This window comes from Stegostoma tigrinum, chromosome 12 (assembly GCF_030684315.1).
Source record: "Stegostoma tigrinum isolate sSteTig4 chromosome 12, sSteTig4.hap1, whole genome shotgun sequence".
Taxonomy (NCBI): Eukaryota; Metazoa; Chordata; class Chondrichthyes; order Orectolobiformes; family Stegostomatidae; genus Stegostoma; species Stegostoma tigrinum.
Window position 1 is genome coordinate 51,414,334 of NC_081365.1, and position 72,089 is coordinate 51,486,422.

A 72,089-nucleotide genomic window follows, 5' to 3' on the forward strand; every position below is an offset into this window, starting at 1 on the left:
GAATAGAGGCCACATGGGAATAAAAGGATTCAGTCGTGGCATGCAAATTTAATGGGATAGCATAGAAGGATGAATACAGGTGTGAAGGAAGAGAAGGGTATGGTTTACAGTACCTTTAAACAACTTTGGCAGCATTGTCACTGCGCTGATGCTTGAAACTAGCCTATTTGACACCTACACTCCTTATGCAGTTGTATTGTGGCTCATAAAATGCACTGTGAACCAACTCACGTTAAAAAAAAAACACAAAAATGGCACCTAAAGTCACAAACGGATTGTGTTTAGAGTTTGGAAAAATGCATAGGTGTGCAGATCAGGTATTTCCAGTCACAGATGAAGAGTTGCCCATAATTTACCCACCAATGTTGATAACAACCCCTATAATTATGTCCTGAATTGAAATTTAGCACTGTCTGAATGGCTGTTTTGTAACCGTTTGTTGCCATACATTACGGAAAAGCATATGCTCTCTGCTAACATATACAATACCTCAGTTTTCTTGGCAGATAAATGGCTCAGCAACATATTTCATTTCTCTATGTTTTTCTAGATCATATTTTCCCAAACCAATAATGTCAAGCACCACAAAAAAAAAGCCATGACTTTGAAATTTCATCCCAACTCACGAATGTTGTTCAAAGGTAAAAAGGAAGACAAATGACCCAGGCAGGCAATCTCCCTTACATGAAATAACTAAATCACCATTCAGTCTCACTGAGAGTGCTTTTAGATTACAGCCATGGTCTCTGACCCAGAGGTTGTGATCAGCTGGTGCATTACAGAGTCTCTGAAAGTCAATCTCAGTCACAGACCCGCAAACATCATGCATGCTCCCTCTAAACAGTCTATATATGTTGATTGTCATGCCACTGCATGACTTCCACTTCCGGATGCCACTGTTGTGTGTGGAACTTGGTGATCCATGCAGGGTGAAGAAAAATGATGGGGAATGTTGCTATACCCCTGCATCCAATATCCATGCGATAGAAGCTAACCTGGGCCTCCAGAAACAAATTGTGACCAAATTTGTGACCTCTGTTGCTTCCACAAATTAAAAGCAGCCAGCAATATTCCGGATGTCCCATGGATGCAGATCCCGAGGTCTACCCGCAGTCTGTGGCCGAGTGACAAACAGTTTTAAAACGTGGTTTTAAAAAATGCCTTTACTCTTGGTTATCATGTGCGGTGCATATCTCCAACCCAAGGTGTGCTCTCCACTGTAACCTAGTACCTTGTGCTATCTTAGTTTAGTGTTGCCTAAAATGACACATCCTTGGCCAAGAATAACAGAGTGATGAAACTGGACCATTTGAAAAGACATTGGAAATGTACAATTTACACGTGGAATGAGAAAATTAATTTTTGTTCACGACTTAAGAAAACAGCAATAGCCATGTATGTCACAAGAGTATATCAGGGTTACAGGGATAGGGTAGGTCTAGATGGGATCCTCTTTGGACGGTTGGCATGGACTCAATGGGCTGAATGGCCTGTCTCCACACTGTAGGAATTCTATGAAAAAATCAATGTTTAGAAATGGCATTTCAAATGATACTACATAACAATGCGTAACAAATTCAAGGGTAGTTTTCCCTTGAGAATCATGTATCAGACTAAGAACGTTACAACAGAAAATTACATTGAGCTGAAAGTCTGTTCACGAAATAATGATTTTTGAGGATCCAAGCAGGCAAAAATAGCCACTTTTGTCATCCTGTGCTTTTGAAGTGAAGGCTTACTTGGGCTCCACATACTACCGTGATACAACAGTCTCCCAAACAAAGATAATCAAGTCCATGTATCACATGCACTTCACAGATATCTATTGAATGGACTGCACATGACTAACAGTCTCCAACTTCAACCCAGACTTCAAAGGTATGGATGGATGAAGTGCAGTCATAAGTGTCATACAGAAATGTTGAGTATAGGATAAAATGAATAACCATATATACTTGGTTTTAGGTTTATAGAGCACTAAAGTAAGCTGTTTATTCTACATTTTCTTTGTGGAGTCTGCACTGCCCTTAAAAAGTGATACTGTGCATAAAAAGGTTAGAGATCACTGCATTAGAAAACAACCCAATGTACATTCAGACAGTGTAAATCCAGAGAAATTGCACCTCTCCATCAAATCTCCAAATTCTACTTAATGGTTTTCCCTCATTTTTTCTTCTGAACTGTGAAGACTTTGTATGTGAATACACTCATAAATGAAAGGTTGCTCCTCTCAGCTATTAATAACCTGCAGATATCTAGTGAAACACACCTGATTTGGAACTTGCACAAACTGGCATTTTCTACTTAAGTAACTGCTTTTCCTGAACTGTGCCATGTTGTTTTCTAGGAGAAATATTATTTTTTATTCTAACTCGAGTCATCTCTCCTCCAAACTCGCTGATGGCCTTCAACCTCTGGCTTTTCTAAGCTAAAATCACTGCTTCATTATCTTAAACAAAAAACAAGCATGTGCCTTCAATGTTACCTCATCTCTCACAACCAACCACAGTAAACATACTTTTCCATGACATTCCAGGGAGTCCATGCACTCTGACACAAACTGGATTAGGTCACTCTTTTGGAAGAATAGTCTGACCTAGTTATTTTACCAAAAAAAGTCTTTTAACTACCCATACCACTATCTTAAAACTTAATTTCTAAAATATTAGAAAATCACATACTTCTCATCATAGTGTTACATATAGCAGTTGCTTTCAAACTGAAAGCAATGCGATGATCTTACCAAAGAGTAAAGAGCAAAATTCAAAGCAACTTTTTTTTTTGAAAATAGCAAATTGAAAGTATTGAGGCTAAGTCCTCCACATTGAAAGCACAAGTATTGCATTAAATCCATAATCCTAAAATCCATTTCATCATGTTTGGATTTATTAATATAATTATGGTGAGACAATAGAACAAGTAGCAATGTCAAGGACTAGTAATTGAGAGAGCTGATGCTGTAGGGCATATGTTCAAATCTGACCACGATGGCAGGTGGAATTAAAATTAAAACTGTAAATCTGAAGTTTAAAAAGTTACATTCACAGTAATAATGAACATGAATCTACCATCAATTACTGTAAAAATCTATCTGGTTCACTAGTGTATTGTGGTGTGGAGGGGCTAAATCTGGTGTCCTTACCTTGTCAAGCCTACATGAGAAACTGTACCCAAAGCAATATGCTTGACTCTTAACTGCCCTTAAAATACAAACTACTCAAGTTAGGAATAGACAACAAACTGCTGACCTTGCTGTGATTCATGCATCCCATGAAAGAATTTAAAACAGGGGATGCTGAACATGTTTATGAGAAAATGCATTATTATATTTGTGAGAGGCTATGTTTATTATATATGGATTTGTGACATATTCAATGATAGAGAACCCATTTGCTATAGTCTGGTGTTTAACAAATACGCATAAGGAGTTATTTCAAGTAGTCAAAGAATTTCTCAGCGTTCGTGACTTTGAAGGATTTCATGATGATATGAAAAGAGAATGCTTTGTCTGCAGTCTGAAGGAATTACCAACAGAATCTGTTGGTAACACTAGAGCTATGGAGAAGGCACTTGCAGTGGAGATTGCTGCTAAGCAAGTCTGAGTAGCTACTTGATTGAATTCTTACCTTAGTGAAATTGCTATTTATGTGGAATGAGTCGCATTATATCAGTCACAGTAATATTAAGGAATGATAACTCAATGACATTTTCTCGACTCATTGCAACTTTCAAAAGGAATCATTTTGGAGAATTTTTATAAAATTTTCAGAAGCAATACGCATACTTTGAATTTACACAGTCTCTGCTAACATCAAAGGTGCAGTGGATGCATTCATTTCACATGCAGTTGCATTACTTAGGGCACCACTAGTGATGTTGCAGAGAGTTGCCAAAGCAAAGAACATTGTTTTGGCTGCCTCCCACTCACTGCCCCAATCCCTGTTAGCACGTTTGTCACTTTGCTTGCTTGTTTTTATCCTTCTCATTGCCTCATGTGCTACCTCATTTTCTGCATGGTTTGCTTCCCAGCTCCCGATTCCCTTCACCATCAGCTGTGTCCATCCTCTCACTGTCTGGCATGTCACCTTGCTCCTAACTCTTGGCTGTTTCACTTGCTGCTTCTCTGCTGGGACCTTGCCACCTTTCCTGCACACACAAGGTGGTGTGAAGTATCAGTGTAAGACAGTACAAGTTTTGGGGTGGGGTGCTAAATGGTAGGCACTGAATGGTCGAGAGCAGAACAACCAGTGAGGCAATGAATAGTGCTGCAAAGAGTAGATAATAAAGGATCACCACTGTAAGCAATAAGCATTAAAAGGATAGCATTATGGCAGTCAGTTCGGAGCGCAACAGGAGATTGAGAGCAAGCAGCAAGCAGACTGCATGTGCCAGCATACAGAGTGGGTGTTGACACGCTGTTCCAGTTTAATGTCAGGAGATACAGCATTAAAGATTTTCCCCATATAATTTCTTTAAAAAATACACAGCAGAGTATTAAATTAACTGGAATATAGCAGCATATCAGAACCAACTTAGGCATTTGATTGGGTTAGAGGTGTCATATAAAGGCTGATTTTCTTCTATATGCTAAATATACATTTGTCTAATTTCTAAACCACAGACTATTGACTCAACAGATAACTGGTCCAGGCTGACCTTTCTGCCAGGCCTCCTAACAGTGTCCAATGACTTGTTTAGGTAAATGCATGTGTGGACATTGGGTGATGATTGGGTTACACTTAGCTGTCAAGTTCCCAGGAACAGTTTTCTAACATTGACTGTCAAATCTCATTCTTGAAGAGCAGCAATTTGGATCAGAATACTGGAGGATTGAATGCATCCCTTGAACCATACCAACCAGGAGTTTATCTGGGGAGAAAATGAAAGAGCTGAAACTGGAACTTTAGTTCAGCTAGTGAGATAATTTTACATCATCTTATCTTCAGGTCAGAAGGATTACTTTACCAGACTGAAATGCACAAGAAAACAATTCATTTTGGAGCTGGGAAATTGATTAACTTCACGTACGCTGGTTAGAAATTAAACTTCAAAATTTGCATGATTGAATTATTGGCACATTGCATGAGCTATGACTCAAATCATATTTTACAATATGTGTTTTCAAGTGCACAAGGAGTAAGTTAAATGCGTGATATGAAACTGAATCAAAAGGATGTCTAAATTAACTAAAGAAGGTAATGTTCAAATAAACACAATGGTACACAGAGATTCAGGACAAAAACAAACAGCCATTCTGTCTACCAGTATTTCTGTTACACAAACCAACATCCATTCTGCAGTGTCAAAATATGCTCTCATCCATCAAGAAACCAAAACATTGAGATACTGAAACCGACGATAGATATCTGTCTACAGGGCCTTCACATCTAAACAAAGACCATCAAATTTTACAATTGATCACAATATGCACTCATAAACATACTTAACCTGATTCATCATCCAGCTCTTCCTCACCATTAGCTTTGAACTGCTTGAGTACCATTGATTTTTTTAACATCTTCCCGAAATCCAATAATAGCTGAACAGTAATTTCCTCAAGTGAACAATGGGAAGTACGAAACTTGACTTTGTTTCCAGCTATAAACTCCATCCCTTAGCCACTGATTCCAATCCTTTTTACCATCCACTGTCAAGGGCTAAACCAGACCTTAAACAATGTTCACATCCTATCCGATTCTGCATTGTGGTCTGCACCAATTCTTTTGAGTTCTACCTCTGATCCGTGCATTTCTGAACTTTGGAATTGACTATTCAAATGGTCTCTCGGCTGGAATTCTTCTTTTTACCTTCTTTAAACTACAGCCTTTATCCTAACTAATATTAACTCTTATTCACCCAGAAGTCTACTGCTCAGTGACTTCAGTGGTTCCTGGTTAAGCTGTACCTCAATTTCAATGTTTCAATCCATTACATTGTTGTCTTGTTCCAAAGGCTTGGAGAATTGTGGACTGAATTTTCACTCATGAAGCAGGGAGCTTGAGTCTGGAAACTTCTGAGTTTACTGCATCCAACTTGGCAAAATGAGCCAGTACACCCCCATTAACAATTTTCACTCCACAGAATGTTTGTTGGATGGAGATAATGGGAACTGCAGACGCTGGAGAATCCGAGATAACGAAGTATGGGACTGGATGAACACAGCAGGCCAAGCAGCATCTCAGGAGCACAAAAGCTGAAGTTTCGGGCCTAGACCCTTCAAAAGGGGGATGAGGAGAGGATTCTGAAATAAATAGGGAGAGACGGGGAGGCGGACCGAAGATGGATAGAGGAGAAGATAGCTGGAGAGGAGATTATGGGTGGGGAGGTAGGGAGGGGATAGGTCAGTCGGGGAAGACGGACAGGTCAAGAGGGCGGGATGCAGTTATTAGGTAGGAAATGGAGGTGCGGCTTGAGGTGGGAGGAGGGGATAGGTGAGAGGAAGAATAAGTTAGGGAGGCAGGGATGAGCTGGGCTAGTTTTGGGATGCAGTTGGGGGAGGGGAGAATTTGAAGCTTGTGAAATCAACATTGATACCATGGAGCTGCAAGGTTCCCAAGCGGAATATGCATTACTGTTCCTGTAACCTTCAGGTGGCATCATTGTGGCACTGCAGGAGGCCCAGGATGGACATGTCATCTAAGGAATGGGAGGGGGAGTTAAAATGGTTCGTAAATAATACCAATGATCATAAACAAGTTACCTTATATTCTTTGGATACTTAAGAAATTAAGTACAACATGTTTCTAGGACAATAGCAGGTTGCCCTTCTAAACTATAGATGTTTAGTTGTACATATGTAGTTAACTGAACATGTCAGCTCGCAAATGTATTCAAACATACAGTTCTTATTAAGTTCAACTTCTTGTTTATTTCTTTAAAAGTAATTACAGATCTGGAATTGCACATGGTGTAATTAAAACAGACACAGTTGCTTAAAACCAGACTGTTCAACATCTTTAATAACCATTGGGGCAACAAAACTAGTCTCTTGAAGCAACTGCCTTAAGCATTCGTTGCCTCACCTGCAGAAATTCAAACTAAACTGTTTGAAAAATATAGTTGAGACAAAATCATGACATCTTAACAATCAGCAGAAGGATGAGGTCACAGTTGTGGTTCAGTATTAAATATTGTCTAATAATCCTCCAACCAAGTGCCTTGAGATGTTTTACTAACCTGAGGGTGACAGAACTTCATAAAAACAAATGCAATGAAAATTTCTGTGAACAAAAAGCACAGTCAAAGAATACAAACAATCCAAAGCCTAAAAGGTTAACTGAGCTTTATTAGATGCTGTCAAAAATGCTAGACATTTCAAATTTTCCTGCCGCTGTTTTCAGAGTTTTGTGTCTGAAATGTTAAACTTTTTAAAAAAAATAAGCTTTTGTGTTGGTGACACAGCCACACAAACACTTGATTTTACTTAAGCTTCTATAGGTAGTATTGTGCAACAGGCAGTCAGCTCTTCATTGAGATACCAGAAAAGCTAAAGAACAATAAGTCACCTCTGAATACAGTGTCACTTGTTTCATAGCCAAATCACAGTTGGAATTGTGTAGAATATGTTGAAATGCAGTGGTGGTTAGTGGCGTTGGTGAAACCTCTAGAAATTCAAAGGAAAAAGGACTGTCATGATTCAAGATCCAGAAATCAATGATTTGCTGATAACTTGATCCTGTTTTAACTCCTTCATTTCTAATAACATCCCCAATTATCAGTCCGCTTACTGTTATCTCAATCCAAGGAAGATGGCAGCTTGGACTTTGTTTTCTTGCAGCTGTGCAAAGCTGATACGGCTTATGGCAAACAACATCACAATTGCAACTCAGTTCTTTGCTAAGAGTGGCTAATCTTCGGTGATTCCTTTAATGCAGTTCTACTCAACTTGATCTCTGAGAAATCTTTAAGCTGTCTGCCAACAGTATTGACTCTTTAAATCCTGTTACGATTTCAGGAGCTCCGCTAAATTTTGTACTTTGTTGCTTTTTAACACATAAAATTGAGGTACCACAAATCCTTTCTCAGATCAACGTTTTTTTTGAAAAATTGGAGGTAAATAACTCACTGTTCTGAATGATATTAAAAAAGTTAGTTGGACCAATATCCTTGAAGGGCACTGAAGCAGGATTCTTGGCCATGCACACCAACCCCAATCCCAATTGCTCCCAACAGCAATGTCACAACTATAAAATCTAATTCGCTCAAGAAAGCTGTTTGACTCTCATTACTCAACAAAGGGCCTCAAAATTCCTTCATTATGTCGAGAACGGTAACTTTCATCCTGTTACAATAAGTGGATCAATAAGGTAATAAGTCACCTTTACACAAATTCTAGAGTTTTAATGAAGCTCTTGTCAGCTGTTGGGTTGTATTTTCTCAGAGGCTTTTGATGGTATGCTGGGTAGAATTATAGTGATAGCCAAGGAAGTCCCTTCAATGCTGAGCGTGCAGGCTGAAAGTCAGGTGTGCCTTTGTCAACAATAAAAGTTTTGAATTGGCATAATCTAAGTGTGAAATAATTTTGTTTTTTTCCATTTCCTTGCTTAGAGGTTATACTTTGGCTCAGATCATCAAATGGTTTTAAAAAATGTCTATCTGGAAGTCTCAGCAAATTCTTCCCTCAATAAGTTATGCAGTGCCAGATAGAGTTTGAAATTTGTAAAAACTATGTTCATAGCCAAATCAGCACATTGAATATTTGCTTAACAATCGAATGGCACGATCACACAGATTTTGCAATACTGGAGCAAAAGCCATTTGTTCCCTTATGTCAGCTGTAGCATTCCATAAAATCATTATGATCTGATTATGGCTGCATTCCACTTTCCTGCACAATCTCGAATAACTCTTGATTATAAAATAACCTGTCTACGTCAGACTTCAATACATTCAAAAACCTAGCCTCTACTGCAGAAAAGAATTTCAAAGTTTAATGACTTTCTGAGGAAAACAAAAGTCCTTATCTTTTCTTAATTTGGAATCTCATTTTTAAACTGTCCATTAGCTTGGGGCCTGCTCTTCCCTTTAAAAGTGAAAATTTTAACATCCTCCCAGCATCCACATTATGTAGTTCCCTTAGAATCTTGTATGTTTAATAAGATCACCCCTTATTCTTCTGTACTCCAATAAACAAAGGCCCAAACAGCTCAATCTTTCATTCCAAGTATCAACTAGTTGAGCCTTCTCCAAATTGCTTTCTGTTATGATGTGTCAAAGCCTCAAAGTTCTGTAGACATTTTTAATTTGAAATTGTAAAATTAGTTTTATTAAAAGAGAGCTGATATAGCCAAACACGTCTATGTTTCTAAATTAAGTGACAGTCGAGAAAGAGAGAGAGAGAGACCAACGGATCACCAAAAATGATCAAAGAAACTTCAAACATGTTGGACTGTGACCTCTTGTGACTACAAAGATAACAATGGGCTGATGAGCCCCTGTTCAACAGCAAGCTATCCCCTTCCAAGTTATCTTCCAAACTGCTGGCACATTTTATGCTTTCTCTTCAGAAGAAAACTCAAGGAGTGAGGCTCCAAATAAAAAAAACAGTTTCAGGTTTACTGGAGAAGACTCATGGGATATGAGTTTTGGATTTGAGCATGAGTGTGTTTTGAAGATTACTGAGCAAGAAAAGTTATCTCCCAGTTACCCTTTCGTTGCAGGCAAATGAAGACTCTTTCTCATTCCAAATGCTGCAAGCCATTGCTTAAGAAAAAACAAGCATGACAAAGGAATCTCAATCAAACAACAAAACAAAGAATTATAAACTGATGGTTCAGCTACCGAGGTCAATGTGACCATCATCTCCAATGAATGGCTGCAGATGGTATCCCATCTGGAACTGTAATGAATTCGGAAGTGTCTCCCAAGTCTGCTTGTAATATTCTGATGCAAGCATATTTCTTTATAAATAAGTGGACCAATATTGTATGCAGAACACCAAGCACAAACTCACTAATGATCTATACAGCTGCAGGAACATATCTCGACTTTTATATTTCCTCTCTGCCTGCAATAAAGACAAACATTCCAGTTGCCTTTGAAGTCATTACCTGTATTTTTGTGATTCATGTTCGGGGATACCCAATTCCTCTGACTTCTGCACTATTTCTCTATTTCAACAAGACTCAGCTTTCCCATTTGACCTGCCAAAGTGGACAACCTTGCATTTCCCCATGTTATACTTCAGATGCCATTTTTCTTTTCCTTATTCAACTGACCTATATTTCTTTGCAAAATTTTGGGGACTGATTTTTAATGTCGTCAGTTTAAAATTGGGAACCCTTCAATAATGTTGGACAGGAACTGGTTCTGTGAATCCCCAGTTGATCCTATGGCTTGCCAATTATGTTAAGGCTTTTACAGGTCAAGCTGTTCAAATTGTAATCTCCTGACACACCCAAACAAGCTAGCTCCATTGTGGAGATTGGATCGGCCTACAATTTTCATGGAGTTAAAACAGGCTTTTTCAAGGTTTGTAGTTTGCAATATATCAGAGTGATTATGGACCATAGCCTACATGGGGGAACATTTGGAATAATCAATACCTTCGGAAAATCAGTAATTTTTTTTCATAGGACACTGTTTATGACTTACTAATATAATTTGAATTTTTAAAGTTTCATTTGTAACTCTGTTTGTAACCTGAGCATGGGAAATGTTGTCCGATACAAGCTAAATAATAGTGGTTCCTAAGAAATATTCCCTTCAAAATATGCATTTCCACTTTGCATCCTCATATAATTATGTCTTTTATTCAATTTAACTTTAATTTGATGTCCAACTTCATCTTTCAATCACCAAGGAGTGGTGATAGATCTCAAAATATCTGTTAATTGGTTAGTAATTGGCATCACCTACTAGTAATAAACATGTATTAACATTATTTTCTTTAAAAATTGAACTTCTGAGTTATTATAGTCTTATTAGTTCTTATTAGTGATTAATTTTATAGAGCAAACTATTTTGAGCTAATGGAGCAGAAAAATCTAAGGAATCTTGCTCATTATCATAATCAGCGGATATTGGCTGCAAGTTAAATAATATGACGACAGCTGTTATACTTAACAAATGAAAGACAGATATTTAAAAAGTGTCATTCGAGGATACCTGTTTCTATGGAACTGATCAAAAGGTAGGGAGACAGAAGAAGTAGGAGAAAGAAATTAAGAAGAAGAAGAGATAGTTTATATTATCAGTTCTTAGTGAGTTGTAATTTCAGTGATTTGATTTGCTACAACCAATCCCCGGTGAGTTGCCCCAATTCCAGAAGTGATACTCCAATTATTTTTATGCACGAGAGATAAACTGGCTTCTCCCTCTTTGTTCTGTCATCCCTAAACTGGTTGCACCAAGGTCTATTTTCTAAAAGGAGCCATATGTAGTCAAAGTAAGGGTAAGTTTCTTAGTCATTGAATATTACATGTAATAATGAGTCATAGATACACATGGGTCAGAAATATGAACGAAGTTCAAAAGAACGGTAAACGAGTTAAAGTTCTAAATTGGAGGAAAGCCAATTTTGACAGTATTAGGCAAGAACTTTCAAAAGTTGATTTGGGACAGATGGTCACAGGTAAAAGGATGGCTGCAAAATAGGAAGCCTTTGAAAATGAGATAATGAGAAGCCAGGGACAGTATGTTTCTGTTGAGGTGAAGGACAAGGCAGGTAGATGTAGGGAATGCAGGGTAATTAGAGAAATTGAGGTTTTGTGCAATAATAAGAAGGAAGCATACATCAGGGTAGATAGCAGGGATCGAGTGAAACCCAACAGGATTATAAAGGTATAAAGTATAAATGCTCAAGAGGGAAATCAGGAGGCCAAAAAGGGGGCATGAGATATCTTTGGCAAATAGAGTTCAGGAGAATCCAAAGGGACTCTAGAAATACATTAAGGGCAAAAGAGTAACTAGGGTGAGAACAGGGCCACTTAGGGATCAGCAAGGCCACGTATGTGTGGAAGCACAGGAGATAGGGAAGACACTAAGCAAGTATTTTGCATTAGTGTTTACTGTGGAGAAGGATATGGAGGATAGGCAGCATGGGGCAATAAGTGACAGCATCTTGAAAAATGTTCATATCACAGATGAGGTGGTGCTGGATACCTTAAAATGCACAAAGGTTGATAAATCACTGGGACCTGATCAGGTGTATGCTAGAATGCTGTGGGAAGCTAAGGATAGAAATGTTGAGTCCCTTGCTGAGATATTTGTATCATCAATAGCCACAGGCCAGAAGTGCCAGAAGACTGGAGCTGGCTAAGTCAGGGAACTACAGACCAGTGAGCCCAACATCGGTGATGGGAAAATTGTTGGAGGGATTCCTGAGGGACGGGATTTACAAGTATTTGGAAAGGAAAGCACTGATCAGGCATCGTCAACTTGGCTTTGTGCTTGGGAAATCATGTCTTACTAACTTGAGTCTTTTGAAGAAGTAACAAAGAGGATTGATGAGGGCAGAGTGGTGGACATGATCTACATGAATTTCAGTAAGGCATTCAGAAAATTTCCTCACGGTAGACTGTTTAGTAAGGTTAGATCACATGGAACAGAGGGAGAACTAGCCATATGCAAACAGAACTGGCTCAAAGGTTAGAGACAGAAGTTGGTGGTGGAAGGTTGCTTTTCATCATTTATATAAATGATTTGGATGTGAACATAGGAAGTATGGTTAGGAAGTTTGTAGACGAAACCAAAATTGGTAGTGTCATGGGAGGCAAAAAAGGTTACCTCAAAGTTCAACAGGACCTTGATCAGATGAGCCATTGGGCCGAGGATTGGCAGATGGAGTTTAATTTTGATAAATGTGAGGCGCTGCATTTTGGAGAAGTGAATCAGGGTAGGACTTGTATACTTAATGGGAAGGACCTGAGGAGTGTTAATGAACAAACAGACATTGGAGAGCAGGTTCACAGTTTCTTGAAAGTGGATTCACAGGTAGACGGGATGGTGAAGAAGGCATTTGGCATGCTTGCCTTTATTGGTCAGTGCATTCAGCATATGAGTTAGGAGGTCATGTTGTGGCTGTACAAGCCATTTATTGGGAGGAATGCCTTTTGTAATACAGATTTCAATTCTGGATATCTTTTGGGATACTGATTTCAATTCTGGTCTCCCTGCTCTGGGAAGGATGTTGCAAAATGTGAAAGGGTTCAGAAAAGATTGAAAAGTTTGTTGCCAGGGTTCGAGTGTTTGGGTGATAGGGAGACAGTGAAAAAGCTGAGGGGTGACCTTGTAGACATTTATAAAATCATGAGGGCCATGGATAGGGTGAACTAACAAAGACTTTTCCCTGGGATATGGGAATCCAAAGCTAGAGGGCACAGGTTTAAGGTGAGAGGGGAAAGATCTAAAAAGGACCTAAGAGGAGACCTTTTCACACAGAAGGTGATGCATGTGTGGAATGAACTGCCAGAGGACATGTTGGAGGCTGGTAAAATTACAACATTTGAAAGGTATCTAGATGGATAAATGAATTCGAAGGGTTTAGAGTGATGTGGGTCAAATGCTGACAAATGGGACAAGATGTATCTGGTCAGCATGGATGAGTTGGACCGAAGGGTCCGTTTCCATGCTGTTCAGGTCTGTGACTCTATCATACACCAGTCGGGCTCTGGGTTGTTCGTGAAGAGTAAAGGATGCAATGTTGTGGCTGTTACGTTGTGTGATACCTGGGGTGCTGATGTCGGTAATTCAGCAGTCAATTTTGAGATGTTTGGCTTTGCAGATTAGCTGAAATTCTTTTGTCCATTTCCTTTCAACAGTGACTGGCTTGCCTGGCTTCCAGCACTAAGAACAGTAAAGTTTATTTCTTATCTGCTGTGTAGGGGTGTCTAGTGACTGACCTTAAGCTGTGACCTTCACAGTCTGCGCTACATTAGTCCACATGAGCGTACCAAACACTAACACGAACAAATCAGAGGCCGCAGTTGGTGTTAACTCTTTTTCTCCCCCCACAGTATATTCCTAGATGAGTGTTTTTGAACTCCTGTTCAGTCTGAATATTTTCCGACCATGAGGAAGTAACTAGAATTCCTCATAGCTCTGCCTTTTGAGTCTCTTTTGTTGAAGCTTCCTTAGCACCCTACTTTGACATTCTTGACATTCACACAGGGACTCCTTCAGCAGTAACTGAATTCCATTTTTTTGAAGTTACATTACCAGCCAGGTTTGGCTTGCAATCCTATTTAAATAAACAAATTTTTTCCAAAAGTTCAATATATACAGAAGTAACTCAGGGTTCTGATCCATCACTATCACAGATTCATAAGGTTAAAAATGAACAAAGCAGCCACGTGCAGTATATTCACACAGAGCAGTTTTAGTAGCTCGGAAAATAAATGGCAGCAGAACAATTGCAAAATATTGTTGCTGTCTGTGGGGTTTACAGTGACCATGATTTCAGAAATAATCTTTTTAGTCTTCCCAAAATAGCACCATGACAGTACTCGTAAATTGACCATTTAAAAAAAATGCAGTTCCATCCTGGTCCAAAAAGAACTGACAGCACCTTCAGAATGATGCTTTGAAAGATGATGAAAGCTAAAACCTTTAAAAGTGATGACAAAAAAAGCAGGGTGTTACAGGCAGAAGAAAACATGAGGGCGGCAGTTCAATGGTCCCTGTCCACAGTGTTTACTTAGGTGATCCTTTTGGCAAGTCAGGATTGGCTTGCCTTCGATCTTCCTTTTCTGGGTACTTTCACTTGTTTACGAGGAGCACAGGGCAGCCTGTTCAGATTTATACAGTCATGGAATTACTGGTTTAAAAAATAAGCTTACAGCAACTGCTGAGAAGAAATATAATGGTTTTCTTCAGGCTTGAGGGTATTTTTTCAACTGCAGAGAAAAGGGGCAGCTCCACCTTCCTCAGAGATTCAACGGCTCTCCATCAAAGATTCATGCTCATAAACTGCTAAGCTATCTGACAGCTAATCACTTAGTTGTTGGCAAGCAGAAAGCTTTTGTCATTGATAACTGCTAACTGGGGATCAATCAGCTGCTTCTTGCTGGCTGAAACACCTTTGGTACATACCTCATGGCTGCAGCTCATCTGTAACTAGGTTATCCTCACTGCTTGAGCAAATAGCTATGTAAACATCTCTTCCAGTGAATGTCAGGTCACTTGCTTTTAAAAAGTGCAGCAATTTTTCAATCATCCCTTGCTTTAAAACAGTCCTTTTCCCATTTCAGTCCACAATTAAAATGAAAAGGATGCAGTCTTTACAAGACATGCATCCATTTGGAAAATAAAATACGTCAGGAAGCTTTACAGTTGAATTACATATTATTATACGCGATGGTGGTGGAGTTGCCTCTAAGCTTCCTTTACAGCATGCTAACACAACATTCATTATCCAACGTCACTTAGAAGCTGTTATGGTTTTGGCTGTTATGATTCAAAATACCATATTAAATATAACGATGTTTGAAAATAATTGTCTAAACTAGAGTTAGAGCTGAAAAAGTTTAAAGCTATTAATTTTTCTCTGCCTGCCTTTTCCTCTGCTTGAAGCATGTGTGCTTTTGTTTGCCGTTCTTTATCAATACATCTGTGTGTAAGGGGAGCTAAAGAAGGTGAGAATTTAACTAGTAAAGTTCTTTGTGGTAGATGATTAGTGTAATGGCTGTATCATTTTGCTTTTCTGTAGTTTTGCAGAGTGAAAGAAGAACTGTTGGATGGGAAAAGACAGGCTGGAGTCAAGAGTTGTATACAATGGAGATTCAGATCGCATTAAAATGTTCTTGGCCTTGGACAAACAACTAGTTATTGACAACAAAGGGCTTCTACCTGCCAACAACTATGTGATCAGTTCTGAGGTGACCAAACAGCTTGGGGCTGTAAACATCATAGCGAGAAGCTAAATGTTCTTTACCAGTTTAAGAGTTCCTTCTGTTCGCTGCAGTATGAGTCACTTTAAAGTGAAGAAAGCCAGTTTATTTGCTGCAAGCTATGAATTTAAATAAAGTCAGAGACCTTTTATAACTGTGAAGGATCCATCCTGTGTATTTGAAAATCAGTGAAAGCATGTGGAGAAGGACAATTGAGAAGCAAGATTCTGATCAGCACAGGAACCATCTCAGGAAGCCGTGAGACAACTGAACTCCTTTCCGAGATTTTCCCTCCCAATACAACACCTTTTTCCTTCCCCTTTCTGTGCATGTGTAAGGGAGAGTGTATAAGGGAAATTGGAATGTTAACTAATAGTTATATGCTAATTGTTCATAATTATTCAGATGTACCAAGATTCAACTTGCTTGTAATAAATATTAATTATTGTTAAGTAAAGAAACTTGGCCCACTCATTCTGCCAACCTGGATCTCAAAGATAGGTAAATTGTGGAATTCTGTGTACTTTAAAAAATTTTCTAAGATTGTGATGAGTCCAGGAATGGTGCTAAGAAAAAGAAATGGTTTGACAGAACATTACTTTAATTCCTTCGTTATTACCGATGTCAATGTGGTCTGCAATCAAGTATATTTCAAGAACTTTATATGTTTGTTCAGGTTTTGTTTCTGAGAGCTATATATTCCTGTTATTGGCATCAGCTATCAACACACACAAATTACAATGGATGAAAAATTACAAAGGTGAAACCTGGGTTCAAATGGAAAACTGTTCCAATGTTCTTTGGAGATACATCACTGAAAATTGCACTGTCAATTAAAACTATCTTACAACATCATTCAATCAGAAATGAAACGTAGATGATATCAATTGCATTATATTGATTAATTCTATGTTTTAAGACATGAAATAGTGCTATAATACATGCTGATTTGAATAGGAGGATATGGCCTGTCGAATAGCATAAATACATTAATTAAAAATCCAAAGGGGCTCATTCACTTGATGCTGTAGGTTAAATTTATATGATATTCAAACATTTCAATAATGTATTTGTTCAAAGGGGTGTCTTTGATTTGTGAGAATGGGATGACTCAAGGATATTAAATTAGAAAACTCAGAGAAGGAATGAGTCATTCATTCTCAGCCAGTTCCACCATTTACTTAGAACATGCTGATCCATGCACACAGAGGCAAATACCTTTGCTCACTCAAGACAGTGGCATAATCATAATCTCACCAGTCAAGTAGTCTTGAGGCTCATGTTAATGTTTTGGGGACAAGTGTTTAAATCCCAATATGACAGGGTTTCCATTCATAAAAATCTGAATACGAAGCTACTTTTAGTAATGATGCGATGAAACTGATTTTTGTAAAATTCCATGTGTTTCACTATTGCCCTTTGGGATAGGAAACCTTTCATTTAATGCTGTCATATCAGGCTGATCTATATAGGAATCCAGACCCAGCGCAAACCCATTGACTTGTGATGGTCTTCTGAAATGGCTGTGTGAGTTTTTTAGTTCAGGGCATTTAAGGAGGGAGAAGACTCTTCTTGTCAATGACACCCACATCCCATCAAAGAATAGAGAAAAATAATGCCCTTTGGTAAAGGATACAATATATCGGTTTTTCAGATATGCTTTGTGTCTAACCATCTATTATTCTCCTACCTCCATCCATCTTTCATAAGTGCACATTCCTTCTACCGCTCTTTCTTTTTATACAATTCAAACAATAAAACAGCTGTGGTATGCTCTTAATGTTAATGTCCCTCAATTATTTCTTAAATTTTCCTTTACATATTTCACTACTTTCTTCTCATTATTTTGCTTTTACACAGCTTTTCCAGTCTTCTAGATTTCTTCTGTTTCTTGAATTTGTGCAAGCTATTTATTACTGTTTGATATTATGTCTTGCTGCATTTGTTGGCTTCTTTTCTAACTATACATAAGATGTGCGCCAAGTCATACTGGTCCAGTATAATTGCAGCATTGCATCCTACCCAACCCTGGAAAAGATTTGATAATGGGGAGCCTATAGATGTGGTTTATTCGCAATTTCAGAAGACTTTTGCATCCCGTGTGAGAGATTAGCATGTGAAGTTAAAACGTATGGGATTGGGGGTAGTATACTGACATGGATAGAAAGTTCATTAGCAGACTAGAAACAAGGAGTGGGAATAAATAGGTTTTTATCCAAGTGGCAGGCAGTAACTTGTCGGTTATCACAAAGATTAAACCTTCGACCACAGTTATTCACAAAATTTATTAACATTTTCGATAAATGTAATGTCTCCAAGTCTGCAGACTCCACAAAGCTAGGTGGGAGGGTCAACTCGTGAGATTAAATCACTTCAGTGTGATGTAGACAAGTTCAGTTCTGGATGTGAGTTTGCCCGCTGAGCTGGAAGGTTAGTTTTCAGAAGTTTCGTCACCATTCTAGGTAACATCATCAGTGAGCCTCCGACGAAGCGCTGGTGTTATGTCCCGCTTTCTAACCTAAGGAAACCTAACCAGATAAATAGAAAGCGGGACATAACACCAGAACTTCGTCGGAGGCTCACTGATGATGTTACCTAGAACGGTGACGAAACGTCTGAAAACTAACCTTCCAGCTCAGTGAGCAGACTCACATCCAGAAGGCATTTTAGTATCTGAATGGTGATAGATTAGAAAAGGGGGAGGTGCAACAAGAACTGTGTGTCCTTGTACACTATTCACTGAGAAGAGGCATGCAGGTGCAGCATATGGTGAAGAAGACAAATGGTATGTCGACCTCCATAGCAATAGGATTCAAGCAGGCAGTTTTGGACTCCTTACCTGAGAAAGAATGTTCTGACTGTGGAGGGAGGGCACTGAGGTTTTACCAGACTGATTCCTAGGATGGCAAAACTGACGTATGAAGGGATTGGATTGTTTAAGACTAAATTCACAAGAGTTTAGAAGAGTGAGGGGAGAATAGGTCGAGACCTAAAAAATTCTAACAGGAATAGACAGGGTAAACACAAAGAGAATGTTCCTGATGATCGGCAAATTTAGAATTAGGAGTCACAGTCTATGGAGATGGGCTAGACCATTTAGGGCTAAGATGAAAATGTTCTTCATCCAGAGATTGGTGAGCCTGTGGAATTCTCTGCCACTGAAAGCAGTTGAGGTCAAAACACTGAATGTTTTCAAAAAGGAATTAGGTATCGTTTTTAGAGTTAAAGGGATCAAAGGGTAAGAGGAGAAAGTGGGAACAAGGTACTGAGGTGGATTGTCAGCCATGATCGTATTGGATGGTGAAACTGGCCTAAAGAATCAAATGACCTACTTCTGCTCCTACTTTCTATGTTTCTAAGTAAAATTAAACACAAGCATATCTAGTTCACAAAACGCAAGCACAATGTTCTGAAGAAGGGTCACTGGACCCAAAACATTAATTCTGATTTCACTCCACAGATGTTGCCAGGCCTATTGTATAACATGAACTTAAAGTGTAAATCTAGTGTTGTGTGTGTGCATTATGTGCATCTACGTTTTGATTTTTCCCAAACCTGCTTTTTGCTTTCCTTTCAGGGTACAATGCACCGTCTCTCAAGGGAGGTAATGTGTGCACTGGGGTTAGGTAACTTGGGGGTTCACATTTGAGTCTCAGCAATTTTGCTTGACCAGAGAGTGATACTCTAAGACACACAGTAACAAAGGAGGGATATGCAGGATCAAGAGGAAAAAAAACCCTGTCATCTTAAATTGTGAACAAAACCCTGGATTGTTCCAAATTCCAAAATACTGGGAAAAACTGTTGACTGAGTCTGCAGTAAACAAACAACAGAGCCAGCAGAATGGGGATTTCCACCTGGGATTATTGTTCAGGCTGGAATTCCAATTTACACCTACTCTCTAAAAGAACAATCAACCGAATCTAACAGACTTTAGCCCAAGATAGCTTTCACACCTTGGGTTATCCAATTGACCTGACTGACGCCACCAGGCCTCAGACACTTTCTCCGGTGAAAACGGGGCTCGCAAAACAGCAGAAAGCTAAGAAAACTTGACAGATCCACATCTGCAGACTCACCCAAACTGGCAAACCTACACAGCCCCAAGTCTTCATCCAGGAGACAGCAAGAATCAGAGTCAATACAGTGTGGAGCTGGAGGAACACAGCAGGTCAGGGGAGCAGGGAAGTTGACGTTTTGAGTTTACACCCTTCATCAGGACTGGGAAGGGGGAAGGGAGCTCGGAAATGAATGGGGGGTTGGGGCTGGGGAAAAGTAGGTGGGATGGTGATAGGTGGATGCAGATAGGCAGTGGTGGAGATTGGTCAGTGGGAATGAAGATGGCTCTTCATCCAGGTTCTGTGTACAGCAGGTGGGAACATCCAGGCATATTGCAGAACTGTGTTTTCTCAGTGGTAAGCTAAAACTCTCGAGCTCCCAAAGTTTCGACCTAGCCAGCAGGGAGGGGACGTGGGGTGATGGGGGCGGTGGTTTGATGGTGACAATACATGGTGATCCCAAGGGTACGAAACCTGATTAAAGGCTCACCTGGCTGAGCTTTTCCAGCGACTTCTGTTTTTGAATCCTTAAACTATTCTTTTTAGGTTCCAGCAGTGTCTAATCTAGCTAATAGTGTATTTAATAGTATTACTGTCCTCTGTATAATTGATTGTGGCAATTTCCATTTATTCCCTTCAAGCCTGTGACATGTCCTGCCTGGAACAACAAAGGAAGCAGGCACAAAGGCACACCACAACTCATGAAGTTCCCATCCTAGTCATTGATTTGAAGCGGCCGCTGGTCAAAATTCTGGAATTCTCTAGCTGACAGTATGACAGGTTTCCTTACACCAAATGAACTGCAGTGGGTTTTTTTTCAGCAACTTTGTTTTTGTTGCAGTGCTTTGAAAGCCACCTCACCACTACTTTTTCAAAGGAAATTAAATATTAGGCTTAATTTATGGGTTTTCCAGCAACACAAATCCAAAATTACAAGAACTTCTGTAAAAAAAAGTAAAATCAGGTGAATAATTCTTTTTTTTTACAAGAATCAGCATTAAATTTACACCTTATACAATGTTAAAAGTGCAATATGACTGTAAAGCCCAAGTATTGTATTTTTCCTGATGTACAGCAATTCAGAACATTGATGGTACCTGCGATGTGGATGAAGTCTGGCACAAAATTGCAGGGCACAGTGCCAACTAACAAGTCCAAAAGTTAATCTGTCCCAGAGGCATTTCTTTGCAAGACCGGCTTCTTCTTGCAGAGAACAATTACTTTCCAATTGTGTTCTGCAAGAAGCTTCCCAAAATCGATGAACTGAAATCTGAGGATCCATCGAACAGGAAAACCACTCACCCTTTAATAGCTGTCATCAAAAACACAAATCATGTTCATAATATTTGACAAGAGAAAGAAAAGCAAAGCACCTGCATAGATTCTGTCATTTCCGTTATGAATTTGGAGCAAGATAAATTCAGTGAAATTTGGATCATTTAAATTCATTCAAAATGGCTCAGTTTTAACTGCAAGGTCTGCATTCTGCTAACATCTAAAATTAAATCATTATTTAAAATGTTGACTAGTTTAAACGCAGTCTACACAAATAAGTAACTACTGACTGGCAAATGAGACACCTCATTAAGTGTGCAAAGTATCTGTGCTTGTTAAGCACTAAGGATTCAATCACTAACTTAACTATCAAGCCAAAATTCTTCAATAAGGAACATCAAGCTATCAGGGCTGAACCCATCCTATACACTCCAATTTATTTGTCATTGCCTCACCATGATCTAGGGCTTTTTTAATGCATGCAATAACTATAAATTGTTTGAAAATAATACCTGGCTGCAAGATTAGGAAACCAACAGTTAAAAAATATTTAATAACAGATTTGGAATAGTCAACAGTAGAATTATTAGACTAATTATCAGTGATCAAGGAAAGGATCAATGACCCCTTGGTAAGTTTGGCTGAAGTTCTCAAGTAATGATCCGCAATTATAACTCTATTTTTGTTCCACATCCAGGTTTCAGACATTGCTCCTTTAGATTCTAATTTCTAGTTAAACTCAAAATCAACTTGAGAGCTAACAGCGGGCAACAGGTTTGCACAAAAGTTTATTCCTTCACAAGTGAAGTAATCAGTTAAGGGGATATATAAGCAATCTTGTTGGTTACAGTGACAAACTGTCATCAAAACCCTGTATGTACGGAATTACAGATAATGCATTGTGGAAGCCAGTAACATTTTTTCATCAAATAGGGATACTGCATCAAAACAAAAACCTTTCTCTGGTCTTATTGTATAACACATAGTTTTCTGTACAACATTTTCTGTCACATACAGCCAAAATAATGATAGTTTGTCGACCTTTCACAGTTGGAATCTTCAGTCTATTGTATCATTCAGGCTGTTTTGCTTAAAAAAACCCAAAACATTAACTTTGGTTATCCAAGGTTAGAGACTCAAAAATTAGAGAGCTTGACATCGTATTTAATCTGTGTACCCTTAAAAATGGAACAGCTGGATTATGTCACTCATGGAATAAACTCATATTCCACCACATTGAAGCATAATCACGTTGTATTTATAATGTATTGGAGCTGGTAATTACCGCATTAGTGGTAAGCGCGACAAAGTGAAATGAAACATTCCTACAAAACATAATTTTATGAGAAGCGTAAATGTCAAAGGAATTTCTTGAACACGAGAGCCAGAGAAGGTATATAACAGATTTAACTTGATGTTGAGGCAACCTTGAGTAAAATTCAAGTTACACATCATTTGTGCAGCAAATCTAATTGTTGGGCACTGAAATGAAGTCAGAAGTTAGAAACTTATACTTCGGTATCATTCTGAATGTGTTTAGCTGCCTTTCTTTAAAAAAAAGCTGTAACACAATCTCAAGATCATTGCAAGATATACAACATTCATGTTTTAGCGCCTTTATTAAAACAAAATACTGATATGTAATCAGACAAAAATTGACATCAAGCCAAAGGCAATAGCATCAGCACAACTGACAATCTCCTGGTCAAAGTGGTAGATTTTAAGCAGCATCTTCAAGGTGTACAGCATAGAAAGCAATACAGAACCAAATACAATCTGCAGATGTAACGACTGAATACTGAAACTGAGTTAAATGTTTGGATCTTGATATATTAAAATTCAAGTTTGGCTTTATAAATTGCAAAATCATGTGGTGCATTAGTACTTACTGAATCATGGAAGTGTTCCAGAAAATTTTGAAGTGGTGTAATAATCAGTTTGTTTCCAGAATTTGGTGACTAAACAAACTACTTTCAAAGCACCGGTTATCCCAAAGTGTGAACATGAATTGAAGTGGTATGATGAAGGCAAACATTATGGCATTAATAGAAACAATTAACATGAGTATGTGTTTATCTGTGACACTGCTTGTGTCATTTTTTATAGCTCTTTGTTCAAAGGCTTATAAATGATTGCACAGGAGATGTGGGATGATTATATCAACACACACCCAATCACATTTCATAATTATTTGCATACTTCAGATCAGCTACCCTGAAATAACAGCATTTTAACCCAGGCCTCTTATGGTTTTGATTTAAATGGTTATGATTTAAATTATGACTCCTAATGTCATTCAATAGCTACAGCCTAATACTTTTACCATTCCCTCACAGTAATCTCTACATTTACAAATTTGTTTTTTTTCAAATAAATTCTTGTGATTTCAAAAGTAGTGAAAGTTCATCATTCAATTTCCTTTCCCATGTATTGACAAATTGTTGCAAATTGCAACATTATAGCCAGATGAAAAGTGATACAAATGCTTCAGAATAGTTCAGTTTTTTTCTGAATGATCTCCTCCTTTAGACTCACATCATGATATTATTTTGTAAATGAATGCTCCAGTGCTGTGTCAACATTTCCAATGTGTAAATTTTTTATTGAAGAGTGTTGTCAGACTACTTAATCACAACATGGAAAGAGAAAGAAAGCACACTGGTTATTGTAAAGACCAAATCTTTCTCTTTTTCTGTACTACTGTTGATTGAAATGAGAAAAGTATTCCTTTAAAATAAAGGACTCAGGAAGACACAGTGGTACTTTTAAGAAAACAAGTGACAGGAATGCATGAGGAGTTATATTTACATTGTTTTGAAGGCGATGGGGGAAGGGAAATATGACCGCACAACACTGGTGTCTTTGTGATGAATGAGATTCATCCAGCAACAGATTGCTGATTAGTTTGTGTAATTCTGACTAGTTGTGGATGCTGGTGGTCATCAGCTTGACAACAATTCTCGGCTTAGTTTCCAGACAGCTGAGTAGCTGGCACGGGTATGAATGATACAGAGGTAGAAGGTCTCCAGGCTGGAAGAAGCAGTGTTTATGTCCAACTCTTTACAGCAAAATAATTCAATTATTCTTTCCCACCAATTGGTAGAAGCTCTTTCTCAAAACAGTAATTGTAAAACTGAACAACTGACATTCAAATCCCCTGTGTCTTCATCAAGGAACTAAAAGAAACTGAAAGGAAGGAAGGAGATCAGAGACCAGAAGGTCTTGGTTAGAAAAACAAACTCATAGTTTACAAACTGTTACTATGAAATGTGTTTTCTTTCCCTTTATGCATTGCACCTTTTTTTTGTTTGTTTTGTGTCCCTATGTGGGTTGAGGATTTAAAGAAGGGTTTCAGTTTCAACTTTTGGTATAATACCTTGATAATTTATAGTTTTGTTTATTTAACTAGTATTCATTTCTTTGTAATAAACTATAATTTTGTTAAGCACAGGAACCTGCTCAGTGATTTTTATTAATCTGGTTCCATCAGACAGGAAAATTGCGGACTTTAATTAAATGAATAACTTATGTGTTGCCCCCAGGAGCTGTGTGCTTAATAGTCAGCACATTTTTCGATGTGGGTCATGGAAATAATACTGTTTAAAGTCCTTGAGAGCACAGTTCAGACAACCAATTAAGTACCTCAGAAGTTTGAACACTGTTGTAATGAAGGGCATGCAGCATCATATAATGAGCATCCACAAGCAACTGTGAAATAAATCATCAAATATTATGCTTGTGATATTGGATGAGGGATAAGTCATGTCCAGGGTGCACAATTAAAATACTCTTCAACTGAGAGAAATTTTCCATTTATTCCAGTCAGTGGTACTGTGACTGTGAAAGGTATTCATAGATCAGAGATATAACTGAATGCATTTTGGTACAAAATGTGCCTCTTTCATTTATTCAAATCAATTGAGTTGCAAACTCATAGTTGAAATCTGATGGTATAACTTGAAGTAAAGAAGTGAAACCAAAGAGCAATTTAATGTTCTTGCGACGTCAGGAATTTTGATAGGACCTCTATTTGGACAAGTATTCAAAATTGCAGATTGTACGCACTGGAGAACTAGCAACAGATTAAAGCAATACTACAGAAATCAGATACAAGTTGACCTGAAGTTATAATTTCTGTCTCCAAAGAAAAACTGAACACTACTTTGATTTTAAGTGAACTTGAAGTCAAAATTAAGAACAAAATTAAGTGAGTACACAAGCCTTAATTTGAATGTTTGACTGAAGTAGGCATACTCTTAAATAATATAAATGTGAATGAACAAAATAAGTTAAGTTGACTATTCAGCCCCTTGAGCCTAATATGTCATTCAATAAAATCATAACTGAATTCCACATTCTCATCTATCCCCACCATCTTTGATTCTTTCCTCTAACAAGAATCTATCTAGTGTTGCCTGAAAAGTATTTTCTGTGTGAGTGTGTTCCAAAGTTGTACAATCCTCTGGTAGAAAATGTTCCCAACATCTTTGTCATTAAAGCATGATCCCTAATTTTAAAACAGTGCTCCTGAGTTCTGGACGCATCCTGAAAAGAAAATACTTTTTCCACTTCCACCTCATCAAGATGGATTGGGATCTTATACATTTAATTTAGGGTAATTACCTAAACCCCAGTGGGAAAATGTCCAGTTTCTCCAACTTGACCACTTAAGACAACTCTGTTATTCTATGTATCAATCTAATAAACATCCTCTGAACTGTCACTAATTCATTTACTGCATTGCTTAAAATAAGGGAACTAAAGCTGTACAGTAATTAATACATGGTCTCAACAATTCCATGGATAACCGAATCATAACATCCTCCATTTTACACTTAATTCCATTCATAACAAAGATTAGCCTTCTTGTACTCGCATACTAACTTTCTGAGATGCATCAAGGGGAATAACTAAATCCATCTGCATTTCAGAATTCCAAAGGAATTCTCCATCAACTTAATAACCTGTTTTCTTCATTTTTCCCACCAAAGTGACCAATTTCACATTTTCCTATTTAATACTCCAAGTGCAAGAATTTTAATCACTCACAACTTATCTACATTTGTCTGCAACCTTATATCGAAATCAAAACTACCAGGTAAGATCAGATTTCATCTACCTGCAAGTTTAATGGCATTTCTACATATTATATGTATCAATTGATCCATCAACTGTGACCATGACTGGAAGGAATCAGTAGTGTAATTGCTCTGCAAAAGCAGGCACTTAGAGAATGAATGACTGTTGGGTGGAGCATCCCCACTAAAGAATAATGCAATTAAACATTTAACTGCCAATCCTGGGCACAACTACAAATAGTGCCTTCTGAAATACTTCATCTGCATTGCACTAATCTATCTACATATGCTCATCAGATGCAATTGCTGCTTGGAATTATATTGTTAATGGGCTTTGAAAATAAATGACGTAAGCATTTAGGAAAATTCTCATCACTTTTTTCTGCTTGATTTATTTTTCATTACATTCTCAACAGAATTCCACCATTTAAATTTGAATACCATTAAAGGACTGCAAGATTCTACACTCAATTGATGTTGTATTTATAATAAGTTTTTTTTATTGTGTGTTCTCTTTGTAAGTGCCAACTGACCTAACTCTAATGCAATATTAATTAGTTAGTTCTAAGGACATAACTTTTTTAAAAATTAGAACCATATTAGCACATCCGAATATTGTTTGATTACAGTCCATCAATCTATAAAGTGTATGTGTTGCAAACACCCCAGTTGTGACTAGATGACTATTTACCTTTCTAATTATAAATCTGACATCAATTTTGTTGCTGAAATTTTCAAACATTTCTGACATGATTTTCGAATATTTGCATTTACTTATAATTAGTCACTCGCTCAACAGAAGGAATATCTTCAGTGAAGCATAATAAAGAAAGCAAGAAGAGCTTTGTCAGTAGGTTACGTTGTCTTATTATGCCAATGTGAATGGACTTTAGAAAAGAAACAAGATTTCTAAATTAGTTCATAAAATTCAAAGGAGGAAATAAAAGGAAGAAGCACAGAAGCAGTACAAAATGATTAGCCTTTGAGATGGCTTGTTAATTAAAGGTTTTATATGCAATCTTAACTGTTAAGAAAAGATCTTATGGGGCTGAATGTTCCACTATGCCACCAGAAATAGTGTGAAATGCACAGCCACACTTAGTAGCTGCCTCACAGCTATATTATCATTTGTGGAGCTTTAATTTGCTTTAAATAGAGCTTTTACCTCTGTATCCGAATTAAATCATGATGTTGATAGCTGCCAATCAATCTGACTTCATTCTTGACTTGTGATTTGTGATAGGTGGAGCATGTTGGGAGATGTCAGGATGACAGTACATAGATCTTGTGCAATCCAAACAGGGAAGAGAATCAGTGAGGGAGGTAACCCCACAATCTTCCCACTTTAGGCCCCAGCAATGTAACCTGCCAGGCCTCTCCTACACTCTCCACACATCCCCATCTCCAGCCTTCTCCAATGGCCTGAAAATTATCACTGGGTAGGAGAGTAGGAAGTTTACCCGAGGACTCAGCCATCCCCTGGGCATTCACAGCCAGGTCAGGGCTGTCAGGACACCCTTGGAATTTTGTGTAGCCCTCATAACCCAACGAATAAGCATGTAAAAAAAAATCTTCCCATGGTATTCAGGGAGGTCGTCCCAGTGCAACAGCTATTGATCATCTCTCTATTATAAGAATTTTTTCAGACCACATTGCTGTTTGTGAAATTTTACCATGTGTGAATTTGTTGTGTGTTTCCTATGTTGCAGCAATGATTATACTCTGATTTGACACTAGAAAGTGTTCTGAGGTAGATTGATGATGCCAGAAGACCAATGGAGGTGCGGGTGTGAGATATCAGGGGACTCAAATCTTTTATGTATGCAGAAGGAAAGAAGCCATTTGGAGCTGAAGAATAGAATGATGTAAAGTCAGATTTTGCTATAACAGGGCAGCTAACAGTGACTGCTATTATGTTAGATTTGACTGTATACCATTCAGATGAAAACTTTGTTTTCTTTCACTTATTCACAGAAGTGGATAGCACTGCCAAAACCAACATTAATTGGCCATTGATACCTGGCCTTGTGAACAAGACCATGAACCACCTGTTCAAACCACTGCAGTAGTCCTAGGGGCAATGAATGAGGATAGTACGTGTTTACGTAAGGATGGTATGTGTCTTTAGGACAAGCTTGATAGAGGCAGACTTCCTAACTGCCTGCTGCCCATGTCTTTCTCGGTGGTATTTGTCACCTGGCAAGCTATTTAACTGCATCTTTTAGAGGATACAGATGGCTGTACCAATGTATCAGTCATGGAGGGGTTGAATGCTAAAGTTGGTAATGATCAAGCCAACAGTTTTATTTGTCATGATGCCAAGTTACTTGCATATTGTTGGAACTGCAAAAGCGTGGAGTATTCCAACACACTGTCAACTTGTACTTTCTAGGAGCTGGAAAGGCTTAAAATCAGGAGGTGAGAATCTGAGTGGTAAATCCCAAAACTTCTCATTCTCTTTCTTCAGATGATAGTAATAAACATCAATATTTAAATCAGATACTCAAGCCATCATTTGCAGTGTATCAGTTGCAGTGTATCTTGCAAGATGCTTGTGAATGTTAAATGAGGACAACGTTGGATGATACAATCTAAAATCTAAATAGGAATTCCGCAACCACATGAAAGGAATGTTTTTATGGAGGTAGCAAGAACTGCAGATACTGGAAGTCAGAGTTGATACAGTGTGGAACTGGAGGAACACAGCAGGTCAGGCGGCATGAAGGAAGCAGGAAAATTGATGTTTCAGGTCAGGATGCTTCATCAGCCCTAATGTATCACACTGTATCCACTTGGAACGTTTTTATCACCCATTTATGAAGAAGACAGCAGCAGCAGCTACTGTGACTGACTGGTTCTCAGATGATTAATGATTATCCGTTGTTTGTAACGAGAATTGGTTTGTTCCCTCAAATACTGGAGTGCTCTAGCATGACAAGCTGGGTAGAGTACTCAAGAATTGGAAAGCAGGAAGTCAGAATTTGTTGGTAAATAGAATTTGTGGGGAAAAGAGTGCCATTAAAGAACTTATGCTTTCTCTGTGCTTGGAGGTTTATAAATGCAGTTGCACAGAGAGTGCCTGAATGGAAACATTTTGCAGAGAACAGCCAGGCAGCACTCTGTCCCAAGACAGCAAGTTTGAATTTGGCCAATTAATTTAAACCAAGCACCTGGATACTGAAAACCAACTGAATTTAAATCTGATGGTGTCGACAACCTGAAACCAATCATACTATATGAATTTGATTATTTCATTATGGGTGTCTCAGACTTGGGCATTTGGAAAATCAGAGAGAGCCATCTGCCACCTGCCAGTGTTAGCACCATTCAGCTCTCAGAGACTGCCCATTTACGTAATCAAACGTACCACAGTATTTTAGCTCAAAGTCTTCACTGAAGAAATTATAGAGATAAAACATTCCTGACTGCAGAATTAGTGGAAGAAAGGTGTTTGTGAAAAGACTGTAGAAGATAGTCTGGGTGAACTTGAAGAGATTAAGTTATAATTCATTTTTCTTTTATTAATTGGATTTATCAGTGGGATTTGTGTTTATTTGAACAGTATTGCAGTAGAACTTAGTTTAGTTAAGGGGTAGTTAGAATAAAAGAGATAAATTGTTTGGTTTGTTAGTAACTCTTTTAATTTGTTCATTGTTAAGGTTAAATATATAAAGTGTTACTTGTGATTTATTAAGTGGATCAGGGATTTCCTTTCCTTCAACCATTAATTTAACAGGTTACTAAGAGAAGGGCAAGCTTCTCTGGGTGTTTCAGGGGTAACTATTAGAAGGAACCTTCACTCCTGCAATAGCAGATTGCGGCTTGTGTTGTGAGCATCCGAGGGATTTGGCCATTGTCCCTCCATAACATCCAGAAGAAATCACTTCATGTGTCAGAATATTTTTCAAAGATTTGTCCGTTGTTAACAAAAAAGCTAAGAATCTGTTCTGCAAAGTAACATGTTAGAGAGCTTAAAATCTTGTCCGTGCTTCCTGACTAACTCATGCCATTGTTAGTTCCAGAGTCATCACAATTTTGAATTGACACTGAAACCTTGCTTTGATGTCTCTAACGTGATCAGGATGTTAATAAGGAAGAGACTCAGCAGTGGTAACCTCATTGAATATCAAAGAAGCTAAAACTGTTCTGTTGGAGTTGGTCATTGTGTGGCATTTGCATGGCATGGATATTGCATGCATTTCATTGGCCTAAGCCTAGATGATTTCTACATCCGGTAGTACACAGGTAAAAGCTGCTTCTTTTGTTGCCAGATTGCAATCAGAATTCTGTGATCATCAGTTAACATCCCCAATTCTGACATCATGACAGACGGCAAATCATTGATTCAGAGAACTGGACCCAGGATACAGCCATATGTGAGCAGGACGGTTGTGGTGCAGAAGGTATATCGCTACATCTGGTCAGAAGGTTTGGTTTCAAGTTCCACCTACTCTAAAGGTCTTTATAACATGTCTGTACATGAGTCAATTGTACGAACCAGTGCAGTGGCACGATGGGCAATGAATGAGTGATGACAAATGTTCAGATAAGGATAGTATCTGACTTCCAGGTGAATTTGATAATAGTAGACTTCTAAATCTCCTCCCTACTTCCCCACCTACACTCACTTTTACTGGCTCCATCCCCGCGTCTTTGACCTGTCTGTCTCTTCTCTATCTATCTTCTCCTCTATCCATCTTCTATCCACCTCCCCCCTCTCCCTACTTATTTCAGAACCCCCCTCCCCTCCTCCATTTCTGAAGAAGGATCTAGGCTTGAAACGTCAGACTTCCTGCTCCTCTGATGCTGCTTGGCCTGTAGTGTTCATCCAGCTCCACACCTTGTTATCTTAAAAAAAGACCTGTCATTGTTTTTGTCTACTCACTTGTTCTATTAATGTTTATTGAGTGTCTACACTGCTAACTATACCACCGAAATTAGTGCCTTCAGCAAGCTTGGGGGATGTCAAGCTCTTCAGTGGAACGTATATGTTGTAAATAAATGTGGTCAGGCTGTAGCATAGATACTTATGGTAATAGCACTTGACCACATCCTTCAAATTTTCAGGTATGCCCATTATCTCTTGATTACTATCTTTAAGAGTTAATTAATTCCCTTAACAGGCCAACAATTTGTCTTCATTTTTATCTAACCATCTCTTCTGTGGAATCTTATTCCTTCTAGCAGTTCATATAAATGGCATCCATAGATTCCGCAATGAGGTAGGGGGAGGGGAGATTGAAGCTTGTAAAGTCCACATTGATACAATTGGGCTGCAGGGTTCCCAAGCAGAATATGATTTGCTGTTCCTGCAACTTTTGGGTAGCATTGGCGTGGACTTCACAAGCTTCAAAATCTACACTCCCCCTACCACACCCCAAAACCAGAACAGTTTGTCCCCACCTCCCTAACCTGTCCTTCCTCCCACCTATCCCCCCTCCTACCTCAAGCCCCACCCCCATCTCCTACCTACTAACCTCATCCCGTCCCCTTGACCTGTCCGTCCTCCCTGGGCTGACCTATCTCCTCTCCACCTCCTCACCTACACTCAACTTTACTGGCTCAATCCCCACTTCTTCAATCTGTCTGTCTCTTCTCCACCTATCTTCTCCTCTATCCATCTTCTAACCATCCCCCCCCCTCCATATTTATTTCAGAACCCCCTTTCCCTCACCCATTTCTGAAGAAGGGTCTAGACCTGAAACATCAGCCTTCCTGCTCCTTTGATGCTGCTTGGCCTGCTGTGTTCTTCCAGCTCTACACCTTGTTACCTTAGATTTTCCAGCATCTACAGTTCCTACTATCTCTGAAACAGGTATATTTTAACGCAGGTTGAGTTTGAGATCCTCAACCTTGAGCAAAAATGGGCAAAATATAGTATTGTTTAAATGCAGATGAACAGAGTGTTAGGGTACTATGTACATCAAGAATGAGGCACCAAAAAAAGATTGAGGCTCAGAAGGTAGTCTTCAATCAACAATAGGAAGATAGTGACAGCTAAGTTTTGCCACAGCTGTACAGATCCCTGGTTTGACTGTATCCCTGGTTAGAATATGTACAGTTTTGACCATTGCACCTTAGCTACAGTGGCCTCAAAAATATGCAACACAGATTCCTCAAGGGATCAATTTAGATATTAATGAACTGATCTTGTAATTCTTAAATATAGCAGATTAAGAAATAATCTTCAAAAGGAAGAAATAACTTTTATTTGCTGGTGGGAAAGTAAAGGACAAAAAGAAATAACCTCAACACAGGCCCAGGTTGTTCAAGATGTTGGTTATTAAATAATCCTAGGGTGGAACACATTTTTAAGGTGAGAGGAGAGAGAATTAAAAATGACATGGGGGGGCAAATTTTTTATGGACAGGGTGGTTCACGTGGAATGAACTTCCTGTTGAAGTGTTAGATGCAGATACAATTACAATGCTTAAAAGACATTTGGATGGACATTTGAATAGGAAAGGTTTGAAAGAATATGGGCCAGGAGCAGGCAGGTGGGATGAGTTTAGTTGGTTCAGCATGGACTGGTTGGACCAAAGCGTTGATTTCAATGCTGTATAACACTGTGACTGTAACTAACACAGCTTATAGGGAGGCGGTTTGCTGAAGTTTGGAACACACTCCCATAAAGACACAGTAGCTATTAGCTCCATCAGTAATTTCAAATGTGAGAGTGACAATATTTTGCTCATCAAGAGTGTGAAGATGTAGGGAACCAAGGCGTGTGGATATAATCAAGATATTAATAGCAACAAGTGCACGAATCAGTAGGTTGCTTTGTTCAAGAAAGTGTTGGGCTTCTTCAGTGTTATTCAAGTTGCAGTTATCCAAGCAAATGGTATGTTTTCTATCAAACAACTTGTGTCTTGAAGATGATGGACAGGCTTTGGGGAGTTGACAAAGAAGTGCTTGAATGATTGATTGATTGTGCTCATTTATCTGCATTTTGCAGTGATTTGGACAGAGGTAAATTGCACTTTACTTGGCATTTGTACTGTGACTCTCCCAAACTCTGGCTGTTTATCTCATTTCTGTCGGCATTCCATTGATTTCCTGACAAATGTATGGTAGATTGGAATAATTCTGCACAAATTAAGATGGTCATATTTCTCACCAATGACAACAATGTCCAAGAAATTAGAGCTAAATATTTCAAAAAGTTGACTACTTTACATTAACAACTCAAATTTAACTTATATTACGATGCTGAACATTTGCCAACGAATACTACAGATTCAAAGAGCCAGGTTTTGCTGACATCTAAATGAAAGAATTACACTCATCAGCAGCAGATGCACTGATTTGGATGGAAACATAAAAGATCTAATTTTTAATAAAGATCAAGAGATTTACCAGATTCCAGCAGTGTAATAGCTAATAAAAAATTAACTGAGCAACATTGAATAATATTCTCCAACACAAACAGTTTGGTGTAATCAAATTCATTTTCATTCTGGATACACTCAAACTCTTGGGTTTAAGTATGCAACTCATAGAAACTTATTTTCCCTTTATGAAGTTTACTCATGCCAGACATGCAAATTTGAAAATAGAAAATCTCAACTCAAATTATCATACTTGACTCTACTAAAGGGTATGCCCATGTGTTGGAAACTTGAGCCTGGACATACATTGTGCCAACAACAGACTTGTTCTTTATTAACCGTTATCAGCGTGGTCCAAACTGCAGCAGTCTCTTCAACTCACAAAGCAGAAAAAGGAAAGATCTCTTAAGAAATAAAAAGTTTGTTTAGCTACTACTTATTCTGCCGTGCTAAGTGCAGCCTTAAGGGAATCCAAAGCAAAACGAAAAACAAGTTATGAAACATAAGCAACACTTGGCCTGCTGCAGCGTGCTACTGGGGCAGCATGTTGTCTTTTGATTGCACACTTTATCGCTTGCGGGATTCGATGCTAATTTAATCAGTTTTAGACAATAGAATCTGTTCCCATTTATTCTAGATTTCTTACTGCTTGAATTTTTTTCCGGATTTTTTGAATTTTTAATTTGTAATTGCACTTGTTGTTCAAAGGGCATAACACAAACAGACAGCCCCATAAAAAGTGTAGTTGAGCCACAAAATTATAAAATGCTATCAATAGATTAAGTAAATGGATTGCAACACAAACAATTCTCATTTATAAACTTCCAGTTCCACTCTGGAGAATCACAACTTTAAGTGGAACAGCTTTAATTGAAACACGTTTACATAGGAATCAATATAAAAGACAGAGTTAAGTTCTGTCAGATATTTCATGAAGCCAAACATATTAAAATATTTTATTAATCAGAGTGTTTCTGACAATGAAATGCTCTCCTCTCATGAAGTGTACATGCTGGTTTTCTCCCTGAGTTATTCTTCTTACAAACTGTCCTGAGCACGAGAAAATGTTTTGACAAATGTGTCTGTTTTCAGCAAGACTAAAATTCTGTGTAACCAAAGTACTATTAATTGATTGAGAAATAAGTGTGGTAAATGTGGCTTAGGAGGTCAATTGCCTGAAATCAATACAGAAAGCAAAAAATGGGTAAAAAGGGTAATTATTCAAGGTGACAGAGTATGAATCAAAAAAAACAAAAGAGTCAAACTTAAGCACTAGGTTCGCTTTTTAAGAGGAGTAAAATGGAAAAGCAGGGCAGTTATACAAATCTGTACCAAACCTTGGTCAGATCACACTTACAAGAACACATGCAGTTCTTGTTACCGGATTATACAAAGGATGTAAAGGTACTGGAGAGGTTACGGAGAACATTTCCAAAGATACCCAAAAGTAAAGTGTGGCTGTACATATCAGGGAAAGTTTAATATGCCACGTTTCTTCTCTCATAAAGAGAAGGAAGTTGAGGGGAAATAATAGAGGTATTTCTATTTATGAAAACTTTGGTGAGACAGGATACAGAAGGAATACTTCCTGCAATGGGGACAATCATAACCAGTGGCCATTATATAAGGTAGTCACCAAGAAATCAACACGGATCTTTAAAAACAAAATCCTCACAAAGAGTAAAATGAAAGCAGAACTGCCTGCCAAGAGAAGTGTTGAAGCAGTGTAGATGAAGATAGAAATGTACATGATGAAGAAGGGAAGAGATGGTTAAGAAGATAGATTCAGTTATGAAATGATAGGAAGATTTTTGAGCAGAGCTAAAAGACTGGCATTGATTCATTGGGTTTCTATGTTGTGTGTCCTACATAAATTCCAAGTAAATTGAGAGGAAAGACATTTCACTTCTAAAAAGAACCTACGATAAACAAAAATGGACACATATAGCAGATAGAGAACTGCTTAAAGTATAGTGGGCAGAGATAATAGGAATTGCAGATGCTGGAGAATCTGAGGTAACAAAATGGATGAACACAGCAGGCCAAGCAGCATCTTTTTTCTGATGAAGGGTCTAGGCCTGTGCTCCTAAGATGCTGCTTGGCCTGCTGTGTTTATCTAGCTCCACATTTTGTTATCTATAAAGTTTAGTGGGCCCTTAGTTATCAACAACATGCTTCAAAAATGTATTAGCTTTTTTTTCTGCTGAACTTGCAAATTCCAAATTTTACTCCTCAAATTAAAATATTGTTACATAAAGGTAAAATTAATAAACAAAGATGCATTCTAATTCAATATTCAGCAATTGTTAACGCCAATAGCATATATACTACAGTAAAAGCTACTCTGGCATCTGGAATACTATGTACAGTTTTAGTCTCCTTAAACTGGGATACATTTAAATATACTCATTGGAAGCTGTTCAGAGAAGTTTCCCCAGGCTTATTCAATAAGGAAGGCAAATGCAATGCTGCTCTTTAATTCAAAAGGAATTGAGCATAAAAATAGGGAAGTCTTACTAAAATATACAAGACACTTGTTAGTCCACACCTAGAATACAGTGAACAGTTTTCGCTCCTTTACCTAAGGAAAGATATACCAAAATTGAACACAGTTCAGGTGAGGTTCACTCTGTTGATCCTATGCATTGAAGAATTTTCTTATCAGTACAGGCTGTGTCACTTGGACTTATGCTCACTCCAATGAATGGGGTTTAAAAGAACAATGTGGCCTTATTGAAGGTCCTAAGGAGGCTTGACAGGGTAGATGTGGAGGGGTCGCTTCCCCTTTTGGGAATGTCTCAGGCCACCAAGCACAATTTCAAAGCAAAGGGTCACTTGGTTACTACGGAGATCAGGAGGCAGTTTTCTTTTCTTCCTCTAAGAGGGTAGACACTCTCTGGCATTCTATACTAGAATGAACTGTACAGGCTGGAATGTTAAGTTTTTCTAAAGCTGAGATAAATACTTTTAATCTGTAATGGAATCAAGGGTTATGGGGAAAAGGCAAAAAAGTGGAGTTGAAATTTATCAGATCAAACATCAATCTCACTGAACAAAGGAGAAGAATCAATGAGCCAAATAGCCTAATTTTGTTCTTCTGTCTTGTATTGGTGATTCCAAGTATGGATGTCTTTTTTTCATAAAGAAAGGATGGGGAGGTTGGGTGCATAATTGGGTATACAGAGTGGACACAGAATGAAAATAAGTAACTGGTAAGTAACATGACAGAGAAAGTTTTCATCTATCAAGGGTCATTACTCTTTAATTTCTCTTCCATGGAGGACAGTGGAGGCTATATCACTGAATATATTTGAAGCTGGCCTAGACAGATTGTTGATCAATAAGTCTAGCGCTATGGGGGTCAGCAAGGTAAATGGAATTAAGGTCATAAGTGATCAGATCAACCATGACTGCATTTCAAATGGTGGAGTAGACTCAATGGGCCTCAATGGCCAAATAATATTCCTATTTCCAAAGAACCCTTGATTTATCATAAATAATATTGGGCTTTCTTCAACAACTACTGTTTTTGGAGGAATTAAGCTCATCAAATTTGTACAAGTGCATTACAAAGACACACTGACTTGAATAAAACTCAGCTTGTCCCCATACAGCATGTTCACTCAAAACATTTGTAATAGGTATAATATTTAGAAAATACATTCTGCATCAGGTATACAGTTTCAGGACAAAAAGTAAGCAAATAGAAAATTACAGAAAGTTTGATACGATATGGTGCTCTATACACAATACTCCATTCTTTGCAGCTCATTGCTATAGTCGGCTTTGGAAGCCAAGTAATTTATGTCTATTTGAGACAGATGGATAAGTTATTGATAAGGAGATTAAGAGTTAAGGGTTAATGGCGAGAGACAGGGGTTGAGAAAAATATCATTCATAATTTAATGGTGGAGGAGACTCAACAAGCTGAATGGCCCGATTCTTCTATATCCTATGGTTCTATGGACCTTTGATTATGTGAGTCTGTGACACTCAACTGAGGGCAACTTCTTGCACTGCAATGAGATAAGTTTTGTTCAAACTTTCTTTCTCCAAACTGATAGTTTCATTCTCTGGATGTAGGGGTGCTCAAAATGTTGATATTAATTGCCCATCCCTAGCTGCCTTCAAAGCAGTGATCTTATGCTGCCCTTGTGATCACTGGACATCATGCGGTAAAGGCTCTCCCGGTATGATTTTTGGATAGCAAGTTCCAGATATTGGCATAGCAACAATGAAAAGGAAGAACAGAGTGTCAAGCATGAAAGGAATGTCAAGTTGATGAGTTCCTATGTTCTTGATGTCCTTGTGGTTCCCAGTGGTGGATATCAGAGGTCTGCGAGGTAATCCTTGGGAAACCTTGCAGATTTATTGCTGTGCATTGTACACCTCATAAACTCTTAAATCCATGCAGTCCAAAGGTGGAGGGAGTTTAAACTAGTAAGACAGGTGCAAAAAATTAGGCTGCTCTGTCCTCGGGAGTTTTACTTCTTGGATACTTTGACTCCACTCAGTTCCTCACCAAATTGGAGCATTTTAGTTTGTTACAATTTCCTCAAGTATCCTTTTTAATTGATTTTCCTTTTTTTCACTCCCTACTTCCCACCCAAAACTGCTCCCCAAAACATCCATTTCCTTTTCTTCCTCTGAATGCAAATTTCAATGCAAATTTCTGTGCTTGCTGTAGCCTATTAAGTAGAAACTATTGCAAGTACAATCGCAAAGTACTCATGTCTCTATCAAGAATACATAAAGTCTTTAGAACATCAAACATCACTGAGTTAAATAACACCTTCGTTCGTGGGGATTTTTCTTACAATGAGAACATCCTTATTTTCCTACTCATCAAGAACTACACATGAAAGTTTGTGTAATTTTAAAAGAATGATTTCAGCATGGTATGCCTGCACTGTTCTGAATTTTGATAGAATTAAATTAATTACAAGAGACATGGCCTTACTCGCCAAGCAGGTAAATGTTATTTTGACACAAGGGCCCATGTACTGAACTAATCAATTAACTTCAAAACTGGTAGCTAGTCCATCATAGGTTCTTGTGACAAATCTCAACAAATCACTTGATTGATGATGAAAGCTCAGATTACAGGTTTGTTGAGTTTAAGGGCAACTGAAAACTGGCTCATGAAAGAAACAAAAGATTTTTGCAATTGCAATCAGTTGCAATGTCAGTATGAATCTCGAATCAGATACAGTTTGTTCAACACTGAAGTTTTACTTATACTTGATGCAAGAGGTGTGACTCACAGTTTGATTTATCTGAAGCACATTCTTCTGCTAATTTGTGGGCAAGTTAAGGATGACTGATAGCATCTGATAGTGCAGAGAACTAACATTCTTATAATGTATTATTTTAAGGTTTTGTAGCCTTTGCAAAATTAAGATGAGTAGTAGGAATGCCTGAGATGATATTAACCTGTTACTGATGGCTGAGAATGAGATGCATTCCACACTATGTCTCTTATTACTGAATGATCTGTTTCATCAGTGTTTAACATTTTGTTCTGATTGTTAGACAATTTCAATCTTGCTATTGCTTTCCTTCCAATCTACTTCCCAAGGGGACCCAAAACACTGGCAATTTTTAAATAACACATTGTCTCAGGCAATGTAACAGTAAAGTTCATTTATCCTCTGAAGAATGATATCAAACAATAGTACGATCAGCAGAAAAAGAGTTATAACTCCCTGAAAAATTAATTCCTGATTCAGACCATTTGTTTGGATGAAAGCCTTGATCAAAGATCAATTATGTCTAAATTGAAAGGAGAGACCATGAAAGCAAATCATAGTTCGGGTAACTCTCAATGATCAAAGAACTGCATTGGCAGTAGGTAATGCATGTTATTACCTGTTTGTTTGGCTACATAATATGATACAGAAATAACACAATATTCCCAATATATAATTAAGTTAGTTAATTTTCTACTCAAAAGTAAACAACATGTGGGGTGGCATGGTGGCTCAGTGGTTAGCACTGCTGCCTCATAATATCAGGGACCCAAATTCAATTCCAGCCTCAGGTGACTGTCTGTATGGAGTCTGCATATTCTCCCTGAGTCTGTGTGGGTTTCCTCCAGGTACTCCGGTTTCCTCCCACAGTCCAAGGATGTGCAGGTTAGGTGGACTGGCCATTTTAAATTGCCTGTTGTGTTCAGGGATGTGGAGATTAGGTGGGTTATAGAGGGATGGGTATGGTTGAGATGCTCTATGGAGGGGCAGTGCGGACCTGTTGGGCCGAAGGGTCTGTTTTCACACTGTTGGGATTCTATGAACATCATGATATCAGAAATATTTTATGTCAATGTTGCTTTGGTTCCACATCTGTATTAATACTTTGAACCTGTAAAAAACAGCAGATCTGCCATATACAGCATGAAGGAAATGCCACTTAATGTGTCTTTTTTTTCTGTATAACAGTCATACTATTATACACAAACATTTTGAAGGAGGTTGCAATACCAATTTTAAAACCCCTGGAGCGCCCTCTCCCTTGCTTTCAATTCTCTGCAATTGGAGGCCTTTTACAAATATCTTGGTAACTTTTCTAATAAGTCTTCTGATTAGTTTGCTGTGATGACGATCCTGCACAAACCATGATGTGAATGTAAAATGATGACTATTCATTATTCAATGAGAGCACCAGTTTCATGCACTGCAGCAAATTTTTAATCTCTTCAAATTTAGCAATGTATTTATCACTTCTGCCCCTTCAATCCAGCCAAAAAAATCTTGTCATGTGTCTACATTTCTAACACTTATTAGTTTCTACCTTTTAAATACTTGTAGAGGAAGAAAAGCTATTGGTTGTACAAGCTGCATATGGACTGGAGTGGAAACGCTTGGACAATCCTATATCCAGAGAAGATGCAGTAGTTGACCACAGTCAATGCTGTGGAGAGATTAAAATGACATTGCACCATGGTAGCCTTAATACTATGAGTAAAACTGAAAGAACTTGAGCATGGACATTCATCTAAGAAGGATCTCAGCTTTATGACCAACGCATTCAAGGACATTGGAAACAAAGGAAAGTATGAGTTACAGTGTTAGTTGTAGATGACAGATGATATGAAATCGAGCAGGTGGCAAGAATTGTCCCACATACATAATAGTCTTCACTGGTACTTTTTCCTTAACTCAGGGATTATCAAAGCTGCATCCTCTCTACTTTTCTGATGAAGAGTCTAGGCCCGAAACGTCAGCTTTTGTGCTCCTGAAATGCTCCTTGTCCTGCTGTGTTCATCCAGCACCACACTTTGTTTTCTTGGATTCTCCAGCATCTGCAGTTCCCATTATCTCTGATCCTCTCTACCATTTTAGTTTCTTATAGACCAGTAAGTCTGTTTTCCTCTTTCATGAAAGGCAAACTCTTCATATCTTTTGCAAGGCTAACGTATGAGGGATTCACTCCTTCTTGCTAAGTCTTGCAGTCTCTTCTAACTACAAATACAAATCTTGCATTAGAGATAGTAGGAATGCCGATGCTAGAGTTTGAGATAACAAGGTGTAGAGCTGGATGACACAGCAGGCCAAGTGGCATCAGACCAGCAGGAAAGCTGACATTTCGGGTCTGGACCCTTCACTTTCTGAAGAAGGGTCCAGACCCGAAATGTTAGCTTTCCTGCTCATTTGATGCTGCCTGTCCTGCTGTGTTCATCCAGCTCTATAGCTTGTTATCTCGAATCTTACATTATATGTTTTTGCTACCACTGCCTCCAAGATATTTTGTTCACTCTTCCACATAAATAAGTCTTAACATTCTTGAATATTTGGTTCTGTCGAAGACGTATTACTTTGATAGTGGCTCTCATACATTTGTAGCATCCAACTACAGGAAGCCAAAAAAATGTTCAGAATTAGATGAACATTTCCTTCTCCTTGTCTAATTTTCTCAGAGTTAGTTTTCTTATCACTGTGATCAGCACATTCGGTTATGTAATCTACACAGTGCTCTCTTACTCTTTCTGAGTAGTAAATATATGACTGTCTCTGATTCTTTCATTTCAACATTATGACAAATGAAAAATGTGGAGGCACAAGGTCAATGGCACAGAAAATGGTTCTTTAGCCCATCAAGTCTATATTGGTCAAAAACAATCAACAAAATATTCCAAACCCACTTACAGCACTTGGCCCACAATGTTGGATAACTTGTACATCTAATTATTTCTCAAATGTTATGAGGATTTGTGCTTCTTAAACCCTTATGGGAATGAGTTTTAGATTCCCATCTAGGTTAAGGTCAAAAATCCTCGCATTCCATCTGAACCTCTCATACCTTACCTTAAATCAATAGTTCCTCATCACTGATTAGTCCACCGAGGGAAAGATTTTCTTTCACTCTACCCTGTCTATGCTCCTCATAATTTTATACATCTCAATCAATCATCATAATGAAAACTCACTAACCCAAGAAACATCCTGGTAAATCTCTTCTGTATCATTTGCAATGCATTTGTATCCCTCCTATCATGTGGATTGCAGAAATGTACGCATTGATCTTGCTGTGGCCAAACTAACTTTTTGTACAGTCCCAGGAAAAGCTTCCTGCTTCCATCTCCATGCCTTGGCTAATAAAGACAATTGTGTTCTTAACCACTTTATCCGACCGTCCTGCTGCCTTAAGGGACTGGTGGACATCTACACCAAGATCCTTCTGGTGCAGGACAGTAACACAATGAGGTGGTACTTCTGTCTCACAGCGTCAGGGACCTGAGTTCTTTTCCAGACTTAGTTGGCTGTCAAAGTAGAGTTTGCACATTCTCACCATGTTTGCATGGGTTTCAGCCAGGTGCTCTGGTTTCCTCCCACAGTCCAAAGATGTGCAGGCTATGTGGATTGACCATAGTAAATTGCCCTGTGGTGTTGAAAGATGTTGAAAGCAGGCTTGGTGAATTAGCCATGATATATGTGGGGATATGAGGCTAGGGTTAGAATGTGGGTCTTGGTGGGATGCTCTTCTGAGGGTTGATGCAGACTCTATGGACCAAATGGCCTCTTTCCACACTGTAGCCATTCTATGATTCTGACCTGTGGTGCTTTCCAGTGCCGTATTATTCATCATCTATGCTCTTAACTTGTTTATCCTGCGCAAAGTGAATCACCTCAAACTCATTCAGATTGAGTTTCATTTACCACCGATCAGCCCATCTACATCTCTCTGTAATCTACGGCTATCCTCTTCACTATTTACCAATGCACCAAATTCCACGTTATCTGCAAATGTATTAATCAATTCACCTATATTCAAGAGGTAGAACTGGATGAACACAGCACGCCAAGGGGCACAATAGGAGCAGGAAAGCTGATGTTTCGGGCCTAGACCCTTCTTGGTCTAGGCCCGAATCATCAGCTTTCTTGCTCCTATGGTGCTGCTTGGCCTGCTGTGTTCATCCAACTCTATGCCTTGTTATCTCAGAGTCTCCAGCATCTGCAGTTCCTACTACTTCTGAACACCTATATTCAAGTCTGAATTATTTGTATATACCATAAATTATTTACTTTTTTCAAGTTATATACTCCTGAATCTCAAACTTTGTGCTATGTAATCCACATTTCCTAACTTACTACATCTTGTCCATTTTCAATATTATTGGCCTGAAATACAGATCATAATTTTTGTTTTCCATCTTGCAACATTTTTGGACAGCAGGATTGAAGTTTGTAATATGATTTGAACCAGTGTGTTTTTATCTTGCTCTGATTTCTTGATGCCATTTTAGCTGTCTGATTAGAATAATGAGATGGAACTGAAATTTTTCAGTACTATCAAGCAATAACGCATAAAGGCTTGCTAATATTGAATACATTCAGTTATGAAGAAAAAAACTTCAAAGAAGGAAGAGATCAAAGGAACCTAATGGTAAAATGACATATCCCTTTCAGTACATTTTCCCATTTTCTACTGTTTCAGTTCACATTCGCCACTTATGTCAGGCTAAAACATGAAACCCAAAATGATGAATTATTAAATTATCACATCAAAGTTGAGTTGAGACAGCATCACACAATTGTTCCCCTGTGCTCTACTGGGACATGACCTGGAATGAGTAAAGGATAAACATTTAATTTGTGTCTTTGTATGATTATTCATATTTGTATTCTTCCTATTCAAACTAAAATCCCTTTAGTCTTCCTTGAATAGACAAGACATTTCATTCATTTTGAACTTTTTAACCAGATAAGTATTCAAAAGCTGAAGTTGCAGACTTTGCCCGAGGATGGCAACTTAGAATCTCCGTAATTTCTTAGGCAGAATTTATGATTGCTTTAATAATTACTTATGCCAATTCTTTAGTTCTGATTTTGCACAGAAAACTTCTTTACAAATCTACTTCACATGATTTTGATAACAATGATAACATCCTCTTGCTACTTTGTGAAGGCTAACCTTCTTCAGCCTTTGTTCCTGGAACTTCAAATAATACTAAATGTTTTTTCTTTGTATAATGTGCCAATTTAACTTCACAGTAGCTATTACTATAATACTAAAATCAACTTCAGAATCTTATCTTACAAATATGATAAATTATTCAAGCCAAAGAAACTGTTATCTTCTGTGCTAGTCAGAGAAAGAACTAGGTGTGGCACATCTAATTTATTCATTGACACTGTTTGCAATATTGAGAACAAAAAAAGGTCATAGAACTTCATCTTAGTTATGCTTTTGGACACAATGTTCATTATTTGTTAGAAATGGTGTAAATTGACATTAAAGTGGTTTCTGAAATGTTTCAACCTTAAATCTTCAAACAATTTTAGACAAAGTTAAGGGAAGTCACTGCAGATATTCGACTAAACCCAAAGTATCTATCACCTGAAATGCATCTACCAATTAATTAAATGTTCAAGGAATAATAATTGTCCACATCTTGTTTCTGTTTTTTTTAACAACACCTTTCAAATCAGGAACATTGTTTTGTTTCTCACAGGTCAAACTGTCGGTGATGAGTCTTGGCATGTTAATGTGGCATTAATGTCTTCTTCAGAAAAGGAATATGCAGAGGGAGCACTGTCACATCAGGTAAGCAGATCTTCCAGCAGTACTGATACATTTGCCTTGGTGGAGCTTTGAGTGATGGAACCATGAGTGAGATGACTTTGGTTTGGACAAAGTGTACAACGCTTGGTGAGGGAGCAATAAGAGGTGAGGCATGCAAAGGCAGTCACAACCAATCATACTTAGGAGTGATGGCTGACATAACCAGGCTCAAACAGACTGAACCTCATGAGTCACACACATGGCTGAGGCAGCAACAAGAGATAAGTGCTTAAATGATGGTATTACCTCAGGCAGGGTTGAATCATGGGCAAATAATCATAAGCCCATTCATGGAATGTGTTCAACTTTGACTCAGGCACACGAATGCATGTACACATGTGGAGATCTATTTGCAGCCATCATGAAGAGTGGTTGCAGTAATAGTGCACTGACTGGTCAGTGGTACTGATGGTGTAAAGAAGCCTACAGAGGCCATTAATCATTACTCAGCTTGTTATCCACTCTGATTTATAAACAAACCATAAAAAGAGCTTGTGCAGTTGTCGATCACATTGAGCAAACAAACATCACAGGCAGTATCACTGTCAAACATTTTCTTTGTCCTTTTGACCGAGGCATCATCAAGGTAGCAAAGCTCAGTGACAGAGACTTCCCCTGCATTAATGGTAACAGGGCCTGCATTAGCTCCACAACACAGAGGACAGAGTTCCTAGCTATAAGTTTGCAAACAATCTGAGTCGACGTCAACCTCAACCAAAGGGCTGCAATCTATGGAAGCCGCTATTGAAGAAAGTGCCATGCCAGTAATGTCCACTTTGTGGTGCATTTAAGTAGAGGTAGTGGCATAAATTTAATGTCACTGGACTGGTAATCCTGCTCTGGGGGCATGGATTCAAATCTAACCAGTGAGTTTAAATTCAAATCATCTATCTGAAAATAAAAGCTAGTCCTTTGATATCCATGAAATCACTGTCAAATATTGTAAAACTATATCTGGTTCACATATGTCCTCTGCAAAAAGAAACTAGTTGTCCTTTTGGATCTGGCCTGCATGTAACTCCAATCCATAGAATTACTCTTGATGATTAAAATGTGACTCTGTTGCGTCAAACCACTATGAAACCTAAAGAAAAGAATGAAATCCGCTAGACGCCAACTCAGATAACAATGACAAATCCAGCCCCTCTAAGTCCTGCTGGCTAATAACAGGGGACTTGTTCCAAAAATGGAAGAGCTATCCCATATAATCATCAAGCAACTTCCTAACAAACAGTCAATAACTCCCTGTACCTGAGGAAATCTAATGATGGAGACAAAATTCTATATTTTCACAAGAGCAGACTGCAGCAACAGGTATACACAGCTGACCCTTTGGAGGTATTCCCAATTTTGAGTATATTTCCTCAATTGTGCCTGCACCAAAATCACAAGTCAGAAGCTGCCACCAGCCCCACCTTCCCTGTACAATGAAAATTTAGCACTTCATCTTGGCTATAGCGCACATGCTGGGAACCATGACCTGGAGTACATAATGCACTTCACTTTGACAATCTTGTCAGAAGAAGAATCTTATATAAGGATTTCAAAATTATTCTGCAATTTTACAGAGAATCAAGCAGCACCTTAATGAATATATTATTAACCGATTTCATTATAGTAACTTAACATGATCTGTCTTAAGTAAAGCAAGTTCTTTTTCACAAGTTAAAAGAGAAAACAAAATATGTTCCCACGCTGAGAAAATTACTGCCTTCCACAAACCAACTTCTACTTCCTCTGTTCTCTTACTGTGATATATTGAAAAATGCTGCAATTTAATTTTAATTGCACACAGTTTTCAAGTTCAACACATTAATCAAATATGAATTTATAACAATAAACTTTACATGCTTATTTCATGTTGAAAGAAATATTTAAACTTTCAACGTGCTTTTTTTATTTAACAATAATATATTAATAGGTCAAGAGTGAGGGTCTTAAAGACAGAGATAGATAGGATATTGATTAGTCAAAGGATCACAGATTCAAGGCAGAAGGCAGGAAGAAGGGGTTAGGAAACATATCAGTCACGATTGAATATGGCAACAGACTCAATGGGCTAAGTGGCCTAATGTTGCTCTGTTATCTTATGTTCATATGGAGTTATTAGGTTTTACCATGCGATTTTACAGTATACAGCTCACAACAGTATTACAAATTCAACTCTTTATGAAAAAGCCAAGTGCAATATATTCTAATAATTCATATTTTTCACTTTAACTCATTTCTAACACAGTAAAATATCCCAAAAAACTTACACAAGCATCAAATAACATTTGACACAACATTACATATGGAAATATTAGGGCAGATGGCAAAAGCTCATACCTTCTCAAAATTTCAGACAGTTATCAATCCAGGTAAACAAATTTATAGGAGTTGCCATTTTATGTTTTAAATATGATAAGAGAAAAACTGCTTTGCAAACACAGTAATGGAACACTAGTTATTATTTAAAAATGGGATGTTGTATTTGGTTTCGCATTCAGCAGAAGGACAAAAGAGGCCAGGACAGATGTTGTGTAGGTAGACCAATTAGATTGACAATACCGCTGCTGTACCTAATAAATTCTGTCAGAATCTCAACACAATTCCATTTTGAGAGAACATAAGTAGTCTTGAAGATAAGGATTCTCGTAGATGTTGCTGAATTCAGATGACATTCCTTCCTACTGTCCATGCCATTGAATTCTGTTCTAATTTGTCAACCTTCCCTCAGTGTTTCCAGAATGTTCTGCATTATTTCACATTTCTAGCATCCACACCATACTGCTTTTTATTCCATTTCAACTTTTGATCTTATATTTCTCCACACGAAGTCTCAGCTGTTCATAGATTTTGTATTTCTTTCCATTGTCTGACTTTAATGGCACTTTGACCATCTCCTAATTAACCATTTTGTTACTCATTCTACATTGGGTGTGCTTTTCTATTTCTGCTTGTGCTCCATTATTTAAATAAAATATTCGTCTGATGTTTATTTCAAAATTCTGATAACTGAGCCATTAACTTGTCTATTTCACTCTCAATGGGTGCAGTCCAGTCTTCTGAGTAGTTCCAGTAGTTTCTACTTTTGTTTCTGGTTTCCACTATTTATAGTTTATTTGTACCTGTGCTTTTCTAGTTCATGGTTACTTTTTACCTACTCTATCAGTGAACGAGAAGATCCATTTTCTAAAAATTTCATTAAAATCTGAATTAAGGCTGACTACAATCTGTGTTAATATTTAATAGTTGTAACTGTAGAAGAATCAACCATTGCTCTGTTGTACATACTTCAACAACCTGTTGCAAAAACAAACTTAGAAACTTCTGAATCTCCTACATTCCGTTCTGATAATATCATATGCTATATCAAATATTCAGATTCTGGTATATCATCTGTAGTATATTTTAGCTATGATATGTCTTCAGTGTAAAGTAGTCAAAGATATTGCATAAAGCCAAAGACTGAATATTATTGAAAGCTTTTGTGCCAAATAAATCTATATTATAATAATGACTAATGATGATAGAATTTAACAGAAGGCTTAACATGACAACGTAGTTTAATTAAAATGGTGGAAAAATAAAATTGTGATGAACATTTTCAGCACATATATGATAATATAACTCTCATTAATTTCCAGACTCATCTTTTAGAGAACAAGTGTCTATTAGCTCACAGAAATGATTTCATCGTACTTTACACATCCATAAACAAAATCTTGAGCAAATTATAGAAAATATTTAATTGAATTTTTTTTAAAATCACTGTTGCTGTTGCTATGTATAAACATAAAATAAATTAGTGAATCATATGTTATTTATACAATATTATTAGATTATATTAGACATTATTTAGTTAATGATGAGTATGACAGTGCTCTGAGGCTCAAGTCTAATACAATTATAGCTAGATACAATGCAAGTTGCGTAATAACTTGCCACACCGGGGGTTCTGCTACAACGGAATAGCTGTGTTCCAGTGCAACACCATGTTATAGAAAATTGGGCCATATAAGTAATGGGACTGATGGGAAAAGCAGGGTTAGGGGCACAAAGGATACATAATTATATTTTCCAGAATTCTTCCTCACCTATCTAACTTCATTCTTATAGCTGACAGTTTACCAGACAGGTAATGCTGCAAACAGGCAATACATTTAAGAATCTGCCCCTGTATTTGGAATGAAGTGATAGCTGGGCTTTAAATTCAGTTCTACCACTGGAAATCCCAGCAATGGTCATGACTGCATGATAGTTTGAGCATGATCCAAAAGTGGTGAGCAGTGCAGAACTGTGTGAGATAGAGCTCACAGCCAGCAATCCTCCATCAAACTCCCCCAAAATTTATACCTTGGCAATCAGTAGTAAAATTCCCTCTTCCATTTAAATGCTGACTTGGCCTGACATCCCATTAGCACAGATCTTTCGACAGATTATCAGGTAAGTGAAGCAGAGAAATCTGACCTTTCCTTCCTAAGTAGCCTATTGGCATTGAAGTTAATTGCAGAATCAAAATGCATTGTAAAACTGAATAACACTGTATTGGAAAAAAGTGCTGCAAAAGAGCAGGTTATAACACTGACAACTTCTGGCGTAGATGATTTACATGAGCAAGTTAAAAAATTCTTACATGTTAAATATGTAACAAAATCTAGGCAAAAATACTACACACAAAGGTGGATGTTTTACCAAAACCCATATTATTTTAAACTATCATTCACTTTTTCCTTATACAGTCAATTTAGCATGGAGTCCATTCCTCTATTTAACTGAGTCGCATTTTTTAAGCAATGATGATGCATTTAATATGTTCAGCATAAAGTCTTCAAACTAAGACTTCACATATGTTGCTCATAAGACAGCTGTTCTCTGTGTGATAATTATATTTGGGGTTTATGACAAACAATCCATACTTGATGGAATCATGTTATAGCCAACACAAAAGTTTGCTTTTTGCAAATAGCGTTCCCCTATTAGTCAGAGATAATGGGGACTGCAGATGCTGGAGATTCCAAGATAATAAAATGTGAGGCTGGATGAACACAGCAGGCCAAGCAGCATCTCAGGAGCACAAAAGCTGACGTTTCGGGCCTAGACCCTTCATCAGAGAGGGGGATGGGGGGAGGGAACTGGAATAAATAGGGAGAGAGGGGGAGGCGGACCGAAGATGGAGAGTAAAGAAGATAGGTGGAGAGAGTGTAGGTGGGGAGGTAGGGAGGGGATAGGTCAGTCCAGGGAAGACGGACAGGTCAAGGAGGTGGGATGAGGTTAGTAGGTAGCGGGGGGTGCGGCTTGGGGTGGGAGGAAGGGATGGGTGAGAGGAAGAACCGGTTAGGGAGGCAGAGACCGGTTCGACTGGTTTTGGGATGCAGTGGGTGGGGGGGAAGAGCTGGGCTGGTTGTGTGGTGCAGTGGGGGGAGGGGACGAACTGGGCTGGTTGAGGGATGCAGTAGGGGAAGGGGAGATTTTGAAACTGGTGAAGTCCACATTGATACCATATGGCTGCAGGGTTCCCAGGCGGAATATGAGTTGCTGTTCCTGCAACCTTCGGGTGGCATCATTGTGGCAGTGCAGGAGGCCCATGATGGACATGTCATCAAGAGAATGGGAGGGGGAGTGGAAATGGTTTGCGACTGGGAGGTGCAGTTGTTTCTTGCGAACTGAGCGGAGGTGTTCTGCAAAGCGGTCCCCAAGCCTCCGCTTGGTTTCCCCAATGTAGAGGAAGCCGCACCGGGTACAGTGGATGCAGTATACCACATTGGTGGATGTGCAGGTGAACCTCTGCTTGATGTGGAATGTCATCTTGGGGCCTGGGATGGGGGTGAGGGAGGAGGTGTGGAGACAAGTGTAGCATTTCCTGCGGTTGCAGGGGAAGGTGCCGGGTGTGGTGGGGTTGGAGGGCAGTGTGGAGCGAACAAGGGAGTCGCGGAGAGAGTGGTCTCTCCGGAAAGCAGACAGGGGAGTGGATGGAAAAATGTCTTGGGTGGTGGGGTCGGATTGTAAATGGCGGAAGTGTCGGAGGATAATGCGTTGTATCCGGAGGTTGGTAGGGTGGTGTGTGAGAACGAGGGGGATCCTCTTGGGGCGGTTGTGGCGGGGGCGGGGTGTGAGGGATGTGTCGCGGGAAATGCGGGAGACGCGGTCAAGGGCGTTCTCGATCACCGTGGGGGGAAAGTTGCGGTCCTTAAAGAACTTGGACATCTGGGATGTGCGGGAGTGGAATGTCTTGTCGTGGGAGCAGATGCGGCGGAGGCGGGGGAATTGGGAATAGGGGATGGAATTTTTGCAGGAGGGTGGGTGGGAGGAGGTGTATTCTAGGTAGCTGTGGGAGTCGGTGGGCTTGAAGTGGACATCAGTTACAAGCTGGTTGCCTGAGATGGAGACTGAGAGGTCCAGGAAGGTGAGGGATGTGCTGGAGATGGCCCAGGTGAACTGAAGGTTGGGGTGGAAGGTGTTGGTGAAGTGGATAGTATACTGCATCCACTGTACCCGGTGCGGCTTCCTCTACATTGGGGAAACCAAGCGGAGGCTTGGGGACCGCTTTGCAGAACACCTCCGCTCAGTTCGCAAGAAACAACTGCACCTCCCAGTCGCAAACCATTTCCACTCCCCCTCCCATTCTCTTGATGACATGTCCATCATGGGCCTCCTGCACTGCCACAATGATGCCACCCGAAGGTTGCAGGAACAGCAACTCATATTCCGCCTGGGAACCCTGCAGCCATATGGTACCAATGTGGACTTCACCAGTTTCAAAATCTCCCCTTCCCCTACTGCATCCCTCAACCAGCCCAGTTCGTCCCCTCCCCCCACTGCACCACACAACCAGCCCAGCTCTTCCCCCCCACCCACTGCATCCCAAAACCAGTCCAACCGGTCTCTGCCTCCCTAACCGGTTCTTCCTCTCACCCATCCCTTCCTCCCACCCCAAGCCGCACCCCCCGCTACCTACTAACCTCATCCCACCTCCTTGACCTGTCCGTCTTCCCTGGACTGACCTATCCCCTCCCTACCTCCCCACCTACACTCTCTCCACCTATCTTCTTTACTCTCCATCTTCGGTCCGCCTCCCCCTCTCTCCCTATTTATTCCAGTTCCCTCCCCCCATCCCCCTCTCTGATGAAGGGTCTAGGCCCGAAACGTCAGCTTTTGTGCTCCTGAGATGCTGCTTGGCCTGCTGTGTTCATCCAGCCTCACATTTTATTATCTATTCCCCTATTAGTCAGTCGGGTTATAGCCAATTTGTGTTGCCGGAACACACATTATAGGAGAACTCCCTGTACCTACATTTCTATTTATTTGACTCATCATTACATAAAATGTAAGCCTATTTAAAGTATTACCTTGAGAAGGAAGTAACGTGTTGAGCTTGTTTCTGAAATAGTAATTAGCTGTTGGACATGATGGGACAAATATGTAATTAATGTTTGTATTGCATTTGGAATGATAAAGATCAAGCTAACTCACAGTATTAAAAGCTTTGTGACAAGTTGTGGAAATTTATAATTGTTCATTATCCTTGTTCAGGATGGACCTGTTCATAATTTCTTATTCAAAAACAGTAAATTTTCACAACAGTAAACTAATCTTCTGAGAAGGTAAAACTTGTCATTTCATAAGTAATATAATGGACAGCCTTCAATATTCAGACATACTTAAGGTTACAATAAAACGTTTACTATTATAAAACAAATTTTGCTTTAATAAAAGATAACAAAGTGTGGAGCTGGATGAACACAGCAGGCCAAGCAGCATCTCAGGAGCACAAAAGCTGACGCTTCGGGCCTAGACCCTTCATCAGCTTTAATAAAAGGAGACTACTGCAGGTGTGAGCAATCCAAAACAAATTTTAATATGTGGAGAAACTCAGCAGGAAAAGTCATATCTGTTCAGAAGGAAACAAAGTTTTTAGTTATTTTGACCATCTAATTCAAATGTCACTAAAATCAACATCTAATTGTTGAGAAAATACAAGAGTTCTGTGGACAAATTGGCATGTGATATTGTGACATAATGGCATTTTTTTGCATAGTTGTGGAAACTCTCAATCCTTCTTTTTTGTAATGCAGGCTAGTTTACTCTCCCTCAGTTTTCTTTTAACATCCTTTGCTGTCTTCTGAAATGTTTCCAATTGTCTGACTTATTATTCTTTTTAATAATATTATTAGGTCCTTCTATTCATCTAGTATTATCTTTAAGCTCTTTAGCTACAGATGGATCACTTTTCTGATGAAAATTTTACTAGTCACGGCATTGATATTTATTGAAAATTGTAGAATATTTCTTTAAAGCCTCATGACTATTTATCTACTTTTTAAATTAATTCCCCCATTCACTGAGCCAATTCTTCTCTCATAGCAATGTATTTTGCTGTATTTAAGTTTTATATTCTAGTTTTGGACTTACCAACATCACTTGGATTGTCACTTCTGGACACAATGTCAATTGCTATCATATTTTGATCACATTTCCCAGAGGATTAATTATCTTTACAAATTGATACACTCTCATCACAACAGGAAAGATAATTTGCTTTTGTGTTAGTTACATGCTACACTGTTCCAGGAAAATGTCTTCATGAACCAACCAAAAAATAAAATCTGCAATTTGATTTTTCATGATTTTGAAGGCATTCATAATTCTTGCATTGTCAGTATTACAAGATCCTCTTATTTCTTAAATAATACTCTGCACAGCAATCTGGCTACTGTCAGGAATTTCATTAACTTCTCCTACCAATGCTGTCTGTATTTTTCCTTTTTATAGAATTTCTATTCATTTTGATTCTACTTTCTAATCTTTGAATCAAGAAACTATGTTAATGATGGGCATTCAGCAAGGCTAATAAGACCAAATGTTGAGGGGAGGCAATTTGGTTCTCTGTTGATAGAGATAGTCAACTCCTGATACTTTTCTGCCCAAATTGCTGATTATCACTTATCAATGTAAGCCTGAACATTATCCAGATTCTGTTGAACATTGGCATAGGCTTTCTGAATATCTGCGGAGCTATAAATACAGCAAACACGGTTCAAAGATCAGATGGACTGAAAGATTTTGATGAAGAAGCTGAAGGTGACCCGGTCTCAGAATTTAGCCGGCAAAGTCCTGCAATAATGTTATACAGCTGAACATGCTTCACTTCCTCCTTTCTTTGAATTAGATATCACTCCAATCATTGGAGAGACTTCCCCTCATTTCCTACTGACTTAAATTTTGCCAGCATTCCTTGATGTCATACTGGGTGACAGGCAACCTTGATGTGAGGACAGTCACTCTCACCTTCCCTTTGGAAGTCAGTTCCATTATCATTCTTGGATCAAGGTCATCATTTGTCAGGAGGTAAGTGGTCTGGGGAACCCAAATTGACTGTCAGTGAGCAGATTATAGCTGTGCTACTGGAGGTTATATCACTGCTGTCGAGACCTCCCATCACGTTGCTAATCGTCAAGGGTAGACCGACAGAAGAAATTTCTTCAGAATGGATTTGTTCTGCTTCATGTGTGCAAGACATACCATGGAAATTTTTCCCAGAGTAGCTGTCAATGCTAAAACTGTACTTGTGCAACTCGGCTAGGGATGTGATTATTTCTGTCAAGCACAGGTCTTCAGTACGACTGATGAAATGGTGTCAGGGTCCACAATTTTGGCAACATCCACTGACTTTAACCAAGTTTTTACAAATTGAATAAAGATGGTCATTCTTATATAGGGAACTTAGGAGGACACAAAAAAAATGAAGTGTGTTTGTAAGAAAAAGCATCAGAGGAAAAGAAACTGAAATGTAAATATCTGTTAAAAATTTAATTAAGCCTATTTTACAAATGCAAAATTTTTGGATAACAAAAGACTTGTAAGCATTTGGAAAAGTGAGGAGGGTAGTATATAACATCAAAAGGAAAAAGGCAAATTAGTTGAACAGATGGACAAATGGCAGACGAGATTCAATGCAGAGAAATATGAAGTGATTCATTTTGGTTGAATGAACATGGAAAGAGAATATAAAATAATGGGTACAATTCTAAGTGGTTGGAGGGGCAGGGTGCATGCACGCACTCATTCAGAAGTCATATTGAGCCAAATGGCGTCCTCTGTGCTGGAAAAACTATTTGATTAGACATCTGAGTTAAGAACAAAATCATGCAAAGGAATATAAAACACTCAGCCAAGAAAGCTAGAGTTAAGGTGTCATGTGAGATTCAAGAAAAATTGGGGAAATTAAAGGAAAATGTACTTTCTTATTACTTTACTAAATCTGTTAGGAAAGAAGCTATTCCTGAACCTGCTTGTGCACGTGGTCAGGCTTCCGTATCTTCTGCCTGATGGAGGAGGTTGTAGGAGGTCATAACCAGAGTGCAAAGGGTCTTTGATGATGATGGCAACCTTTCCGCAGCAGTGGGCTATGCAAATAGAGTCCATGGATGGAAGGTTGGCTTCCGTATGGTCTGGGCTGTGCACACTGCCTTCTGTAGTTTCCTGTAATCCTGAGCAGAGCAGTTGCTGTACCAGGCTGTTATGCACCTAGACAGTATGCTTTCGATGGTGCATCTGTATAAGTTGGTGAAAGAACTTATGGACATACCAAGTTTCCTGAGCCACCTGAGGAAGAAGAAGCATTGTTGTGCCTTCTCAACCATTGCATTTAATGGGAACTCCAGGACAGGTTATCATCACTCAGAGGAACTTGATGCTCTTCACCCTCTCAACCTCAGTTCTGTTGATGTAGATAGGAACGTGTTCTCCTCCTTTCTTTCTGAAGTCAAGGATCAGTTCTTTAGTTTTGCTGACATTGAGAGACTGATAGTTTTCATTGCACCGTATCACCAAGCTCTCTATCTCTAATTTTGTGAACTATCAACAGAAATCAAATGTGGCATATACATATGTCTAAAAGCAGGATTTTCACTGCAATCAAAAGTGATGATGCAATGATGCTGTGGCTTTAAGAAGTTATTTTGTCCTTTTTCTTCGGAGGGAGGTTGTAAAGTAGGAGCATTGAGCAATCTACCAGAACCACGAGAGTAAACAGGTTGGGAGGCTTTGTGTATTTTTTCTAAACAGCCAAAATGGGCATGGCCAATCTCACAGGATTTCTGGGTTTTTAGATTAAAATTCAAGGAGAAGTTGTTGATTTTTCAATAGAGTTGGAAACGTCAGTAAATGTTTCCTGGCTATTACTGTCTCTGAAGTTTCTCTTTTATGCTTTTTCCTCCTGTATGGGAGAACTGCATGTGAGAATCAGCCTCTGCATTTTCCTTTATGCCAAGGAGGTTTATGGGGTGTTACTTTATTGGAACTGTTAATTAGTAATTGTTCCTGTATATTATTCTGTAAGTTTTTCAGTCAAGTCATTCTAAATTCCTCTTTGATTACACTTATACCACAGTGATTAAAGAAATTGTGTTTTATTTCTTTATTCATTTACAGGATGAGGGAGTAGCTGGCTAAGCAGCATTTGTTGACCATCCCTAGTTGCCTAGAGGGCAGTTCAGAGTCAACCACATTGCTATGGGTCTGGAATCACATGTAGTCCAGACCAGCTAGGAATAGCAGTTTCCTTCCCTAAAGGACATTAGTGAACCAGATGGGTTTTTTCAACAACCAACAATGGATTCATAATCATCGTTAGACTCTTAATTTCAGATATTTACTGAATTCAAATTCCACCGTCTGCCATGGCGGGATTCAAACCAGGGTCAACAGAACATTATCTGGGTTTCTGAATTAACTGTCCCATGATCATACCATGAGGCCATTGCCACCGCTTCATAAAATACTTTGAGAGTGTCTGGTCTGGTCCATAACAATGAACAACTGAACCTTCATAAAGAGTTAACAAGGTGTAGAGCTGGATGAACACAGCAGGCAAAGCAGCATCATAGCAGCAGGAAAGCTGACGTTTCGGGCCAAAACTTCAGCTTTCCTGCTCCTATGATGCTGCTTGGCCTGCTGTGTTCATCCAGCTCTATAACTTGTTATCTCAGATTCTCCAGCATCTGCAGTTCCTACTGCCTCTGAAACAACCTTCATAAAAAGTTGGTGCTTTTCAGGACACCCTTTTCTTGTCTTGAAAAAAAAAATCAAAATCAACCAACTAGATCTGATGCTGATACAGCTACATTTGTAACTAAGGTGGTCAAAAATCTGCTTCTTGCAAATTTGGAAAATTGAAAATAGCACAGAATAGCAATTTACTGTCACATGTATTTTTACAAAAGGAAAGTGAAATGTGCGGAGGAGATGAACTCTATTTGTAAATTTTTGCACGGGTTTATTTGAAAACGCAAGCTTTTGGAGCTTTGCTCCTTCTTCAGGTGATAGTGAGAGAGGTAGTAACAGACACAGAATTTATAAGTAAAAGGTCAAAGGGTCACACTACTGATGAGGATTCGGGGATATACATATATATATTAATCAACTGAAACCTTCTAACTGATTAAAAATTTCACAGCATCTTAGGTTTATCGAAGGTGTGGAGCTGGATAAACACATGAGGCCAGGCAGCATCAGAGGAGCAGGAAGGGCCCTATTATCTCTTAGGTTTGTTTAATACATCCTCATCAGTGGTGTGACCCTTTGATCTTTTACTTATAAATTCCGTGTCTGATACTACCCCTCTCACTAGCACCCGAAGGAGGAGTGAAGCTCTGAAAACCTGTGTTTTCAAATAAGCCTGTTGGACTATAACCTGGTGTTGTGTGAATTCTGTTGTGATATCCACCCCAGTCCAACACTAGCACCTCCACATTATGCGTATTTTTGATAAAAAATCACTTCTGTTGACTGGTACATGGAAATCCTTTACTGTTTTAGTTAAGATTAACATTGTTGTTAATACAATACTATATAATCTGCAAGTGCCTCAACAGCATTGCAACTGCATTCCTGAGACTGGGACCAATACATTTATCAACGTGATTCAAATTTATCAATATTTCACACTCCAAGTCCTGACTATCCACTGCAGAAGTATAAATTATGGATATTTGATGAATGAGATATTGGCATGTGGCACATTTTATTTGTTGTGGCACAAGACTAATTCATTATAATTCAACTTTGGCTTAAATCATCAGTCTCAGGATCAGCAGACATTGTTGGGAAATGTGCATCATGATATTGTGGAAGTCCTGACACACAGCATCGACAGAATTATTCAGGAAGTTTCAATTTCCATTGGGTGATTGTCTGCTGCGATTCCCTTCTGTGAATGTCTTCAACCCTGAGTTTCGGACAGAGTTTCCTGCGAGATACATAGAATTTACCGAGGAAATGTTAGAAAGTTTGATACCTCATCTAACTCAGTAAGAAGCCAGAGTAATTTAACTGACAGCCAACACCCCTAAACACCTGATCATTCACTACCCTGACTACCCATCTACCCACCTCTGCAACTTAACCACTCACTGAAACGTTTAAATCTTTTTTTTAAAAAATGCCTGTATACAGCAGCAACTGGAACAAAAATGTGTTCTCACTGCTTAACTGACTTCTTGCATTTTGATGCCCTTCTGATGCATTCATGCTTCAGCTGGAATCAGAATTTACTGCTGACGCTGGCTCAAATATTTGGGCCTTTGTTGGCTATCTTTTTAACCCTATCAGGACCATAACGTTATCTGGGCGCCGACTGAACCATATAATGGAACAAAACCAATAGCTTTCACAAAGCTCAGCGAATTCGGCAACCACTTCTTGAAAATACATTGACATTCATTCTTTCTACACTGATGACTCTTTTTTTCTGTCATATTTCATAACATTGAGTTAGAAAATCATAACATACTGCATCAAAATGCTACACTACATCAAGTAAGACTTCAAGTTGGTTGAAATTTTAGGATCAAGTTAACTGGAGTTAGACCCAGCCCAATGAACCCAAACTTGAAAAACCGCACATGTAATCACATTCAATATTACATGTAAAATAAAAGCTGTCTACTGCCCAACAAAATGTCATTTTCAGTTTATTGCAAAATGAAGGGTTCTTCCACTTGCCAGTAAACCGCCTCAACCAAGCCTCAGGCAATCAAATTGCCTCAGTTCTTTTCAACTAACAACTGCTGCTACAATAGCCTCAAAGGATTACCATTGACACTTTTGATGAATAACATGAAAATGCCAGATATCACTTGCAGTTACACTGCTTTTCCTTATCGTTTGCAAGTATAGAACGAGAAAGGTTTGAAAATAAAATGAAAAAGAAGAACAAAATATGGCTAAGCCATTTGAAATTCAGCTTCAACAGAAGAGCAAAAATGGTCACTACCATTCTGATTTTACCACAGTTGAGCGCAGGGCAGGAACAATTGCTTGGCCCCTGAATTTTGTCCTCAGTGGTTATGCATTGTTTTGTACCACCCATCTCACTGACCGCTGTACACAGATCTTTTGCGAAGTTCCCCTGACTTGACATATTTTCCAGTGCAATGCCCTCTACAAGAAATTTGTGATCTCTATGAGCAGAGCAAGCAATGGTGAGGCTCGTTTTGAACAAATTGAAGAATCCTCACTGAGACATGCAAAGTCTTAACAAGGAGAGAAAAGTGCCATTCAAATTACGAACAGAAAGCTGAATAAAAAAGACAGACTCGATAAAGAAAGACAGATGAATGAGACATACAGAAGAAATTTTTTTTAATTAATAGTTCAGAATGTGGTTGGTTTTGAATTTATAAGGCTCCACAATTGTCAAGGTAAATTTTCAAGGTCATCAAATTTCTTTGGCAGCAATTATCATTTCTCATATTGGAATTCAATTATTCCTGAATAAAACAAATCCAAATTTTGCAGCCATTTTCCCAAGACCCACAATATCATTGGTAAACCCTTCTATTTTCAAAATAAAGTGAAATAAAATTTGTCACTATGACAGTAAACTGGATTTAAAAAAGCTGATCTAAGTGGTAGCTTTAAGGAAGGTCTTGACAGTGTATGATTTATAGAGGGACACAGAGGTTTAGAGAAGGAATTTAGAGCTTAAATCTAGGTAGCTGCAGACATGATCAATAATGCAAGTGAGATTTAAAGCAAGGGCATTTAAAAGGCTAGAATTGGAGGAGTACACATGATGATGTGACAGCAGGGCTCAGGAAGTGACAGAAAAAGTGTCAGGAAAAAAATTATAAAGGAAGTCAATTTTTGAATCAAGAAGTTCCTTAACCAGGAGCTGTGTGGATTAGAAAGCACCACGTGGAAAGTAATTGAAATTTGTCATGTATTAGCATAAAGGTAAGAGGATTTTAGATGAGCAACAAAGTCTGAATCATGGAAAGTGGGAGAGAACAATCAAGTTTGGACCTCTGAGACGGGAGTGGTCCGGTTGCGTTACAGAGATGGAAATAAGCAGCCTTTATGGTGGATAACAAGGTGTGGAGCTGGATGAACAAGCTTTTCTGCTCCTAAGATGCTGCTTGGCCTGCTGTGTTCATTCAGCTCCACACTTTGTTATCTCCAGCATCTGCAGTTCCTGGTATCGCTGAACACAGCAGGCCAGGCAGCATCAGAGGAGCAGAAAAGCTGCCATTTCAGCCTGGACTCTTCTTCCGAAATGAATAAGGGTGCAGACCTGAAACATCAGCTTTCCTGTTCCTCTAAAGCTGCCTGGCCTGCTGTGTTCTTCCAGCTCCACACCTTGTTACCTCAGGCTCCAGCATCGGCAGTTCCTACAATGTCTGAGTGAGCCTTTATGGTCGGTTCGATACGTAGCTACATATCAAACTATAGGTTATCTGGGGTTCAAATGTGATACAAATACTACGAGCAATCTTTTCACAGTGTGGAGCTGGAGAACACAAGCAGCATCAGGGGAACAGGAAAGTTGACGTTTCGGTTCAGGACCCTTCTTCAGAAATAAATAGACACCCCTCCTCCCTCCATTTATTTCTGAGCTCCCTTCCCCTTCCACATTTCTGAAGAAGGGTCCTGACCTGAAACGTCAGCTTTCCTGCTCCTCTCATGCTGCCTGGCCTGCTGTGTTCCTTCAGTTCCACACGGTGTTGTCTCTGACTCCTCCAGTTTTTACTATCTCTCCTCTATCTTTTCAGGCTAGTTGTCAGGGGGTAGGTAGAGTCAGAGGCAGGGAGTGAAGAGAATGGCTTTAACTTTCCAAATGTTGAGCTGGAGAAAATTTCTATTTGTCTAACAGACTAGGAATTAGTGGACAATGTCTCAAGTTTAAGTATCTGAGTAATTTTGATTGCTGAGTCTACTGGCAAGGATTGTTTCAAAGCAGGTGGTGACAAAATGAAGCAACTCTGACAACAACTTCTGAATTTCTGCATTTAAATGCATATGCTCTACAGATTTCATTTGTTATAATGGTGAGTGATGATAGCCTCACTGTTGTTCTCATGGAACTTCCAGGTCTTTGCAATTGCTTTGTGTTAAACGAAGCTTCATTGCAACATTCTACACAATGAATATATTGTTGCAAACAAAGTACTTAAGAAATCATTGAAATCTGGCCAGCAGCAAATGTTTCACACCTTATAGAACTCTCACACATGGGGTTGTGATTTTTATATTACAGTATTTCAATTTAATGGCAATCCAAATAGTTGAATAATATTAATTATGTAAAGTGGTTATAATTCACAAATGTTACATCATAACTGCCATGGTATGAAATCCAGAGCTTGGAACTATAGTTGTGCAGTCATTTATTTAATGTGACAAATTTTAAGAAATAATTTGTGCAGGGTATTTTCAACCAGCAACGTAAATAAGTCTGTCCAGAATATTTCCTCAAACTATAGTTCTCATTAATGTTTATACAATCATGTATTCACTTCGTCCAATTTACACTTTACACAAACAAATGCTTGATGTATATTGCAGATTAAAGAAAAGACATAATATATTCTCATGCACAATGGTTGCTATTTAATTTCTATGAGCAACTAACCAGGGTTTGAAGTGGATAACAACATACTAAGGAAGTGGTATGGCAATTACTGGATTGTTCAGCTTGAATTTATCTTCTATGTCATTAGTAACTGTAAGAATGTGAAGCATTTAATATTCCTTCAGTATGAGACATGCCTCTTGTTCAAAGTTCTAATGATTGACAGTTCATTAATAGATTAGAACAGATACTGGACCAAAGGCGATTGTGGGTCACTATGCTTCAACAGCACAACATGATCCAGATAGTGATACTTTCAGAAATATATGCTGCAGTACTTCCAATGCAAGTATAACATGGTGCTCTTCTCACTGCTCCGAACATTTAGCCCTTGGCACAACAGAAGTAATGTTGGCATCAATCCACTGAAAATCATACAGGAAGATTTTCACTGGGCCTTAGAAATTCTAGTGTGCTTATTTTCTAGCACTGTAGACTTTACATTAACAAGAACACAGTACTTATTGGCTTAGTGACATAATAGAAGTCTTTCATGTCGCTGAATCCATCATGGAGTTTTAGTAAGCTTAGCTCTGATATCTGAATCAGAAGGCTGATTTTACATCACTAATGCATTTCTCTGTATATTAGAATTGAATAGTCTTTTCTACATGCTCATTGATGTTCCTTATTGATTCATCAGGTCAAATAGAAACAGAATTTGATAGAAAATTTTGACATAATTTCTTCATGAATTTATTTTTTCCTGCATTATTTTAAAGTATTGTCTTAATTATTTTAGCATTTTCTAATTGGAAAATTTTCCAAAAGATTGTGAATATTTCTCATTTCTTAAATAATGTCAATGACCTTAGCATTTTTTTAATGCACACTCTGCCAACATGCCATCAACTATGGAAGGGTCAGGCTCGAAACGTCAGCTTTTGTGCTCCTAAGATGCTGCTTGGCCTGCTGTGTTCATCCAGCTTCACACTTTGTTATCTTGGATTCTCCAGCATCTGTAGTTCCCATTATCTCTGCCATCAATTATCCATATACTTTTTGTCCTCCCTTGTATGTAAACAATCACAACTATTTCCACAGTGGCATATGCACTATACAAATTCAATGTGTTCCTACTGATCCAACAAACTTCACAGATGTTGGGGGAGAGGCAGGGGCTCCAATGTTGCAATTTTTTACACCTGTTCTACCTTTATTGGAAGAACACAATGAAGTGCAATATCATAGTAGCTGTGAAGCATTTGAAACATTCCCAGGAAGTCCCTAACATCCCCAAGAACACAGGTAGGTTAGATTCCCTACAGTATGGAAACAGGCCCTTTGGCCCAACAAGTCCACACCACCCCTTGAAGCATCCCACCCAGACCTAGACACATCCCCATCCCCCTATAACCCACACACTCCTGAACACTACGGGCAACTTAGCATGGCCAATCCACCTAGCCTGCACATCTTTGGACTGTGGGAGGAAACCCACGCAGACATGGGGAGAATGTGAAAACTCCACACAGAAAGTCGCCCGAGGCTGGAATCGAACCTGGGTCCCTGGTGCTGTGAGGCTGCAGTGCTAACCACTGAGCCACCGTGCCGCCTGCCACCGTGCCGTCCGTAGTATTAGGAGGAGTAGACCAATCAAATCCTTGAGGCTGGTACGCCAATCACTAAGATTGTGGCTGCTCTCATTGTGCTCTCAACTCTACTTTCTTGTCTGTCCCCATAACTCAAGGCTTTTTTGTCAGTCAAAAATCAGCCTTGACTATGTTCAATGAACCACCCTCTGCTGCATTCTAACAAAGAGAATTCCACAGACTGACATAGCTCTGAGATAGAAAAGAGATCTGTCATCATTTTAAAACTGTATTACTGAGTTTTAGACTCCTGCAGAGGGTAAAAAAATCAAATTATCATCCACCATGTCAAGTCACTCAGAATATATTACATGTTCAACAAGATCACATTTCATTCTTCTAAACCCTGGTGAGCTTATCGACCCAAACTGCACAACCTTTCCCTCAAAGATAACCCTTTCATCCCAGGAATCAGTCCAGTGGTCTACTCTGAAGCACTTCTAAGGCAATTATGCCTTTTATTAAGTAAGAATTCCAAAACTGCACACAGTACCTCAGATAAATTATTACCCAAGCTAACTGCAACCATTTGTACTCAATTGCCTCATTGTGTCAACTTGTTTTCCTAATCATATGTTTTACCTGCAAACCATTTTTTTTTTATTTATGTCAAAGGCATTCAGATCTCTTCATACTATGGGGTTCTGCAGTCTCTCTTCATTCAAACTGTATTCTGATTTTCTATTGTATCTGCCAAAATTGGCAGGTTCACATTTTTCTACCTTACTTATCACCTGCAATTTTTTCGACCACCCATTTTACTTATTTCTACTCTGGTGCCTTGAATCTCAGGCTTATTATGTCATAAGATGCTCAGTGACTTTGTGCCTTATCCAAAATGGGGCTAGTAACCCAGAATCTGAAGTTCTATGGCCATTTCTGATTTATCCTATTTTTGGCAGTAGGAGAAACAAGGAATGACTTCAATTTCACACAAAGTAAATCCAAATTCAGCAGGGCCATTTGAATTTGGTGTTGAGTTCAAACGGATCACATTTTTGCTTCAGCAAGGGCCTTAGCCCACAATGTGTGACTTACAATTTTCTTTTGAGCAGATGTAACAGCAAATGGTGAAAGATGACGAACATGGAACTCTTTCATCAGGTTGCTCAAATGGCCAACTTTTTAAACAGTGTTTGGGTCTGTGGGTTGCAAAAATGCATCTGAGTTTCACTAAATGTCTGTTTACATAATCCTAAGTGCAATTATCATTGTATTATTGCTGCTTGATTATTCCCACAAATTGTGAGAAGGCAATAAGCACAAGAGCTAAAGGGTCCTACATTGATTGACACAACTCAAAGAGCCAAGACTGACATTTTAACCAAAGCCAGAAATTGCTGGAAAAATAATCAGCAGGTCTGGCAGTATTTGAGGACATAGAGCAGAGTTAACATTGAGTTCAATGATCCTTCTTCTGAACAGATGCTGCTAGGCCTGCTGAGTTTTTCCAATGATTGTTTCTGATTTCCAGCATTTGCAATTGTTTGGTTTCTTTTTTTCTGGTCAGGTATTTTAACCAGTTTAGATTGGACTTGGCTGTCTGTGGCCACCTACAACCTGTGACTGAGGTTGCAAGCCTGACTCTATCCCACGCCTGCCGTGGAATGAAAATCATGCCATTAACAGTGCATTTCTTCCGGCAGGTGTGTTGAGCCAGATAACCTCCCATCTCTGAGCAGCCATTTCCAAACACAAAATGCAAATCTTTATGTCTTCTTGGCAAAGAATAAAGAAACATGTTTCGTTTTGTTCATTGAAATACCGAATCAAAGTGACATCCTAGGCAAGACTTAAATAAAAAAAAACTGCTATCCTCTTATGAATAGCAGCCTGATGAATTGTGACATCAAATTTAAGTCAACTGAAGATGATTTACCAAAGGAAAACATTGCAGCACTATTCTATGTGGCACAGAGTCAGAGGATGTAGTTTCAAACTCCTGCTTCACTATGTCCTCAGTCAGAGCTCTATTATTAAGACAAGGTATTAAGTATACATCTCAAGCTTTTCATGGCTGGCAAGGAATAGAAAAGGATGAATATGCCACAATTTTTTTTTTCCTTAGAAGTAGGTAGCTTAAATGACACCCGGCTGCAGCTGGAGCCTGACAAAAACAGCTTAACATTAGGAAGTAAGGAGAATCATTCAAACAAATTGATGAGATTTACTTCAGTGCACAGAAGTATGCTGTACTTCCCACACCAACAGCTTAAAAGCATATTCGATGCAACCTGTGATCTTTCTGAATGAGCTGTTGTGGAGGGAACCAGGTTAGAATTTAAAGTTTCGGAGAGTAAGAGGCAACTTGACTTAAATATGTAAGATCCTGAGGGGCCTTGGCAAGGTGGGTATGAAAAGGAAAATATAGAACTAAGGGTGTCTGTTTATAAAGAAGGAACTCCTCAATCAAGACAGAGATAAGGTTTTGTTTTTCCTCAGATAATCATTATTTTTGGAACTGTCTTCCTCAAAATTCAGTGGAAGAAGAGTCTTTGACTATTTTTATGGCAAAGGTAGATAGACTCTTGATAAACAAGGGAATAAAAGGACATCAGGAGTGGAAGGAATATGAAGTTAAGTTGACAATCAGCGCAGTCATAGCCAGGGGCCTATTCCTAGTCTTAACTCATATAATGATACATATGTACTGAAATCAATGTAAATAATGAGAACATAGAACTACCTCTTTCAATACGATCAAATAGCTGAACAGCAATTGGGCATCATATGGAGAATTCTGCTTCAACCAATAGCTGAAGGCTGTAAAACAACTAGCTGATACAGACTGAAAAGGTGGTGCAGAGCAAAAACGAAGATATAATGCTGAAAACATTTGGGATATTAATCATCTCATACATCAAAAACATGACATGATTGAAAACATTCAAATGCATATTTTCAGGTGACTTACTGAAAAGTACTGTCCATTGAAGGCAACATGTTATATTGTAGCCTGCTCCCTTTCCTCAATTAATATAGAGCTTAGCCATCCAGCCCTCAGCACTTTCACATCACCGTACATTCCAGAACAACATAGCATTACAAGAAATACTGGAGAAGTGAGCCTCCTGAGACACAGGTGGCTGCTTGAAAAATCTGACGGTCCCAATGGGAAGACTCAATTTTAAAGTTGGAACAGTCCTTGATTTTTAAAGAAGTATAAAGCAGTCTCTACCCGGAAATTCTGACTGGTATGTTACTCGACAACATAAATTTTGCTGTTCTGAGGAAAGGCCACCCGACCTGGAATGTTAACTCTGATTTCTCTCCACAGAAGCTGTCAGACCTGCTGAGTTATTCCAGAAATTCCTGTTTTTGTTTGTACATAAGTTTTGCTGCACTCTGCTTTAAAAATATCGTTTAATGCTTCAAAGTTTGCTCTGTGCCAACACTGATTATTTCTTTCATTATCATATTTAGACAAATTTTTTTTTTAAAAATTTGGTCCTAGTTTAGAGACAGAAAGAGAGAGAAAAAAAACAAACTACTTATCAGTTTTCCTGTGACCTGTCACTTTTAATTTTACCCCTGTTCTGCCTCTTGCTCACACATTTTGTTAGAATTTACCCTCATCCTCAATTTCTATTGAAACCTTTCAACTTTCGCCTATTTTTATCAAACTTTTTCTGGCTGCACTTCAAATCAAGTCATGAAAGATAAAAGAATGCCCTGAACTGAAAATCTCAGCTTTTGGTGCCCAATTCTTCTTTTTTGAAGAAAATACCGAAATTGACTTCCTTTCAGTCCCAACTGCAATGTTCTTAGTTAAGGAGGTTTGAACATTTGTGGGGTTAGAAGAAATTCTTCTGCTATTCAGCAGTCTTTTGGTCCAGTGGCAGATTCCCAGAAGGTCGGGACACAAGGCTCACCTCAGGAATTTGCTGGCTTCGGAGATCTGTCATAACAGGATTGAAAAGGTTAACTAAAAATAAACTTCCACTATTTCTCATCAGCCTTATTTCAAAAGCCCATGTTAATTTTGTCTGGACCTGATAAATGAACCACACAGAATTATACTATTGTTTGAAAAATTACTGCATGAATTAATTTGGTACAAGTTATGTCTAACCAAAGTTTTATTATTTGGTACACATATATTGCTCAATATTTCAGATCCCTGTTATACATGCACACAAAGCCACATTATTCCTTTTAGGAGAACTAATGGTTTTCATTCCGTTTTTAATTCTCCTTTCCACATTCATAATTTATTTTTGTATTTTACACAACCTTCTATCTTTCTAAATCTTGTCTTCCATAGACTTCCCTGTTATACTTGTTTGGTTTTAATTTTTCAATCCATGTTACTTTCTCCTTTGAAGTACATGCTTTTTATATCATTGATTTTTTTGTTTTGTGCTCTCTACATTTCACTACAGCTAAATTAATTTAAGCCATTGTCTTTTATATTACTGAAATTTGACTTTTTCTTGCCCATATCCTTTTCTACTTTTGCATTGAACATGCTTATCCTGTGGTAATTATCTTCTGCCTGTTCTCTTACATCAGAGACATTCTCCACTTCATTCACAAGAAGTGAATCAAGCAAAGCTTCATGCTTTGTTTAACTAGAAACAGACTGCTTGAAGAAACAGTCTTTGATACCTTCTAAAGATAATTCGCTAGTTGCTTCTTCACTGTGTACCAAAATTACTTGGTGCTTCACTGTTATTTTTTTAAAGCAAGCCATCTGTTGTGCACCCTTTAATTTCATGTCTTTGAGAAATCAGCAGGCAGTAAACTTTGTTCTATTACCAGTTAGTTTTGATCACTGAAGACTACTGTTCCCTTGTGTCCATTATATATTCTCAGTGAAACCTGTTCTCATTCAAACAAAGGCTCTTCAACCAATCACACTGAGAATTATGCTATAAAAGCATGTAATTACAAAGAGGTGCTGTTTTCTTCCCAAGAAAAACAAAAATTTCACTGACTAAATCCATCTCAATACCATTTGGAACTGTCTCCTTTCTTCATTCAATGCTGTCCAGAATATCACAAGAAGGTGGATTGTAAAGATTGTAGGGAAACATCCAGCTGAAGTGCATTTTCAATTTTCTGCCATAACGGGGACTATTGTGCAACCTTGTTGGATAATGTTTATTTTAGGAAAGTAAAGCTGCTGGTGGAAATGAAGAAGCTTGCTTACCAACTTTTTATCAGCAGCAGATAAAATCAGTTTCAACACCACATTTCAAATATTTGATCAAGTTACATTAAAAAGACAAAATATTTGAAGAGACACTGTATGGAATAGGGACCACTACCTATCACAAGTCCATCACTTTCCTGGCTGCCATCGCTAAAGAGATTGAGGTAAGGAAATTCCTAGGGCAAAGAATAGAAAAATACTTACATTAGCAAATAAAACCTACCATTTGTAAAGGACCAGAGGAGTTTTGTACAAAGGGGCCCTGCAGCTGTTGCTCCTTTTCAAATCTTACAAAATATGTTTTGAGTATACAAAAGCTTCAAAACAAACAGTTGTAACCACACTTGCATAGAGTAGGTTCTTCTATTCCCATGGACAACTATTCAAAATACTACTATTTTTCCCTCCATGCAGCAGTGGGTGTGGACAGATTCTGACCCATTTTGATCCCATTGTTAAAGCAGAAGCTATATACAGGATTGGAACCAGACTGCCTGAACAACACACCTTGAATTTACTCTTTATCATATAAATCTAATTGTTACCTTGCCTACACTGATCCTGCATATCTCGGTCAGTAAAGCATCGGATTTTTCATCAGGGTTCAGCAACCAAAACCAGTTCAGTCAATGCTTTCAAATCAGAGTGTGGGGCATCACACTGGTACAGTGGTTAGTAATGCCGCCTGAAATTGCTAGTGACCTATTCCAGCCTCGGGTGACTGTATGGATTTTGCACATTCTCCCCATGTATGTGTGGGTTTCTGCTGGGTGCTCTGGTTTCCTCCCACAGTCCAAAAGTTTAGGTGGATTGGCTATGCTAAATTTCCCGTAGTGTCAAGGGTGGGAAATACAGGGATTGCGTAATGGGTAGGTCTGGGTTGGGTGCTATTTAGACGGTTGATGTAGTCTCAACGAGCCACAGCGGGATTCTATGATTTTCTGCCAAGTGCCACATTCTGACTTTGCTAACATTCTTCTGTGAAGGATGCACGTTGTAATCCAACTCATTTTTATCTCTACCACCACCTCACACTCAGAGTTGAATAGTCATGCACACACTCACTCACACCTTATTCAATTATATCACTTTCACAGTCATTTCCCACAAGTGATGTCATTTCCTCCTTTGCCCACAAGTCATTGTGAATGTTCACACTTCCCTGTTTTCTTCCCTTGCAGGAGAAGTGAGCACATACATTGGTGAGAATTTGATGGTTTGGGAAGACAGTTTGGCATTCAATGGCACTGCATCTCACTCAGTGGAAATGAGTAAACCTGTGGACATTGGAGTGATTCTGCAAAAGCAAATTGTCATGCCTGAAAAATAAATACAGGAATTACTGTTTAGCTTATCAACTAGTAATGACTTGTACAAAGACCACATCGTGTTATGAACTGATCACTTCGTGCTGTCTTAGCACTTGTTAAAAGGTGTACACTTACTTATCTCCACTATCAATAATTCAGACTAGATACTCATATCTTCTTAAGCCAATTCCTTCCCAGCTTCCCTTCAACTACTACTGATGGTAAATAAAATTTACGTCATCATATTTGATCCCAACAATGACTTGACCTAACATTGATATACTTAGTATAACCATTCATCAGTTTCACACTAATTTTACATTTGGGAACATGTTCTGGATGTGAGTTTGCTCACTGAGCTGGAAGGTTAGTTTTCAGATGTTTCGTCACCATTCTAGGTAACATCATCAGTGAGCCTCCGACGAAGCGTGGGTGTTATGTCCCGCTTTCTATTTATCTGGTCAGGTTTCCTTGGGTTGGTGATGTCATTTCCTGCATTGGTGATGTCATTTCCTGTTCTTTTTCTCAGGGGATGGTAGATTGGCTCCAAATCAATGTGTTTGTTGATGGAGTTCCGGTTGGAATGCCATGCTTCTAGGAATTCTCGTGCGTGTCTTTGTTTGGCTTGTCCTAGGATGGATGTGTTGTCCCAATCAACGTGGTGCCCTCCCTCCTCTGTATGTATGGATAGGAGTGATAGTGGGTCATGTCGTTTTGTGGCTAGTTGATGTTCATGTATTCTGGTGGCTAGCTTTCTGCCAGTTTGTCCAAAGTAGTCCACACTACTTTGGACAAACTGGCAGAAAGCTAGCCACCAGAATACATGAACATCAACTAGCCACAAAATGACATGACCCACTATCACTCGTATCCTTACATACAGATGAGGGAGGGCACCACTTTGATTGGGACAACACATCCATCCTAGGACAAGCCAAACAGAGACACGCACGAGAATTCCTAGAAGCATGGCATTCCAACCGGAACTCCATCAACAAACACATTGATTTGGAGCCAATCTACCATCCCCTGAGAAAAAGAACAGGAAATGACATCACCAATGCAGGAAATGACATCACCAACTCAAGGAAGCCTAACCAGATAAATAGAAAGTGGGACATAACACCAGCGCTTCGTCGGAGGCTCACTGATGATGTTACCTAGAATGGTGACGAAACGTCTGAAAACTAACCTTCCAGCTCAGCGAGCAAACTCACATCCAGAACCTCAACCTGAGCTACAAATCTTCTCAAAATTCGCTATTTGGGAACATGGCTTAGGGATATGTTGTACTCCCCTTTTAAAAATACTGACACTTCCAAATCTATATTAGAGATAGAAATAAGTTGCGAACATCCAACTTCTATCTTGACTGTGGACACGAGTAATGTTTTCAGCCCTGTTGCTTTCATATTCAAAACACCACTTTTCTAATGCTCCTGGCCAAGTATAACCTTTGATTCCACTTCTTACCAGCATCAACACATGTTTCTACATGTCTTTACATCTATCATATGCATATTTAATTACTCGGAGACTCCAAAAGTTTAGATTTATCTCGATCACAACCTAATAGATGCAACCCAATACATTTGTCCAGCTTTGCAAGCCAATTGGATCTGACTGACTTTCCCACAGGCATTATTTTTTGGTTATTGATTTGGTTGGTGGTTGTAATAGCAACATAACATCTGAACTTCAGACTCTGAAACTGTGACCATGTCTGCTAAAGCTTAGATTCCACTGAAATCCACAAGCAAGCTTGGCTAAATAATTCCCTTCAATTGATAACTTTTTTAAAAATTATTTCATTGGACCATGATCCCATCACAGTCTTCCTTCAATGTCAGCTTATTTCTTTTATTCAAAAAAAATGCCTTGGATTCTGTGGTTAATGTGTCCTCCTGAAAATATGTCTCTAAGGTTAATTGCTGAGTTTGTGCCATACACAAAGTTGCAAGAATTTATTTCAGGAATGTAATCTGCCACAGTCTCACTTGATAACTGTTTCCTTAGTGACGGTATTTGGTGCAACTTCATTTTTCGCTGTACTTAAAATAGAAGTCTGTAGTCTAACCTATTTCAATGCATTTCATGTTCCACGATCCTAGGAGCAATACTGGTGAGACAAAGTCATCTGGCTCCAACATGTTGAGGAATCCATTAACCTTATCCTTATTGTCTCCTTGGTTTCATTGAAATGTTCAATTTTTCTTCTTTTATTCTGGTCCTCTTTGTTATTGTTAAACTGCCCAGTGCCTTCAAGTATGTGCCCTTTTCCCATTCAATTTCTTGTAACACTTAGTCCGGATTCATGTTTGCTCAAAGTTTATGTATCTGTGTTGCAAAAGTAGTATCCACACTATGTGCCAAATGCTGACTTAGTGAGCTGTTCTCTCAGGTGACAAGAGTACATACAACAATCTTTAAAAATGCTCAAAACATTCTCTAATTTAACTCAAGTTCCAAAAAGTCTGCCACAATGCCCAGTTGTTGATTGTTCAAATCAAG